The sequence below is a fragment of the Amblyomma mixtum genome, chromosome 10 (assembly GCF_055824585.1).
Source record: "Amblyomma mixtum isolate Tamu chromosome 10, ASM5582458v1, whole genome shotgun sequence".
In the NCBI taxonomy this organism is placed as follows: domain Eukaryota; kingdom Metazoa; phylum Arthropoda; class Arachnida; order Ixodida; family Ixodidae; genus Amblyomma; species Amblyomma mixtum.
This window is the reverse complement of record NC_143021.1, coordinates 32,349,786-32,421,874: the sequence shown is the minus strand read 5'-3', so window position 1 is coordinate 32,421,874 and position 72,089 is coordinate 32,349,786. Positions and strand designations below refer to the sequence as shown.

Below are 72,089 nucleotides of genomic sequence, written 5' to 3'. Positions count from 1 at the left end.
GAAGGACGCTCCGACTGCGTGCGGAGCATTGCTCTCATTACTGCCCTGTCGACAAACGATCCCACTATTTCCCAAAATCCCCTCTTTCACACTGACATGACTGCCTTCTGCAAGTAAGAGAGGTTCGAGATGCTTAGCCAACGTTAGAAATAAAGTGGTTCCTTCCCCCGTTTGCCAGATATGAAGAAAAAATCGTTAAGATTTTTTAAAGGTGAAATTGTCCTCACTTATCTATTCATATAGTTGCAGCTCCTAAAATATTACTATGATACAGAAAGAAAAAAATTCGAACGATGTAGTTATTGACAGAACGTGGTCATACGAGAAGAATGGTACTCGATTTGTTCGAACAATGTGGAATAAGTGTATGACAAACTTTTATGCTATACACAAGTCAAAAATGGAATAAAAATTTGCTTGGAGCATTAACAGACAGCAACTCGTCCGTAGGGCGGGCATCTCATCTTCCTTGAGCACGTGGCGTACCCAAAGGGCACATGGAAACGAGTTCTTCAGAACCTGATGACCCCTCTCTGGGCCTTCCTTTGCTGCAACTGTCACCTCAACCGGGACTCTGCAGAACTCGTCAAGACTTCTGGTTTTTCACGTCTCACCATTCATTACATTGATGTATCCATGAGCACTGTATTAAGCCACCAAGCTTACGGAATCGCCGTCGCGTGATTCAAACGCAAAAACCTGGCCTCTATTTTTCTACATGCTCTCTGGAATAAATATACGTATTTATCCTCGATGTTGCTGTTTTCCTCACTGGTCATGGCACATCCGATGTGGGGGGATTGGCCAAGGTTTGGTGGCGAATGTCACAGGCTATCAGAGAAATGGTCGCGAGGAAAAGAGAGGCTTGAAGCAGAGAAGTAGATGAGTGTAATGACATAAAATAACGTTAAATAATTCAACAAAAATAAAGAAGTACACTGTTCTGAAGTATCAGGAAAAAAACATTCTTTTAGATATGCAGGACAACAATTAATCTTCCATTTGCAAGAACGTAGTCGTGAAGGCATGCGCAAGCCCTACCTAACGTGTTTCTCCAGGCGCTCGAACCCCACGAGAAACGAACCGGAAGTGACGCAGCCAGCCTGTTGACGCTGCCACCAGTTGTTGGCGATGATGGGTCGGTTCGTTGTCGTTGCTAGCTCGCTGCTGCTGCTGCTCGCTTGACGGAACCGTGGTCAAGCTTCGACACCCGTTCCCACCACCACCAGGACATGAGTGCCCTCAAGTCGAAGAGTTAAGGTGATGGGAGGAAGATTACAAGAGTGTTTATTTACATCTTTTTACAAGCATAAGAGACTGAAGTGAGGCTCCAAAAGAGGCTTGAAGTGAGCTGCTCTGCCGCATTCGTTCTCGACATTTATACTGTTCGCCTTCCCTAAATTCCCTAGGTTGAGGACGCCCACGCCGGGGTGGGAGGGGCCCAGATCACAAACAACACAAACTTGCGCACACCACTGCACTTAGGGCCACGCCCCCGTCACATGTGGAGTCTGAGGGAAAGAAGGTTGTCGTCGAGGTAGCGTTGACTGCGGTAGGTGATGGCTTCCGGCCAGTCGAAGGTTTCTGCGGGTCACCGACATCTGCTGATAATCAAAGACACCCGCCGCTCGAGGCCGGAACAAAGAGGTCACGAAAAGGCCAGAAAGTGGTTCCTCGTGCTTGGGTCGGAGATGATGCCCGCCAGCTTGTCGCGGTGCTTGGCACAACAAAGAGCAGCCGGAGACGAGGCCCTTTGTTCCCTGGCACGGTCACGGCAAATGGGGAAGATAACGTTCGTCTCCCCGAGGCGGCGGCGGCGTTCTACACGTGCAGGCACTTTGTGAAGGGGGTCTGGTTTTGGTCCTGTACTCCAACCGGGCGAACTCCGTAATTGAAGTCAGCTGTCACCTGGGTCCTCTCAGTGCGTACGGTCCAAGGCGGCAGGCCCGAAAGTAATCACGCTGAAGTTGCCCGCAGCTATGCACAGTAGAAACAGGTGTGCTGGCGGCCACCCGGCGAGACTTGTTGACGTCGATCTTAATAAGCCACAACCTCGAAAGTGGTACCTTCAGGTCAGCCTTTCTCTAATGTGCGAACCGCCGGCAGGACAGCAGAAAATGTTCTGTTGTTTGAATTTACGCGCACGTGTCACAAAGGTTTGTTGTAGCGAAGCCACATCTGCATAAATATAAATTTAGGTGAGGAATGTGTCATTGAGACCGCACACAGCTTTTATTTACATGACAGATCATTCAGAGGGTACTTTCACTGATTAAAATCCGCTTTATTCAGCAACAAATTACTGTAGCTGGCTAAGATGTGGTGGAAACCGCAGGAAATGGGAAATCGTCAACAGGATAAAGTGAGGTGCGCGCCATATTACAGGGGCACTGAGAGCCGACCTTACAAGTAATTCACTGACCTCGTGAAAATAGCCACCCGTATGACCAGATACCAGACAAAACAGACTTCTCTCACAGTGCGTGCGAAAAGAAACCTAAGGGAACGATTCAGAACAGTTTTCGTAGTTTGTGTAGTTTGCGGTACCAGAGAACAGGACACAAACCATTCGAGCATCGGTCTTAGTAAGCCTTATAGAGAAACAGCCATGTCTTGCTATGCTTGCTGAATTTTTTATTGCCTACTCGTGTCAAATGACCGAGCGCGCGTTTTCATTAACGCATATATTCTTAATATGCGGGAGCCAATCCAAACTTGTGCCATAAGTAACGCCTGAATATCTTATAGACGCCACGAGTGGAATTCGGTTGGAGCGGTAGACTAGCGAGATGTACAAAGGGGCCCAGCGGAGATGCAAGCACGTGGCTTTTCTGACAATAAGACATGCATTATTCTGGCCAAACAATTTTTGCAGTGCATTTAAATATGGCGAATTTTGAAGCGAAAAGCTTCACTACGCGGGTCAGAGCTGAGCTTCGTGTAAGCCGAACTGGTGAGTTGTGCTCATGCGCCACACCGACTGACGTCACACGCCGCGCAGGTGGCCGCTCCTCGCCGCTGCAGCAGCCGTCGCCGCCGCCGACTCCGCCGCCTGACCTTTCGGCGCAGACGAGGGCTACTGGGCATGTGCGTCGCCTCCTCGCTGTCGGTACAACTGCGCACTTCGCCTCCTCGCCCAGCATTTGACCTTTCGTTGCAGCCGCGTGTTACCCGCGTCGCAGCCGGCAGCCCTCCTCTGCGCATTCCTGTGGGCAGTTTTAACCGCGCCGATTTCCGTCTCCTCCTCCGCCTCCGTACAGGCAGTGTGCGGAGGGCCGTCAAACCAAGCATAACTGAAGCTTTTCGCTTGTATATCCAGGTTAAACCAGAGATAAAGCAGTGCCTGATTATTTGCGACCTTTCTAAAGATGGCAGCCTACAGTTCCTTGACGATCGGCTTTTTCTGAGTGATGCAAGCGTTTGCTATATGCACCAGCCAAGGTATAAAAAAGAAGATTTCAATTTTAATTCGGCCCATTCTAAATTAGTAAAGAGGCGCATCGCCAAGACAAGCCTTAGTGCTGCCCTGGGCAGGTCGTACTCACACGAGGGGATTGAAATTGTGCACCTTCAGGTAGATCGCATGACGAGAGCAGGTTTTCCTAGAGAGCTCGTAACATGCGTTGCTGAAGGATTGTTAAAAATGATAAACGCTGGCAAACAGGCAACGACGACATAACTACAAGCTTTTGAATAACACCATGAATAAGCTCTTGAGCGGGCTAGGTGGGCGGAACTGCCCTGTATCCACCAGTTGACACACCGCCTAAAGAAGGTGGCGCAGAAAGGCAAGGTCCGAGTTGCGCTTACTGCACCAGATCAACTCGGGAAACTGTGCAAGGCTGTTAATGGTGCCTCAAAAAAGTAAAAACCGCGTTGTCCAATAAAACAACAAATGTCTTACGTGGCTTGACAGGCTAATGTGGACTAAAGAATTCCCTTGTCATGTGTTAATGCTACATCGGCAAAACCGGCCGTTGTATCACTGTTGGGCTAATAGAGCACAGGCTCACTGCCGAGGCACTCTCGGGTTCGGGACACTTGGCGGCACATTGCAAACACGGTGAGGACAAATCTGCTCCGATATATAATAAGACACGGGTCATATTTTCAAGCTCAGATCAGAAGGAACGTCAAATACTGGAAGCCTTCCTCATTTACGTGGAGTGACAGCTTTGCGCAAGCAACCCAGGCTTATCATTCTCATCGAAAGAATTACAATTCTTGAACGCCAAGGTGCCGTTGCACATGCGCTTTAGGGTTTGATCTTTTGTACTTTTTTTTGCCTCTACATTGAATGTGCCTGTCTGGAATAAAACCAGCTGATGTCTAACGTTCGTGGTGGTGTTCTCACTTCTGCCCTTGTCTTTAGCGCTAGTTATCATGGCCTTGAATCTAAGTTTTGGGGTGGTCTGGAAAAGGGTCAAAATAGAAAATTTTAAAAACGATATTATCAAGAGCGGGTGACTGTTGGCATAAAACATGTCTATTTTGGGTGTGCAGACAGAGCGTAAAGTCGGAGCTGGTGTTCTTTAAACTGCTTTTTCGCTGCCAAAACCTCATCCGGTGATGATCAGGTAAAATAATTAAGAAAACTGTTCACGCAATAACTGCAGCTATGATAACTAGAACAACAATTTTAAGCGCCAATTCCTCCGGCATTACACGTGGTGTACTAGTCACTGTGAAGCAAAGTGAGAATTGACACACCAAAATGACGAAAAACAGAGGCAACGATTAACATGCTGCTCAACATTGCAACGTACGAAATAAATAATGTGTGGGCACAACGATTGTTTTAATTCTGTGTAAATTTACACAGTAAAATTCTATGGCTGTGGTTAATTAAACTGCATAATTTGTCCTGCAGGCGGAAAAATGGTACTGTAGCCAAAGGAAGCGTTTATAAGTGGTTTTCATATAAATGTCACATATAACATGCATTACAGCGCGATAGTTGGAAACCTTAGTCCTAGAAACCAAAATTAGGAGCCCTCCTTGCAGCCTCTTTGCACAAATCTAATTATTGATATGATGGTATCGCCTGCACTATAACTGTATTACTTACTAAGTGACTTGATACTGGTAAAGACTGCAATATAAACGGGAATGGTATGCAAATACTGAAAAAGAGCACTGAAATTTTCTCATACATTGGTCTGATTATCTAAAAATTCATTTTATACTCACCTGCCCGGATTCCGTAAAAGTGGCTTCCGTTTTCCGCGTTTACGTTTTGAAAAAAAAAACGGAAACCCCAACGATCTCAGTAACTAAAAGCAAACTTAATTTTAAAGGCTGCATCATCATGCTTATCAAGAAAAGTCTGGCCAAACTTATTTCACAATTTCAAAGTCAGAGGTATAAATCTGGTAAACGTGGTTTTCAGGGCTAGCAATCTAACACTTCTGCAATCTTTCCCCTATTCGAAATCATAAATTAAGCGTGTAATAGCAATAGTAAAGCAATAAGCGCATTCTTACGCATAAAAATGCATTAGACAGTATAGAATACGCGATTCTCAGTATACAGCTTCAAAGAAATGGCAGCTAAATGGTATTTTTTTAGCCCTTACCAAAGAGTCGTTTTGACAGCCATGCCTCAAACCTGTAACTAGTTTTTATATATGTGTCACACGGCCCAGTACCTGGATCTACTCGCTATTCTTTTTAGGAGAATGACCTGCCCCTATACCCTGAAAATCATTTGTTGTCAGGTGCGGCGACATTACGGCTATGGAGGCTACCGTCGAATCACTGCAGGCTGCTTAAATCTCAATAAATAAAGCATTGAAAAGGGTAAAACTGTCTCTAATCACAGCGTTAGGCGTGAATAAACCTAAATACGTTGTTTTTAAGCCCGCGAGAATATCGTAATGCTGCGTTCCCATTGCTAAAAATATCTCAGGACAGGTCGACATAATTATATATTTAAGAGCTATTTTAGACCAAGGCTTGCCCTTACAAAAATGGATATCAACTTTCTTTAGAATTTGTATTAACATTCTATTGACTCTAGTAACCTTGTAGTAACTTTTACATTCTATCAACAATTGTTCATACAACGTTGGTAGAAGTTACTTCTTTGTATGTACTCCTGTCAATAGAAAGTTACTAGAAAATCTGGGTGCAGTTTGACACGTTGAGAGAATGAAATGAACAAACTGCATGGTGTTCGAGGTGATTAACACTATCTTGTTCGCATAATCGTGACGACATCTTACCTGATTGCATGGTGGAATCTGTTGCAGCTAGTAAACAATTTCACTATATCGAAAAGCGACCAACATTATTCACATCAAATGCGTTTGGAATGTAATCAGGATATAGGAAAACGTTTTAAAACAGAAGATATATTCCATTTTAATACTTTATGTTCTTTACGGACTGCTGTGAGCAGAAATACTCTAGAAAGTGACAAAACATTTTTGGTCATGCGAATAGATGCCTCAAATCATGTACTGTAGGCGAACACTTCAAAGCTATTAAAACGACCTTGAACATGAAACAAACATTACACTCACATTCCCTTAGCCGAGCATATTCTATTAACATTCGTTGATAGGAAGTTCATACAATTTCCTTACTGCTTTCTATGTACTGCTGTCAGTAGAAACATACTAGACACCGACAGAACGTTTTATAATGAGAATAAATGCCTAAATTAATTAAGTACTCTAGCCTAACATGTCAATGCAACTAAACCAACCTTGAACCCGAAACAAACATTTGCAGTCACATTTTCTTAGGGCATATTTTATCAACTTTTGTTGATAGAAAGTTCATACAATTTCCTTACTGCTTATATACTGCTGTCAATAGAAATATACTACGAACCGAGAAAGCATTTTGGTGATGCGAATAAACAAATAAAAGCCTAAAATAATCAAGTACTGTAGCCGACAACTTCAAAGCGGCAACTTAACTAACCTTGAAGACGAAAAAAAAATTTGCAATCACATTCCCATAGCCGAGCACGCTGTGGATTTTTAGAGATTTCAGTTCAATTTTCTCAATACTAGCTTTACTGCTTTCGCATTTTCGAGTGCGGGAAAAAGGGCAAAGTTCATAACAGAACATTTATCCCGAAATTCAGAAACGTGCCTTGAATTGAAGACATTTAGTGATAATTTTTGATTGTATAAAGTCTACGAAAAAAGTTACCAGCAAACGAAATAATTTTGGTACAAAGTGAATGAATTCATAGAATACTCAAGTATTATTGCCTCGCACTTCAAGGAAATTAAAATAACTTTAAGAAAAAATAGGAGCTAGTGACATATTGTGTTACATAAGGGCAATGACGACTTCGTTACAGCGAATCAGTTTTGCTGATGGCTCATTCTACACGAAAACAATGCTTTCTGCTGCGTATTCGTCTTAAATTCTGTACTCAGGCAGTCATTAAACAGATTTAACATTTCAGAACTAACAAAGAATTTCAGCAGAGCTGTACAACAACTCTGCCAATTCGAAACACGTTGGTGTTGCTATTGTTGTAATTCTTGATAGGTCTTATTTTAACGTGCAGTTGAACAGTGATGTACCGTACGACGGTGCTAAAACACACTAGCATTAAGAGCGTTTCGCTCTGAGGTTTCAGAGGGATTATTGTTGCGAGCTACAAAAAAATTCAAGTTTAGCACTGTACCGATGTGTTTCCACACTCATTGAATGACACGTTCTCGCTAGCCCAAATGGCGCCCAAATTATATCACCAGCTTCCTGAACCTGCACCGCAAGCACACTTTCCCTGCACACTGCCCGCCACGCAAAAGTTCCCGGTACACTTTATGCCACTCCACGTGGGAGCGCCCAATTTAAACCCTCGCACTACCCTCCTCCTCGAGCGACCAGCAATGGCTGATCGCACGGGACTGAAAAATCCCGCGCGAAAAGGGCCGCACCGCTTCGCGCTCTGAGTAAATTCTGTGTAACGTGTGCAGGCTTACAGCTTCGAGAACTCAAGTTGCTTCGTTCCTCAGCGACTGTACATGCGAAATTTCAGGCAAGGCAATATTAATTTTTATTCATGTTCGGCGGCCGATACTATAAAAAGAAGTATAGAGAAACAAAACAGGTAACAGCGGCCCGCTGTACTCAACTGCGGTAACAAGGGCTTTGCATGAGGAAGGTGCACGGCAATTGGAGCACTATGAGCCCTAATTCTTGACTTGTTACATTTTTCGGTAGTACTGAGCCACAGAGGAGCTTCCAGTATGGAAAAAGCTAGGGTGAGAGCAGCCCCCACTTTGAGCACCGCTAAAGCACAGGCGCAGTGCCTCTTCCGCATCTTCACTTGCATCTCCTTAAACGCAAACACGGTACGAAGCTGTGGCGAGGGAAAACGTGGTGATAGCTGTATTTTCTATCTTCCCGTAATGCAATGACTAAGGAATCCTGGAATAAAGTGTTGGGTTTTAACGTAGTCATACGGAGTAGACGCGCGAAAGCATGTGTTCATTCTTCGCCTTTTCTTACTGCCATCAGCGGACGTGAGGCCGAGCCGAGGACCGCGTAAGGGAGGCAAAAAGCAATCAAGGAAGCACACAAAAAGACTACGGTAGCGCGACTGTCGGCGTGGCTCGCTCGAGCAAAGAGAGTGCAAGGTGTCCAATGACGTGATATAAACACGCACAAAACAGAGCCGATGCTGCAGCGCAGCCTTGAAAGTTTCGCGCGTCACGCTAGAGCGGCGTGCGAACGCTCGTGTTCCCTAGGTACACACACGTACACTAAATCGTATGAGCCAAGCTGTGTAGAGTACGCTAAGCCACACAATATGCGAAAATAAAACCGAAACCAGTAGCGTTTGGCAACATCATCATCATTCCTTATTCTGCGACGCAGTTACGGGGAGCTGAGTTATAGCCTTAGAACTAGGCAGACAGTGCAGCCGTGCAGCGGCTGCGGCTTTCCTGGCCCCAGATGCGTCGCCTGTAGCTGCCCGGCATGCTGCCCGGTTTTCAAAGCTTTCGTTCGCAGCGCTGCCAGAAACAGATGGTTGTGAGTAGTCGCATTTTTTCACCTCAATCATTCCAATTTGCTGACTTTGTAATTGAAACAAAATATTTTGTCGTTTAATGCAACAAGTTCGTGGCAAAAAGGGCTTTATCAATTCTTTTTTTAATGCGTGTAAAGTTAGGCGACATTAGCGCCACCTTTCCGTTCGCTAGCGGCGGATTGCGAGTCTCATGTTGGCCGCGCGCTACACTATCTCTTTTAGGACGCTGAAACGACTCTTTGTTGGCGGGGTGCGACGGTTGTGAAGTTCTGCGTGCGTTTCTTCAGTTTGTTTGTGTTAAATGTGCTGCCTCGTTAGTGTTGTGGTAGTGTGACTGAACTCGGAAGGTGACAGATGGCTCCAGTGCTGCGGAAGACGTTCTTACGCGCACGCAGTGCTCAAAAACTGCTCTGACGTACTGCACGCAACCACGCCGAGAGCGGCCGGCGCCCGATGCCCGATAGAAGAAACGGCTTGCCGTGAACGTTGACAAATGTAAGTACAGAACTGGAAAATGACTTCTGCGATGTGTCGGGGGTATGATTGAGGGCTGCGAATGCATTTGGGTTGGTCTTCACGCCTTGTTCGCAGTGAGGTGCAAAATGCGGGCACCACGCGATCGTTTGCAGAGAGAAGGTGTTCTGATACGCTCGCTTGCCAACTATGCAACTTTTAACCTGCCGCCTCACGCTCTTTGCGTCAGCTCCTCGGCGCACGAGTTATGTGATAGAATTTGGTTGCACGCCGAGAACTATGGGGTGCTGCTTGATTCGTTATTCCGACTGCACAGGAGCAGCGCGTGAAAAGGAGACCATAAGAACGAAAAGTGCTTGTAGCGGCGTGCGTCTTTTGATTCTGCTGGCTGAGTGTTTACTGGATAAGGAGCATTGCCCGTTCTACGTCGCAGTCACATCAAGTGCTGTGTTTCTTGATAGTTCTGGTCAACGAAACGACGATTAAAAATAGCAGAACCATTCCATTGCAGTGCAGCTGAGGTAATCGCACAATGGAAGGTTTGTTGTCATTTTATTTTTTTACGTTCACTACATTTATGTCATTCCGCCATTTTCAGTCTGAAGCGATAAAAGTATAACGTGATTCGCGAATAATAGCTTTAAGAAAAGTATGACAAGCATTGTAAACCATTTTTTTGCTAACTATTGGAGGCATAGGTAATTAACCATTAGCCTCCACTCATGAACACATTGGACAGAACAGCTAGAGGTTGTAATGGGATGTGGCTTCTGTGATGTTTATGAAAGCATGGCTCTAATGCAGCCTTTCTTCAAATGCACCCGCAGTCAAGCCCTGTACAGCTGCTCCACCGGTATCATCACGCTACTTTTGCACCAGCTTTCTTCTGTCATCGAGCCAATGCTACCTCAACCAGAGGCAAATGACATCAAGACCTGCTGGTTCAGCCTATCAGCCATTGACACTGGATATCAAGCATGTGCCACTTGTAAAAGGATAGGTAGACAAGTGGGTATATTTTCCTTGTCTTTTTTAGCCTGCCAAAAATCTTCTGGTCCAGGCTCCCTCTCTCTTTCGTTTTTTTTCTTTGAAAAGAGGACCAAGAGAAAGGGAAAAGATATTGCGGGCATCATGAAAGCACTCCCCTAGTCAAGTGCATTGTGTTATAGTGTGAAATGCTTTTTATAGTTTTTTCCCTCATGCCTGTCGTGCTTGGAAATCTTGACCACAGTATAGACCAAATTAAAACAATTATCTGCTTCATGACCTTTATACAGCAGTCTAAACGCAGCAAATAAATTTTATAGGTTTACTTCAGCAGTACCTACCTCTTGCAAGGTATGGCATGTTTGAAGTGAACCAGTGATGTGATAGGCATGGCCTAACGGGCAATGCATAATTGAATATTGGCGTTCAAGTGGAGCACTCTGCTTTAGAAGCATATTTGTTGCTAGCATCAATAATTAATACCTTACCAGGCTATCCTTGCATTACATGAAACCCTGTAAAGCTTATATTTTAGCTGTACAGAAGAAAGGTGCTTATTCGATGTCATGAGCATTGCTGAGGTTTTCTTTCACACTCCCTTTGTCACAACTGACTGCACTGTACAGTTGAAATGCATTTGGAATTGAGTATTGGTGCATTGTTATTTTTATTCATGCCGACGTTCAGTTACTGATTGCATTACACTAGCTGAGCCTAAGTCAACAAATATTGCTGTGACCTTAACAAGACCCCTGGCTTTACTTGAACCGATGCATTTGATGTTGCCTTTCTCCCGTGCCATCAAGGTTTGTAATAAGCTGTGTAAATAACTTAATTTACTTTCTCGAGGTATTTATTGCTGCAATTAGTGACAGGTAATTTCCTAAAGAACAACCTAAGTGCACATTTTTATCTTCTTTGGAACACTTGTTTGCTTGTTTCCCTTGTATTCTTAACTTAAACAGATATGAGCAGGCCTCAGCACTGGAGGGATGTGCTGCGGGACAAATAAAAACTACCAGTCCAGCTGCTCCCTTAGGGGTACGTTTCTGAGGCTTTTATCGCTTGTAGTTCTATGCAGATTTACTTACAAGTATTGTATCTGACGCAGTGTGTGCCTTAATATTTTGATTCATTTGCTTTAGAGTGTGCCACTCTTGCCCTGACGAACTTGCTCACCTTTGTACTCTTTGTTCATACATTTTCCCCTAACACCTGGTATAGCTCCAAATGATACATTATCTACAGCAACATGTGCATTATATTGCAATGTCTTTGTTCCATCACTTTTGAAAACAAAAGCTGCCTGAATTTTTGTGCAGACAAATCAGAAACACAAAATAATTTTCATATTTGATGGCCTGCATGTTATCTTCATATGACTGGAATGGCTAAATATCTCTTCGTGGTAGCCTAATTAGGTGTAGCACGTTAATGTCAGTTCCTGTGAATATCATTCAGTCTTCGAATGTGGGGGCAGAATTGAACACAACAGCATGTTATAGCTTTTTCTTGTTCAAGGACGCATTACATTTAGTTCTAGCCTTGAGACTGCTGCTTATGCTATTACTCAGCAGCCTTATCAAACTCACTCGGAGTGCTGCATTTTAGTGCACATTTAACTGATTGTTGCTTCTCCGTGTTTGATTCTATTAGAAGTTACTATAACTGTATACTTTGAATGTTTTCTTGTGCAGTTCTCTTGCTGCTGCAGTCTGCCATGGAGGAGGCTACCTCTTCGTGCACACGTCTCATCACTAGGACGCTACCTCTTCCGCTGGTGATGCAGACAAGTAACGACAGGGTTAATTGGAGAGGCATGGGAGAGGCCTTTGCCCTGCAGTGGGCATAGTCAGGCTGATGATGATGATGAACAACAAGCAGGCTGCCTGATATTGAGGACAAGTGTCAGGATAGTGCACCAACAAAGTCGCTTAAGCATTTCTGTGCTGATGCATTTTTATTAAAATCAGCTTATAGCTTAATATCTACATCCATTGGGACATTTAGCATATGTTTGGCATCTGTTTGACTTTTAATTCGCTAGTGTTTGCAGCCTTTAGTGTTGGTCTTAAGACAGTGTAAGCATTGTTTCACTGTGTGGGATTTTTTAGCTGTTTTGGAGAGATGTGTGTGTATGCATGCAGTTTTTTTCCACGGGTTTGTGATGTGGCTCATGGAACTTTCATGTTACAGAAGAAATTATTTCGTTTCTGTGTTGTACAGGAAAGTGAGCAGTATTTATATGCACCAGGTGTTTCAGGGAACAATAAGTAGTTTTCAAAAATATGGCTTTTACTGCATAATATTACCAGTGTTAGCAGACACCAGAAAGCCAGTGAGGTGTATTTAGTAAGCTGGTTAACTAATTTCTGATAATTAACTTTTTAACTAACACAGGTTTGCAACTGGTTGCAGTTAGAGACTTTTAGCCAGTTGTTCGTAGTAGCCATATCAGTTTCTGGAATGTACAAAACATGATTACTTTCGCCGCTGTGGCTCGACAAAATTTGGCTGCATCGTGCGAAAATACATGCGCTTTTGAAAGCACACAGGGAAAAAAACCCCTCCAGTGCATGTAACTGCTACAAATCTCTAATGGCAACTAGACGCCTAACTCTGATAGTGAAGGAATCATATTCTTAGCAGTAAGAAACACACATAACACCAAGACACACACACACAGGACACCCGCTAGACTTCAACTATTTTTACTGGACACTTGTACAACATAAATATGTATCACTGAGCACACGCAGGTGCCTCATCATCCGCAACAGGTCTAACTACGCCCTGCCCTCTCCTGCAATGCTTACGGTTGCGCCGATAAACAATCTCTTTTTCTGCCAACGCCAGGGAGGGAGTGCTTACACACGTCACCCGCCTCTTGAATACGAAAGACTTCGATAATTTCTCTTTCTCTTTTCTCGGCTCCCAGGCCTTTCGTATTCAAGAGGCGGGTGACATGTGTGTAAGCACTCCCTCCCTGGAATTGGCAGAAAAAGGGATTGTTTATCGGCGCAACCGTATGCCTTGGAGGAGAGGGGAGGGCGTAGTTAGACCTGATGCCGATGACGAGGCACCTGCGTGTGCTCAGTGATACATATTTATGTCGTACAAGTGTCCAGTAAAGATAGTTGAAGTCTAGCGGGTGTCCTGTGTGTGTGTGTCTTGGTGTTGTGTGTGTTCTTACCGCTAAGAGTATGATTCCTTCAAGCTGTTACCAACTAGCCCAACTTAATGTTTTAACGAAGTTTCTGATAGTGAAAAGGTTCATTAATAAAAATTAGCTAACCAGCTTACTACGTAAGACTCTTCACAAGTTTTCTGGTGCCTGCCAACACTGGTAATACTATGCTGAAAAAGCCATACATTCATCTCAAAATGCCTGTTTTTTGAAAATTACTTAGTCTTCCCTGAAACACCTCGTATATATGTAAAAAAAACCTAACGGGATTTAATTGACGACGTTTTGGTTGGAGGGCCAGCCGTTTTCAAGTGTACTACAGCATTTGAAGCACACAGCTTTTGTTTCGAATGATATACTATACTCGAAAAAGGCTGGTCCTCCAGCCGAAACATCGTAAATTAAAACCTGTTATGTTTTTCAATTGCTGTGTGTCAGTCATTGTTACTCAGAGGGAACTGAGGGGAAGTGTGCCGAAGGCAATATTCTGTTCCTCTACTGTTCTCCATAAAATATTTTGATGCATCGTGCATGTGTTGTAGCGCGTATGTACACTTGTGCACAATAAATGTAATCATTTGCATTTTGCTTCTATTATTCTTTAAGCACTCCAGGATAGTGTTCACAAAATGATTTTGAAGTGATAAAACTATGTTGGTAAAAGTGTTGTACTGTGTAGTTAACATACACTTTTCCAAAAGTTGATGTAGGAATTATACTTTCTTCGTACTTGAGTCTTTTGAATAACGGTGGCCAATTGTCGGAAGACCGTTGATAGGGTGTTGGTAGACATTGTCGGTATGTGGTTGATAAGAAGTGTAAAGACTTTCTATGTACTTCAGTCTTTTGGATAACGGTGGCCAATTGTCGGACGACCGTCAATAGGGTGTTGGTAGACATTGTCGGTATGTGGTTGATAAGAAGTGTAAAGACTTTCTATGTACTTGAGTCTTTTGGATAACGGTGGCCAATTGTCGGAAGACCGTTAATAGGGTGTTGGTAGACATTGTCGGTAAGGGGTCAGTAGGAAGTGTATACAAACACGATAAGGGGATGATAGGAAGTATAAAGACTTTCTATGTACTTGAGTCTTTTGGATATCGGTGGCCAATTGTCGGAAGACGGTTGATAGGTTGTTACTACAATGTACAAAGGCGTTTTAAAGACTTTCTATTCAATGTTGATAGGTTCTATTAACAATTGTCGAAAGACTTTCTAAAGAATGTTACTAAAAATTTTTGTAAGGGTGAACTCGACACTACACTCTGATATTTCTGATAAAAAGCTGTCCTGTACAGGGAAAATATACCTAAGCGCATAAATATTTATTTCTGGATCTTCCAATCACAGTTCCTATATTGTCCTCTGTCCTGTGGTTTACTTATTCTTCCGTTACCGATTGTTTCACCTTAGATGTTCTCCAGTTCTTAAAAATAGGCTTTTAATTTAGAAGAGAGTTCTTTTGGCACAGGGTTATCAGCATTGTTGCACGCTAGAATACCGCTAATATATGCTTAACAGCATGCTGTTCGTATTGAGTTGAATAGTATATATAACTATTACTTTTAGTAGTCTTATTTATTCAGAGGCGTGACGCCCACCTACAATAATATTTAATTCAGTCTTTAGAATTACGAACGCGCCGTTACGTTCGACGCTGTAGCTCAATAAATTCTGGCTGTTTCGATGAGTTGCGTTCACTGGAGGGGATCATTGTATGTCCCAGCGCTTATTTTTAAGAATTTCGCAAGCCTTAGATTGAGCACCCTCTGTCTGCAGTTACTTAGTCCTCTCCTGCTGCTTTTTCTTTCGCAGCTGCTTGAAAGCCTTTGCCATCTTGCGCCTTCGTAAACTGTGTCAAATGCATTGTCTCGGCAGCACTGCCTGCGTCATTAGCGCCTATATTATTTGTGTTGCAATATAAATACATGTAAATTTTCTTGTCTTCAACGATTTTGTTCTTATTTGTATACATGTTGCATCCAACGGCTCCTAATGACGATGCTCGGTATTTTTAAAAAAAGAAACTTTCTCCGTGCTTTAAAGCTTACTCTTCGTTGATCTAGACGAGAAAGACATTTAATATTTCTGTACGCGCTTAGCTTCGGGAAACATTTCTTGCTTCCGGCTAAAAGAACGCTGTCATTATATTGGGGTTGGTTTTGAGTTCCTCCAGGAATGCTGGGTCGAACTCCCGGTTGGGCTCCACGCTGGTGTACTGGATGCTGCGTGTCATGTGCAGGAAGTTAGCTCCGTGTCCCGCTCCGATCTCCAGCAGCCTTAGCGTGGCCCTTTTTTTTAGTAATGGGTCGCTGGACTCTAACGGAGCTAGTGGTTGAAGCGTGAGGCGTCGCGCCTTAGCGATGCCTGTGGTTCCCAGCCGGTAGATATTCACGAAGAAGATCTCGCGCTCTCCGACGGAGATGAGCAGCAAAGGTAGCAGCAGGAGGCCGAAGAAGTGTAGGGAGAGGATCCAGAGCATCGGGAGGAGAGGTCGTAGAGCCGAGAACGTGAGATTCCGAACTTTCTTGGAAGGTGCGTCTAGCAACGACATGGCACTTGATAGACGGTTTAAGCGCCTTGCTGCGAATAGAAGCAGTACACTGGTAGGCAGTTTGAGATTCTGAGCAACGCCAAAGGCAGCTTGCTTAGCGCTGGTCCAAACGATGCCCGGCGTCCCCCATGATGAGATGACTGTTAACAATAAGGGGCTCATATCTGCGCAGCTGCCTGTTTAAAGTGTGAGCTAGTGGCGCCATTTGTTGCAAAAAGATCGTCGTGCCACCCAATGCGGTTCGGAACAGTTCTGCATCTGGGGCCTTAACATTCGTAGCACACAAAAAAGAAGTGGCTATGTATAAACTTTAGAAACTAGAACATCCATTGCCTGTAAAACAGCGATCTCGAAGTATTTGCTTCAACGAAGCCTGTATTTTACAGGCCAGCATAATATATGAACATTATTTAGAGCAGCTGGTAGTCATTTTGCAGCCGCTCAGTGGTCTTGTCTATCTTTCCGACCTTGTGCATGGATTTCAATTGTAATGTGTTCGGGACTGCGGAAGCACCAGTTCAATCGATTCCTTTGTTTTTGTTCCCGAATTCTTTGTGTACACTTAACCTGGTAGGTTTATTACATTCTCGTCACGCTGTTATTTGCAGATGAAATCTCTTTTATCTTTTTTCTTATGATTTTTCACTTTTTGGGTTGGTTTTTCACCGGTCAGAAAGAACGGAGGTTTGTGTTTTTAAACGGCTTATGCTTTGAAAGCTGCCTCCATGAGGAGAGCGGAATGCCTAAGCGCCAACTGTTCAATAAATGCAGCCAAACCACCATCTGTTTTCTGATAGAAGTATCGTTTATTTCTTTAATATTTGTGAGGGGCCAAACACCATCGCCATATTCGGGCAAAGCTCTTCGGAAATGATTACCGATAAACGCTTGAAGATTGTCTATGGTGTTTTGAAACCTTAATATACCACAGGGACATGTTTGCTTCCATGACAGAGTCGAATGTTCTAGACTGTGTAGCAAAATTTTCTCAGCGCGTTTAGTGTAGCGTGTCTGATCATAACTTTCGCGTCTTGAGGCCGACCAACATTCGCATGAAATGGTACCAGGGACACTAGGGATGCAGTGGGTAATACCATGTTTCAAGAATACAGAGAACAGACCGTTGATAAAACATAGTAGCTAGAGAATAGACGAAGGAGAAAGAAGCAAAAAACGGGCAAGTAGACGAAGAAAGCGAAGCAAAAGTATAAAACAACATACGCGGACGTGGCCGAGATTCGCAAACTGTTTGTGACGGCACGTGGACGGCTGTGCTCTTCCAGCTCGTTCTCTAGCCACGTTTCTTACCCCAGCCCTGACGAAACACCGAACTATATAAAAAGGCTTATTCGGCATTTGCACCTGTGCCGGTCTGTGCTTCTGCACGTGCGACACTTCATCACAGGGCCCAGCAGAGGCAGAGACCGGAACCAGCGTCGATTTTTCGCCCCAGAGTTGCAACCGCGCACGTGTGCTCCTACCACGCATTCCAATGTTTCGAGGGTCGATGGACTCGGCTTACTAGGCCGACCATATACCGAGAGCGAACTTTAGTTGTTTTGATATTTTGTTGGAATTCGCCGTTATTGCGCTGGAAAGCTGGGAATGGGTGACGGGGTCGTCTTTCCAGTTGTGTTCGAGCCTAGGTTTATAACCGCGTTCGCTTTCATAAAGCGTCCGCGTCAGCTTTCATTGTTCGTTGAATTTTTTGACGTTTGACTTTTTGGCCATGACTTTTTTATCATGGTTTTTCAGCACACTCGGCTGCGGAACGGAATGATGGTGGTTCGAATCCTATCGTGCACAAAGATTTATTTTTTCTAGTCTGACCACAAAAGCGCGGCACCTCTGGTGACAGCCTTCTGCTGACAACCTTCTGCTGACAACCTCCTGCCGACAACGATGAGGCATCAAAGGCTTTCGCCTTAATATTAGGCCAGTGCTTCATAAACGCAAGCGGACACGCGCTAAGAGATTCGTATGCTTCCCTACGTCGTGCCCTCTGATCACGTCTTTCCCATGTTTTCTGACTGGCTATTTCTTTCCTTTCATTCAAATCATAGTGTTGAAAATTACTGTTTTTGTGCATTTTATTTTTCTGTCGCGTAATTTTAATTCGCGGCTATAAAGCTCTTGCTTACGTCTTCGCCTATTTACTCGCAAGTTTTTTTTTTTTTTTGCTTTCGAACATCACCTTTATTGAAGAAAACCATTGGAAGAAGTTTCGAACCACAATTCAACAAGTTTTTGTTTGCTTTTGCTTTTTTTGCGTGAATCTTCCACACCAACAAAGAATTTTAGGATTATTTGACGACCAGCGAATAAATCGACTCACAACTGGTATTAGACGCATGTTAACCTAGCGTGTTTAGCACTTGTACGGTACATGAAACTATGAATGAGCGCGCGTTCTGCTTGCATATTTGTATTGCTTTATATTTTTGTTATTACGTGGTAACATTTCAAGCCATCTTGAACAGAAGCCACATCATACGTCCCTGCAAAATACGGTAGTGTCTGAAATCGTTATGGCGATATTATTACAACCATTGAAGAAAGTTAGACTTTGTTGGTCCCCAAAAAATATACAAAACATCATAAATGTACAGACGAGGGCCCCAAAGTCAAAGACTGCACCGGGACCCTCGATAAATCATTAATACAAGAAATGGTTACAGCATAGTTAGCGGATAAATACAAAATATAGAAAATGTAAAATCAATACTTCACAAAAACATGGTCAAAAATCACAATAACGCAGGTAATATACACAAAAAGAGAATAACGCATCAGCATTCCAATAAATATACTTTGAGCTTGTTTCTGCATTCAGGCAAGGAAATTTGAAGTTTTTAGATTGGGTGGCAATGTGTTCCAAATTGAAATTGCTTGAAAAGACGACGTCGATTTGCCATAATTGGTATGGACTTTGGGGAGCAGAAAATTTTTTCTTGCTGCAAATCTGGTAGGGTTGTGATTGATGAGCTGAATGGGGTCTACAAACTGAAAATGTAGGGTGCCATGTAGTAATCTAAAGAACATGATTGCAAGGTGATACTGGAAAAGCTGGTGGACTGGTAAAATATTGTACTCCTGTAATAAAGAACGAGCATTAGTTGAGAAAGGGCTACGGGTAATAATGCGGATGGCCTGGTTTTGTAAGTGTTGCGGAGGCGATAAATGGCAATGATAAGTATTTCCCCATGCAATAATCCCATAAGTGATGTGACTATGTATGAAGGCATAATACAAAGATAGGAGTAGGTTGCACGGAAAATATGGACGCGCCTTAAATAGAGCTCTGATGCCAAACATAGATCTTTTTTTCTGTGCGATATGGACGGAAAATTTAAGAGTTGAATCAAGAATAACGCCGAGGAAGTTGGTGTTATCAGAAGCCGCAATATTACAAGAACAAAGGTTGAACGTAGGAGGACACGAAATAATTTTCTAGCTACTTTTGAGCACTATGAATTTCGTTTTAGACGGATTAATCAACAACTGATTATCAGTGCACCATTTGGCTACATTACTTAGAACGGCATTCAATTCAAGAGTTAGATCATCTATGGATGTATTAGATAATGACACGGTAGTGTCATCAGCATATAAGACACAGTGAGTTGGAGTAATAGAATTAAGAAGGTCATTAATATACAGTAAGAATAGTAAGGGTCCTAAAATAGAGCCGTGAGGAACACCTTGGTTAATAGTTTTATCTTGGGAAAAGCTTCCACCAATATTGATTATTTGTTGACGATTTTGTAAATAGCTTTTCAGCAGTCGCGACACGGGACCTGTAATACCATAAACTTCGAGTTTTTGAAGAATATGGATGATTAATCATATGAAAAGCTTTTGCGAAATCTAAAAGGACAGAACCTACAAAATCGTCGTTATCAATTATTAGAAAGCTGTATACCGTTCTTTTGAAAGTTGAATGCCAGTATGAGACATTTACTGGCCCATGCTGCAAAACGAACGCCGTACCCGTGTTGACCGCTGGATCAGCCGAGCGTTGGCTCTAAACTGGCATGAAAGTAGGGCCAATGTGTCAATATGGTAGCGCTCCTCCCAAATGCCAGTGTGGGACCGATGTTCGTGGCAGTTTTTGCCAACAATTGCCCGACGTTCGACCAATCGCGTTGTGCTGCCTGGGTATATAGAGCCGCTATTGCTTCCGTTTATTGCAATCGCGTCAACAACGCTTGAGAGAAGGCGCCTCCAGTTGCGGAGTGGAAACACTAACTTTCCAATGGCGTCGGCTCACATAGCGCCCGTAACTTGAGTAGCCCGTTTAAAGGTTGCAATTAAGTGGCGAAACATTATGCAGCGCTTCCTATATCTTAGACCGAGGTCGTGCACACCTTTGGTCTCTCCTCAAACCATAACACTACGTAACGGTCATGGGCTGTGGAAGTACTTACTCCAATTACGCAGAGTGGATGAAGGCCAAGGAAGACTACTCTTTTTTGAGTACCAAATTGCAGGCATCCACATCCTCGCATTCGCATCTTCTACGTCCCCAACGCCCGGCTCATGCAGCAAGCGAGAGGCACGCTTTCTTATTTCTTTTTGGGCAAACAAAGACCTTTAACCAAAACAATAACAAATTGTCTTAGAAGAACGTGTTGTTGGGCTAGTTGGTAGTTATTCATAATTAAATTCAAAGGCGCCAAACCATACGCACACACACACCTGTGTGTGTGTGTGCGTATGGTTTGGCGCCTTTGAATTTAATTATGAATAACAAATTGGTCTGTCCTGTGCATGCAGAGGCGAGTCTCTTTCAGCCAACGTCATAATCTGGTTTACCTCCTGACACTCACACCACCCTGCTGCGTTTGCATTTCCCTGGTATGATCTTTAGTACCATAGCGAAGAACCGGCTATCTTCTCTTCGACTTGCATGCGCATGTCGATTATTCCCATTTTTTTTAGTTTATCGAGGATACTACCGTTCATTACCTAGCCTTTTCGGCCGACTGGTGCCGGCCTTAGAACAGGAGTGTCGAGGAACCGCAACCGATATCGCTTCCACTTGTCTGCAAGGAAAGAGTCCCGGAAATCGGCCTGCGATCAGAGTTCATGAATAAACGGTCGAGACCGTACTATAAGGAAAATACGCATCTCCCCTCCCCAGCACAGCAGGCTTGAATCTGGGCTAGTAACACAGAACAGTTAGCTGAGAAACTTGCTGCCCCCTCCCCCCATATCCTATGCTATTTAAATAAACTTACGTCTGCATCTTTTTCGCTGTTTTTTCATAGTTAACACACCCATTCATTCCAGGAAATCCTCAGGAATACTTCTAGTTTGCCCGTCTGCCATCACGCGCAGTTCGGCGCTGAAGGCTCAAAACCACAGCGAGAAATTCGAATACTTGGTGCACACAATTAAGTTCCTGTAGCCGTCGGAAATATTTCGTACCCTAGGAGTAATTTTTTTTGATATATTACAACATTGCGGCCAGAAGGCGTGTTAGCCATGATTAACGCGTTCGCGCAGAATGTGTGGGGACTGTCGTAATGTTTCTAGTCGTTCTCTATATCTAGACGGGAAGGGTTTGAGGTTAGGCTAGGAATGACCCGCTTCGATAATTATTGCTCGAGCTATTTTAGCAGCCGCCTCGTTTCCCTCTAACACGGCGTGACCCGATGTCCATGTAATTCGGTGGTGTTAATATAAAGGGGCAGCAGAAAGGAGCTCTCCTGCACTTGTTGGGGGTGCCCGCCGCCCTATAATACGAGAGGCTTGCGGTGAGTCTATGAAAACGTGGGCGGTTTTACCAGTCTGTCTTCGTGTTTAGTAGCAAATGCCACAGGTATGGCTTTATCTGTGGTGGCTCGTTCCGCCCTTATAGAACGGTTGCTAGTGGACATAGAAGACATCCTCCGGCGCACAAAAAGCGAAGCACAACAGATGGTTTAGAATGCACCTTTAGTCCGCGCAAAAAGACAAGGGAAAGGGAAGAAACCAACAAGACAGTTTACGGACCTTTAATTGAGTTTATTACACAGTTGCGCCACCTTTATGCATTACACATTATGTAATAAACTGACCTGTGTCCTCTGTCTTCTTGGTTTCTTCTTGTCTCTTGTCTTTTTGAGCAGTCTCAAGCTGGATTCTAATACTCGTCACCAACTTGCCCGCCTTTCTCTGTTATAGACACGTTAGCCTGGCGCCAAGTACACAAAAACTTGTTTCAAAACCTACATAACGACAGCAAATCATATCCTATACGATACCCTGACATCTGCCGCTGCTGTGAGGCAAGTCCGAGGCTTTTCTGCGTATCGTGGAGGCGGGCGGGCAAGCCATAGCTTTTAAAAACGATAAACGCTTCTTACTACCAGTCGCATAGTAAACTGACTAGTGTTTTCTTAGAAGATCAGCTACAGCTCATCGAGCATATTCGGTAAGGAACTGAGGCCAGTGGATTTCCCTAATTATTACCCGCCCGTCTGATTGTCAAGCAACTCGCAAGATCAAATTAGAAATAAAATTTGTTTTCTCTTTCGGGACTGTTTAGTTTTCTCACATACATATTTAAAGTATTCCCGTTATAAATGCGGTGTTCGCTGCTGCCTTTGAACAGGTGACACTTGTTGCTAATGTCCAGGAAAGCTGCTCACGTTCCAAGTTGACGTGATATGTGCCTCACCTTTAAGCTATGTGGTACATGGGACGGATTGTAGTGATCTCCATTTCATTTACGTACCCTGCCGCCTGTACTATGGGCCAATTGTCTTCTATACCACCTCTTCATTTACAATTACGACACAAATTACACCTGACGTATATCAGTGGCGAAGACAGAATGACTTTATTATTAGAACGTCATAAATTGCCTTCAATTACTTTCCCTATTATAGCCTATTTCTCTCTTAATGTCGTCCCTTCTTTTCCTGTTCGAAACCTCTTTTCGTGTTGAACTTCATTGCTATCCTTCTTATTAACCTCCAAATTTATCCCCGTTAGGTAACTCTATATAGAGACTACTGTTGTAAACACTATTTCTAAGATATATTGGTAAGAAGCTGTTCTTGACCCGGCTTGTACCGAGTGCATTTGAGCCTAGTGTAATTCCTTCAAATACTTTACCCCCGTGGTCTGAATATGCGATTCTTGGCACGAACATTAGAAGTACAGGATTCTGGGACATCAATTTGGAACACTGGAATACTCTAAAGTAGTGCTATAGAAGTACTGAAGTAAATGATCCATAATTACGATGCGTAGCAATGTTTTTCTTTCAAAGGGAGGCTAAAGGGAATTCTAAGTTATATTAGACTATTATTGTAGGCTTACCTGCGACCAAAAATAGTTCATTTTCACCGAAAACAACACTTTATAAGCGAAAAGAATTTGTGAAAGATAGGCACACGTGGCGCTGCTACTCGAAGATTCGTGAAGCGGCAGCGAGTAGCGCATTTATGAACCGATACTATTTCGCAGTCTCAAATAGCTATTGTCGTCAAAATACGAGGAATGCAGCGCGGCGAGCATACACGACAGTACGAAGGGTGTCGTGATCAAAACAATTCGAAACAAAAGAAGGAGGTAAACGCTAGTCACAAACTGCAGCATTGTAGCTTTGTATTGGCACTCTGTGCGCTCAGGCTGCGTTTAGCCTTCGTATGTAGTAAGTTCAGAACGACAACCTCTTCACCGCATTCTCGCCCTTTGCGCTTCCTGGCTAAGCGTTTTTTTTTTCGAATTTCAGCCACCATATCGGCCACTGTGCAGTCTTTGGCTGTTATCAATTTGCAACGTGTTTCTTTACGCCCGCCTGCACGTAAGAATGTCTGAAGTGCATTTTCCTTTTTTCCTTTGCAGTAGAGAGGAGAATATGGTTTTAGATGTGCTGAAAATTTTCTCAGAGGTACCATATGTATCAACCAGCATTACTGATTTGGAGCCGCCGCGGTGGCTCAGTTGCTATGGTGCCCGTGTGCTGACCACAAACACGCGGGTTTCATGCCGGCCGCGGTGGTCGCATGTCGTTGGAGACGAAATGCTACAAGTCCGTGTACTGTGCAATGTCAGCGCACGTCAGGAATTGCGAGCTGCTGGACAGGAATAAACGTGTCGATGGCGAGAAGGTCCGGGGGTAGGAGCTCTATAGCTATATTGCAGAGAAGAGACGACGGCTTCAGGATTAGGAAATGCACACCCGCAGAGCCACAGCAGCGTGGCTCACCATGACGGTAGCAGTCGGTTTGTTTCAATGCTAGTTAAGGACCAATCTGATAAGTTTAGGAATTCCCATATACCAGGTACTCTGAAAGATGCTCTGAATTTCACAAACAGATAGAGATGAAGTTCGTGTCATCTTCGATTGCCGCATGGCTAAGTATTATAAGGACACTGAATTGACTCCATTAACTGAATAGTCCTGGAGGGTGGGTTTAACAATACCGGCGAACGGGAACAACCTGAGTCTTATCTTATTCATAAATTGAGAGGAATCAAACCCCCGGAATAAACGAAAGCCTGGAGGGCAATATTCGTTGTAGAGCCAATGCTGACCATTAGTAGTCCCGGCTTGATATTGCTCTGTCGTTATTCGACATTCGCACCTTATTCAACCTTCTCTCCTCACCTTATGAGAGCTCCTCCTCCACTCAATGGTTTTCATCTCCCACCATCTCCCTTTTTTTCCCTGTTCGACCCTCTTGGTGAACGCGGCACCCGTGAAAAAACTTCGCTTAAATCCGCCCAGCAATTCACAGTGGCGCCTACACAACTTGCCTTTGTTTTCGTGTGCGTGTACTAGCTCCGACATAGAGCGGCAACGCACAGTCACTGTGCACCTGTGGTTGCCTAGACTGACGGCCTAACAAGTTCCAGATGACCAGACTCGCCAGCTCAGGTGCGTTTTCTGGCACGCCAGTGCGTGGATGTCAATTTCACAAATCCTCTGCTTTTCTGCCGCCGCAGCATTCGCTCGACGCCACGTGTTGCAGACAGCTTGGCTTGTTCCCTTCCCTTTTACTTTTTTGCCTTGGCTGTCCACCCCCTCCCCTGCCACTTATTTACCATTAATGTCCGTTTGTTTGTTGTTTTGTTCGTGTGGAACATTTGTGCAGACGTCAATGCCTTAAGAAGTAAGAACCATGTAACCTTAGGCTAGAAAAAAAAGCACGCTCTGTCCGAAACGTCGAATACAATGAATGGGTGGTTGTTCACCGTTATGTGTGTGAACACACACACACACACACGCACGCACACACACACACACACACACACACACACACACACACACACACACACACACACACACACACACACACACACACACACACACACACACACACACACACACACACACACACACACACACACATATATATATATATATATATATATATATATAGCGAAGTATACGCTTCGTTAAAGGAAACATATTTATTCAACTCGACGTTTCGATCGGAAGACCGATCTTCTTCAGGAGTGTTTTTACATTGTGAATGCATCCCCTTTTATAGGGGCGGGCACAGAACAGGTAAGTGGGAAACACAAAGCACATAGCAGAAAAATACGCATAAAAAATTATTAGAGGCAGTGCGACCCACACACACATACACAAAAAAAAGAAAAGAAAAAAAAGAGTCCGAGGAACAGGTACTCAGTCAGAAAATACAACGTCCAGATGCGGCCTCTGCTTTGTTAAGCACCACAGGCTTCCTTATTGACAGTCGTGTCCAGCTGGGAGGTGCTCGACAGGTGCGTGGCCGTGCAACAACCTTCGTAGAAAAATGCGAAAACTTGTTCCTTCTCCTGGCCGCGAGAGCAAAAAAATAAAATATGACCCTCCAACAGAGAGAGCAGAAAACAGAAAAAAAAGAAGAAAAAAAGGAAAATGAACAGAGCAAGGAAGAAACCTCGAAAAAAAAGTGAAATAGGTAAAATAAAAAATTTAAAGTAGTGAAAACACTACTTTAAAGATTTTCTTTTACCTATTTCACTTTTTTTTCGAGTTTTCTTCCTTGCTCTGTTCATTTTCCTTTTTTATTCTTTTTTTTCTGTTTTCTGCTCTCTCTGTTGGAAGGTCATATTTTATTTTTTTGCTCTCGCGGCCAGGAGAAGGAACAAGTTTTCGCATTTTTCTACGAAGGTTGTTGCACGGCCACGCACCTGTCGAGCACCTCAAGCAGAGGCCGCATCTGGACGTTGTATTTTCTGACTGAGTACCTGTTCCTCGCACTCTTTTTTTTTCTTTTCTTTTTTTTGTGTATGTGTGTGTGGGTCGCACTGCCTCTAATAATTTTTTATGCGTATTTTTCTGCTATGTGCTTTGTGTTTCCCACTTACCTGTTCTGTGCCCGCCCATATAAAAGGGGATGCATTCACAATGTAAAAACACTCCTGAAGAAGATCGGTCTTCCGATCGAAACGTCGAGTTGAATAAATATGTTTCCTTTAACGAAGCGTATACTTCGCTATATATTTTTATAAGCAGTCTAGTACTTCACGCTTTCGCAACCTATATATATTTATATGTATATATATATATATATATATATATATATATATATATATATATATATATATATATTGACACCAGCGCTAGTGCAGACGAAAACGCCTATTAAGATCAGGAGGAAGTGACTGTGTGGAAGTGTTTTGGAACCACAGGTCCTGGACTTGAATTGCGGCTTAATGGGGGCATGGTGCTTTAACGACGTAGCCAGCACCTTCACCAGATGTCACGTTGGTAATAAGCGGACGAGGCTCAACAGCGGCGTAATCCAGGACGTGCGCTTCCAGAACACTACTTCCACACAAACACTTTCTCCTCATCTTGATAGGCGCTTTCGTCAGCACGAGCGCTGGCGTCAATATTACCACAGCTCTTTCTTTCCTTCTTGCAGTAAACCATTTCGCAATACAAAAATGCAAAAGGCACTGATATTATTGTGGGGCAAAATAAAAATTTATTAACGAACTCATACCACCGCGAATCCATAAACTTGACGGTTAAGTACAAGCCCCATCGAAACAAGTGTATATTGGGTGGTAACGTGTGAGAATCCGGCAGCCTCGACGAGCTCTCCCGAGTCCCTGTTGAGGTGGCAGTTGCAGCAGAAGAAAGACCACAGCGGTGTCATCACATGCTGGAGGACTCTCTGCCATGCGCCCCTTGGCCAGGCCACGTGTTCCAGGAAGATCAGGTGTCCACCCTGAGATTGATATTTAAAGGTTTATAGGGCAGTTCATGCTTTGAATTGTTACCATACTTGCGCTGAATAAGATATACTGCGGCATCGAACCTCATACAGAACTTGTGAATTTAGAAAGGAAAAAGAGCTCAAGCAAGCGTCTAATAAGTAACTGCCGACCAGCCGCGCAGAAGTTGGTGGTGTAAGGAAGACGACGGGCATACGCGCGAGCCGCATTGCCATCGCCTGGTGCACGCTCCTGGCTCCACTGCCTGACCTCGGACTGCTGTTAGCCCTGCTCCCGTTGGGAAGCTTCACCGAACAAATCCCACCTGCCTGATCTTGTCGGCTTCGGACATCTGTGCGTTCACCCTCTTGCACAGGTCCACGACATCCTCGATGTAACTCGTGAAGTTCTCTCCTATCTGCTGCGACCGCGCACGCAAGCGCTGTTCGGCACGGAGTTTTGTGACAGCCAGGCGGCCGAATACCTCTGAGAAGTTCGTTTTGAAAACGGACCATGATATAATGTCCGCCTCGTGGTTCCAATACCACAGATTTGCCACGCCCGTCAGATAGAAAATCGTTCAGCTTGGTTTCCGCATCCCACTTATTGTATGCGCTCACCCGCTCATACGATGTGAGCCAATCTTCAACGTCATGGTCGTCCGTGCCGCTGAAGATAGCGGGGTCCCGCTGGCGGAGAGAACCAGCACAGACGACTGCAGCCGGGCTCATTTGTACGGCTTGGTTGTTAGAAGGCATCACGGTAGGGGGTAGCGTTCGGCTGCGAAATTCCAGGGCGAGAGGATATCCAGCGGCGCCTCCACCAAATATAAGGTGGGATTTGTTCGGTGAAGCTTCTCAACGGGAGCAGGGCTAACAGCAGTCCGAGGTCAGCTGGTCGAGACAGGAGCGTGCACCAGGCGATGGCAATGCGGCTCGCGCGTATGCCCGTCGTCTTCCTTACAGTGGTTTCACTTAAACTCAGATAAACTAACTTGATTTTTAACTTTGGGCGTAGTTCTTTGACTTCCAGAGCATCTTACAAAACAATGCTAGCATCGTAGAGAATGCAGTTCATTGATTTTGAATCACTTATATAAGAAGCTTAGTGCAAAGCAAGACACAGAGGGCGCTGTCTATCTATCAAATGCATAATTAATAGATTTGGGAACATATTTATTCAAAACAAAATTCTCTAGGCATGAGCAGGAGTGGAAAGAACACAATCTTCCTTCGGTGAAAACACTCAAAATAGAAAACCAAATAAAAAAAGTCGCTTTCTCTCCTAGAAAATGTACTGAAGGGCGGTGAAGCAAATTTTTTCCTTTTATCCATGTCGCGGAATAAAAATTAGGCTTTTTATTCAAGGTATAATAATCAAAATCAACATGAACTGGTAACAGAGACGTATCAAATCTCTTTGCAAGCATTTTTCAAACTGCTTTTGCTTTGCCTGAGCTGGACGTTTAGAGAATAGGGGTTGAGAATGTTTGTGCAAATGTAACATATTAACTCGAAAAACTAGTTTTCTCGATAGAGGTTATGCTAAGGAACCATAAAAACATCGATACATACGCTAAACCACGGGCCACTATACATATACAAAACCAAAGGAACGCTCGAGAAGTCTGGGATTCCATTTCGCATGCGCACTAAATACCAAAGTGAATAGAGTTGGTTGAAAACAAGCTCTGAAAGCAGCATTTTCAGATCCCGAGCAGCTAGTTTGCATAAGCTCAACAATACAAATTAGAGCACCAGGAATCAAAATTTGAAAGGAGGGATCATTGCGCGAATAAGAAAGCTGCGCGCCATTTTATTACAGGTGCTGCGCCAGCTATAGTGGAGGTGCCTCTATACAATGCTAAATCTCCAGCAACACTAGCAGGTGCGTTAAAGGTATATTCCATGATTTCATATTTGAAGAATTGGGGCCAGTCATTAACCTGAAAAGAGTGACATGAAGCAAAACCACCGATATGGACCAAAACGTAAAAAATATATTTCTTTCGCACATCCTCAATGTCAGAAATATGGGAGAGAGAAGTGGGATACACGGAGTGAAATACAACACAAAATTGGCAAGGTAATAAGTGCAAAAAATTGTAAAGTTAGACTAAATGGCATTAAAAGTCAAAACGCGAGATAAAGGAGAATATAAGTGCAAGAAAACACACAAAGAGTGATTGCACAGGCCATAGTAGTCATAAGTAATTGCCCAAAATTTCAGAAGCAAACATTCAGATCACAGCAGAAAAGGCGTGAACAATGCTTACATGATAAGAGCTTTATCTGGTTGGTTTGGTTTTGTGGGGTTTAACGTCCCAAAGCGACTAAGGCTGTGAGAGACGCCTTAGTGAAGGGCTCCGGAAATTTCGACCACCTGGGGTTCTTTAACGTGCACTGACATCGCACAGTACACGGGCCTCAAGAATTTCTCCTCCAAAGAAATTCTAGCCGCCGCGGCCGGGATCGAACCCGCGTCTTTTGGGTCAGCAGCCGAGCACCATAGCCACTGAGCCACCGCGGCGGCTGCTTTATCTGATATAAATGCAGCATCTGTGGGAAGGTAGTTCTAGTGTTTTTCTACATTTGGCAAGAATGATTGATAACGAGATCTCAGTGCGGCTGTCAGAAAGAGCAACTTTGCCTTTGTACCAACGGTATACACGTTAGGAGCAGTAGATTCACAATGTAGATAATCTTGATAGTAGGTCTGATGGAACAAAGAAATACCAAAAATTTTTCGCCGTAATAATAGGCACAGTAAACATACGCTAGGCCTTATTGTCATTGTGCTGGATCTTCTGATACATACATAAAGGCGAAACGAAATGGCGATTTCTTGAACCTTTTTTCAAGGCTTTAATGAACTTCAAGGAATTTAAGTTTGGGGCAGACAAAACTATTGCAAAGAAGCGCTTTTGAAATAGGGGCTTTGGTGAAGTTACCTCACAAGAATCATAAAATGTAATTCGCACTTTGCTATTTAATGTGGAAGAAACCTTTAGGCCAAGGTATTTTGTATGACATGGGCTGCAAGAGAGTGTTTCCACGTGTTATTTTATCGTTGGTTTATATAGTTTAACTTCCCAAAGGCACTGAGGCTGGGAGGGAGGCCGTTATGGAGTGTTCCTAACAATTTCGAACTCTGGGGTTCAATATGCACCGAGATGGCACTGTACACGGCCCTGTGGAATTTCTTCCAAATAGGAATGCCACCGCAGAGGCAGGGATCGCACCCGGCTCTTTTGGTGGAGCAGCCGGGCACCATAACCACACAGCCACCGCGGCGGTCTTTATAGCACGAGTACACCGAGGCACTTTCAGGTTGTCAACCAAAAGGTATTATTTTACATTTATTAATGTTTAGTCTTCTATGCCATTGCATTGTGAGTTAGCAATGTTAGTTAAACGGTGCGAAGTATTACGTTCTTGCGATAAATGTCACATTCGTTAGCATAAACTGCATGCCAGAATCTGCCTGTTAGATTATCTGTCAAGAACAAGAGAGATCCTAGATGGTGCCTTGGGGCACGCCTGATTTGAGTTTAGCTGAAAGAAATTTCACCGTAATTCAGATATACTGAGAGCAATTAATATATTAAAAGGATATCACGGTTGAAAGGACAATACTAATGTCAAGGGATCAGAATTTCTAGCTTCTGCCCTGTAAATTTGATATCCTGCCAATCTTCCCTGGTTTCGGCAATTTCTGCTCATAGTATTTCGTCTACCCTGCAAAGCAATGTCATAAGCATACTGGATATTACGAAGCTTTCCCAAACTATTTCTGTGAATACCTGATGCAAACACGAGGCGAAAGCACGGATCTTGTCTCCCGACTTGACGCCCTTTCATGTTGCTCCAGGTGCGAAAACCAAAATGAATTAAGTGTCCACGTGCCAGCCACCTTACCGTGATTGCATTGTTGTCAGCAAAAACAGATGCAAATAATCTGAGAAACAAGCGAAGCATGAATTGTAGACCGATTAGGAGCTTGCTGTGTCTATAAGCCATCGGTCGCTCTTCATCACAACGAGACATTTCACCTGCGTAATCACATGAATAGTTCGCCTGCTGCGCATGCGCGTTATGTGATTTGCTCTTCCTACCTATTCCGTCCCGATGTTTGATATAAACTTGTCACTTGTCGTTTTTTTTCTGTACTGGTGAAGGGATGCTACGTTGCTGATAAAATTTCATATGACTGTCCGAAACTCTGTTAGCAATTCAACGGACCGTGAAATGGGAGGACATGGAAGTCATTTTTATGCACATTTGCGATAAAGCTCTTCTACCAACCACTGCAAAGAACAAAAGTGGGCGCGGAAACCTCAACTAACCCGTCGGCCCTGTAAGCCGCCGCAGCAGTAAGGTGCATGTAGCTCCAAACTACGCGAGCTTCTTAAGAACAGACGTGCCTCACAAATTCTTTGCTGTCAAAAAAGTGCTTACTAGTAGCAATATAAATCGTTTGAAAAACAAAAATAAACTTTTTTCCTTTCAATGTTGAAAGTGGGCTGTTGAGTTTAAAATATGCTGAAATAACGATATTAACCATGGACAATATATAAGAGATAAACCGAAAGAGGAGATTATATTGCACAGGATGATACGCAATGTTTAGGCTCCGTAGCTACCCCGCTATTGTAAGGAAAATTGTTAGGGTGTATTACAGCGTCCGAAATTTGTATACATGATATCTCATGATGCCGACAAAGATTAGTTTGCTGGCGTACGTACCTTGACGAGCACTCGCTTGACTTCTTCAAGTACCTTCTTTGGATCCCTGGCGGAACACAACAAGTAGCTGAACATAACCACGTCGAAAGAGCCAGTGGGCAGCTCTGCCATGTCTTCGCCGTAGCCGTGGACCCAGCGCTCAAGATCTATCTGCAGAAGAGATTAATAACCAGTAATAAAATATAAGCTTTATTTGCCTCGAAGACCCCCCCCCCCCCCCCCCCCCCCCCCCCCCAGGAAGCACACATTCTACGGCGCTGCTGCCTTGTAAATTAGCAGCAGTGATCTCAATCATCGTCAGAATCTTCGAAGGAGTGTTTTTGCAAATGATCAAAATGGTTTTATGCCTGGCCTGCGTGCCTGAATAAGCGGGGTCAATGCATAACTACCGCTTCAATTCTTCGGATTGTGTTTTGAATGCGCGCAAGTTCTTGAATACCAATTAAGATGCCGTTTCATGAAATGAATGCGGCCTTTTCTGCGTACTGCCTCGTGGCTCTGATTAGGTCATAAATTACTTCCCTTGATTACCACGGCACGTTTATTTAACGAAGCTCCATGACCGTAACTTCTAGAGTGCATCAATAAATTTTGAGAGTGTTTTGGTATTATTAATGTAGATAAATGCTTTGCAGAATATCGAGATGCAACTTAAGTATATGCAGGTGAACCTGTAATTTGCTCTCACTCCAAAAACAATACAAAAGTTGCTGTCGTCACAACAAATTTTCAAAGATGTTTTCAACCAAACGTTTGTGGTAACAACAGAAATGTTTCTTTTATTCGCGTAGTTTTCTGTAGTTACTACAAAAAGTGCGACAGAAACAACTACAGTGCTACAGAAATGAGTACAACAGAAAAAAATCTATCACTGCGATAAAACTACACAACATTTTGTTGTATTTCTAACAAAGTGCCGCCGTTTTATTCGACTAGGCAAGGATAACAATTAATTGTTCAAAGGCTGCACAACGATTTGATCTGAATTGATGGCTGTTTTTCCAGTAGTTCTAAATTCTAGCTCATATCGTAACCCGAAAGCATCTGCATGAGAGGGTAGTCTTCTTCTTGACTTCCGTCTTCTTTAAATGTCACACCGATAGGGGGTACACCGGTCAAAACATTAACATTGTATTCGTGTTTAAAATTCCTAGCATAAAAGTAATCTAGAGGCGGAACCTTATTTTACACCATTTTCACAAAGGCATAGCGTTAGCAAAAGATAAACTTGGCTCTTCAAACATTAGTTCGATACTGCAGTACGCTTAAGCGACATGGGATCCTCCAAGCTGTTATCTTATAGGCAACTTCGAACGCATCGAGAATCTAGATGGGAGATTTGGTACCAATGAGACAAAGGATCTTTAATGAAAGACAGCGATATTTGGCGGCGTTGAAACAGCGCTGACATGGCAGTCAGCGTTAGGGAGGAGTTTTGTCAGGAAAAGGAAGCAAGAGAAAGCGCGAGAAATATAAAATAATAATAACTTTATTTGGCTTCAAAATATACATCATAGCTGGGGCCTCGAGTCAAAGCCGCCTTATGGCAGATTGACAAAGCCGCAGGCCCCCACATTGGCTATATTATTTTTTATTTATTTTTTTTTTTTATTTCTCCTTCGGGCAACATACAGGTATTGCCCACGAGGCAAGACAAAAGGAGGTGCTAAACCTCCTGACTGGGTCTTGTCGTCGCCTGGGTACAGCAGCAGGAGCGGTATTGCATTGTACAACAACAAAAGGCTGTCTTTGCCATCGCTTACAAAACAGACGAATCATAAACAGTTCTTGTAAATATATACAGATAATAAAATAATAATACACACTAAATCATATACAAAAATGGTACAGTAAAGCAATACATTACGGTTGTTCGAACCGATACAGCATTCCCTGCTGAAAAAAAAAAGCCCTACGACGCAACAACCCCACAGACCATCCACCACAGAACACCACACAATCTGCACGACACACCACTCCATCCGCACGACATATCATACGAATTGTATGGCATATCATACAGACCGCACGATATGCCACACAGACCGCACGACATCCTACTATGAACAATCTATGAGGCCACCGCACCACAGAACTCCCCTCAGCAGGGTTACATCAAACGGAACCAGAAGTAAGCATTTTGTTAGGACACAACGTTAGACAAAAAGAAAGACGAACAGATGCGTTTAAAACCCCTGTGCGTGGAACTATTTTTAGCTGCATCTATTACAAACGGATGAGAATTACACATCAACATGATCTGATGCTCAATTGATTGTGTTCCGTAGTTAGTACGAGGCCTATTTACCACAACAGAAGTTTGACGCAAGCTGTAACCAGTAGATCTGTTTAGGTACGTGTTAAAAAAATTAATGTAATTTGTTTTTATTTCGTTATAAATAAACACACATATTTTGAGTTCATACATGATTTTCACAGGGATCATTCGAGACTGTGTATTTGCCGAGCAACTATTTGTGTTGTTTCCTGCAGGTAAAAGTAACCGAGCTGCACGCGACTGCAGGGCTGATATTTTTTCTAAGTCAGTTTTGTTACAAGTACCCCAGATAAGAAGACAATAACTGATGCGGGAATGGATAAGAGAGAAATACAACTGTCTTTTCAGCGAGCAAGGTATAAGATCTCGAAGCCGGGAAAGCATACCAATAGCTCTCGCTATCTTGACACGGGTGTGGTCTATGTGGTCGCTCCAGCCTAGGTTGTGATGGAATTTAACTCCTAGAAAGGAATGGGAGCTGACACGTTCAAGGTAGCAAGAGCCGTAGCGAAGCTTAAAATCGTAATCTATTGGTTTGTTTTTTGCACAAAAAAGCATAAATTTAGTTTTTTTCTCGTTGAGTTCAAGACTATTTAAGTTTATCCATACACTAAGATTTAATAGCCAAGTGTTAGCAGTGTTTTCAAGTTCATTAAGATTTGTTCCAGAGAAGAATACATTCGTATCGTCTGCATATAATACTATGTCATCAGTTTGAGGAATGTTAACTATATCGTTTATATAGATCAAGAAGAGCAAAGGGCCTAATATAGATCCTTGCGGTACACCATATTTTACAGTCCTTGGGTTTGATTTGTAGCCATGTAGGCATACGAACTGAAAACGCGACTCAAGGTAACTGCGCATGAGTTGAAGTGCTATGCCCCTAATTCCACATATTTCCAGTTTTCTTAGCAAAATATGATGTTTGATGGAATCGAAGGCTTTGCGAAAATCTAGAAATATTCCAACGGTGTACAGCTTATCCTCAATATTTTTAATTATTTTATTTTTTATTTGTACGAGAGCCATTTCAGTTGATCTTCCTTTCTGGAACCCGTACTGCTTTGTTGATATGATGTTTTTTGCAACAAAAAAGTTGTTGAGGCGTTTGTGTATGACACGTTCAATCACTTTCGAAAAAAGAGGTAAAACTGAAATCGGCCTATAGTTGTTCAGGTCACTGTATTTTCCTCCCTTGTGAATGACGACGACACGAGCTATCTTCATTTTCTCAGGAAAGATTCCCGAAGCGAGTATGCGGTTGCAGATGTAAGCGAGCGGTTTTGAGATTAAGTGGGCAGTTTCTTTTATAGGTGCGGCCTTAATGTCGTCGTGGCCAGCTGCCGATCGGTTATCGAACGAGTTTATTATAAGGTTTATCTCATCCTCAGAAGTGGGCGTTAAAAATGCACTTTCAAGCAGCGCCTGCCCTATATATCTCTCCAGACTGCTGTGAGGCAATGAAAGAGATGAAAAGTTTCCAGCACCTGCGTTAGCTAGATGATCATTGATAAGGTTAACTAAGTTTTGCTCCGAATAAGTGGCTCCATTTATAACTAATTCAAATGGTATACCAGAAACGTGCGTGGCGTTTAGTTCATTGAATTGTTTCCATGTTTTTCGGGGGTTATCTGCGCACTTTTCGAACTTATGTTGATAGAATCTACACTTGGCTTTAAGTCAGAGCTAAGTTTGTTTCTGAACCGCTTGAATTCTTGCAGCTTTGCAATATCACGCGTCCGCAGAAACTGTTCGAACAGCTTATCCTTGTGTTTTATGCGCTTAAAAAGGTCATTCGTAATCCATTCTTTTCTTGCTTTCTTGTGCCGAACAATTGTTGTGAGGGGGAATGCAGCATCGTAACAAATTTGTAATTCGGACATAAAAATATCGTAGGATACAGATGGATCGGGTTCCTTATATACGTTCGCCCAGTTCAAGTTTTCAACAAGTGAATGAAAGGTCTTTTTTCTGCCGTCATTGATGATACGGATAGTATTATTTGTGCATTGTGTACGTGTGGCGATCGGTAATGCTACAAAAATCGGTAATGCTACAAATGGCAGCAGTAGCTTCATTACAGTCACCAGCACTAACGTACACGGCTCTAACATTAAGGCGAAAGCCTTTAATGGCTCATTCTCCCGTCCGTCCGTCGGCGTTACATCCAGCGCCTGGGGTGACTCATCGACGAGCGCAGCTGACATCAAACGGATGACGGGTGTCCACCGAGATATTTGAGACCTTTACTGCGAAATTTCCTTTCTTAAAATACAATTTTCATTTTATTCATTACGGCCCCTCTTTCTTTTTCTTCTTTCACTCCCACTTCCTCCCTTCCTCTTCAAACGGATGACGAGTGTCCACCTAGATATGAGAGGCAGTTACTGCGTAATTTACTTTCCTCAAATGCAATTTTCAGCTTCATTAAAACCCTTTTTTCCCTTTCATCTTTCACTCCCAATTCCTCCCTTCCTCTACAATCGGGTGACGGGTGTCCAACGAGATATGTGAGACAGTTACTGCGTAATTTCCTTTCCTTAAATACTTTTTTCATTTTCTTCATTACGGCGCCCTCTTTCTCTTTCCTCTTTCACTCCCACTTCCTCCCTTCAGGTACGGTGCGATTGCGCGCGGAATTACTGCCCATTTCCTTTCCTAAAAAAGCGTTGCGTTCAAAGGTGCTTCCAACCGGCAAGGCATCGCGCCGAACGGGTGGTGGCGTTCCATGAACTCCCTGGCAGCGCTACAACGCTCTGTTGCGTTCCACTCCTAAAGGCGAAGCGTGAGTCATTACTTAGCAGTTAATTAGTACTTGTCGTTAATCAGAAATTGGCCAATAAATAGTAATTGTAATTACTCAGTAATTAGTAATTAATTATGTGTGACGTCACCAGTGCCACAGAGGCACTCAAAGTGGTGCGGAAAACGCTTTCGCCTCTACGCACTGTAGACAGCCAAAGTGCCTCCTGAATTTTTAATGTAACACTAACGCATACAATGCAAAATTTTGCACAGAGGAAAAGAGACAAAAAACATACAATGCATGATTCTGGAGAAGGGAAATACGGGAATAAAATAAACATATAAAGGAGACAGAGTTCGCCTTCATATCTACACATTTGTTTAAACACAATGAGACATTTTTTTTTCAACAAAAAGACCTTACTTTATTAGGCAACTGCATTTAAGAAAACAAATGTAAAAGTAGACCTTGAAGTGGTGATTCTGATAGGAAAATGTATACTTGTTAAAATGTTAAAATGTAGGCCGTTGTGGTTCGGTATGTGCTAAGTTTCCAAGGGTCTCGGCTACAGGCTTCGTATGCTTCTTCGCGTCTTTGTAGGTTGGCCAGTGTTCGAAGAAAACATAAATTTTTGGACATTTCTCGTTTTTAACGCGACATAATGTGCAGTCAAGCAACTTTGTTACTGGGATTATTTTATATTTCAAGAAAAACAGGCATGTGCGCTGTAATTGTGGTATTCGTTCGACTATGCGTGAAAAGCTTTTTGCAGTACATGTACTTTTCGCATGTTTTCTTCTGTTGCCGAACCCCACACTAATATGCCGTAATTTAGACGAGAATGAAATAAAGATCGATATAGTGTAATTTTTACATTAGTCGGTAACACAAGACGATTCCGATAAACGATACCAATAACTAGGAACAATTTTGCAATAAGATGATCGACTTGATCATCCCAGTTCATTTTTTGATTGCAAAGAACACCTAGTGCTTTAAATGATGAAACCACTTCTAAAAGAACAGACCTAAAACATACTTGTCTGGTTAAATGCACTTGCTTATTCTTCGCTCTAAAAAGGATAGCTTTCGTTTTAGTAACATTTACTTGAAGTGAATTTTTGTGTCCATAAGTCTAAGTGAGCTAATGTATGATTGTCTAAATCAACTGACATGTCAACGTCATCTCCCGATATAAATATGCTTATGTAGTCTGCGCAAATTATAAATTTTACAAGTGGTGAAATGCGGAAAATATCATTAATATAAATGTTAATCGAAAGGCACCTAATATGCTTATTCATGTAACTCCGCTGGAGATGGATAGTGTTTCAGACAGGAATCCATTGATACTGACTGCTAGTTTGCAGTGCTCCAAATAAGACTTCAAGAGCAATGCAGTGTGCCCACGTATGCCATAACAATCAAGTCTGCGGAGTAGCAAGTTATGGCTTATCAAGTCAAAAGCTTTGGTGAAATCTATGGAGTTACCATTCACTATCTTCTTTCTTTCAAGCTCTTTTCAATCGGGTTTTCTATAGGGTGCTATAGGGTTCTATAGGGTTCTATAGGGGTCTTCTCTACGGTTTCTATGAGGTTTAGATGCGTTCTGTTAATTTATATATTTCGTCTTCATAAACTTATGACTTAACTTATTCTTTACTACTATTTTATTAACGAGCTCATTTCTAGTGTAAGGCTTGCGGCTACGCCATGTTCTTTTTACGCTTCTTATTGGAAAAGAGGTAGCGTAGATGGGTCTCAGAACTATCATTAAAGACTCGTATGTTGTTTGGCGGTCATTTTCTGAGAGCATGGTGTCCAAGGTGCATCAGCTATAGATTTCCTAAATGTTATACTGTTGTGCTCAATAATAGCCTGTGAAGAAAATGTTTCACTATCTTCATTCGCTTTTCATGTTTGAAGTCAAAGTATATGGGGAGATAGTCGTTCACATCGAAAATGATTACGCCCGATAATAAGTAAACTCTTTAATAAAAGAGAGCAATTCTGGCTGCGTTGAAACAGCGCTGACATGGCACTCTGCGTTTGGAAAGAGTTTTGGGAGAAAAAGGCAGAAAGAAAAAGCGCGGGCACGAAGTTAACCAACGAAAAATGAAGTACAAGGTTTTTAATTGAGGTGAATAAACATCAGAGCGGAACGCAGGAAAGCTTTAAAGGTTGAAGAGAAGTTCAGTTTCCTGCAGATGTGCATATAGAGAATACTGTGCACCTAGAATGCATATAAAGGACGGTGTATGAAGGTTTCGACGTGTGTCATTTCAGTTTTTGAGCGCCTGAAAAAACCTCAAAAAATTGAGGAAGAAAACTGCTGTCGGTTCTTTTCATCGCAAAAAAGGCAATAAAACACACCGACATTTCCGAAAGGAGTTCGGAAAGGAGTTTCCGAAAAGAGTGGGGTTGCTCGTCGGTGCTATTTGAAATAAGGTGGTGAAAGTCCGGTAATGCGGATAGGAAGCTGTGCCACTGGCTTTTGGGAGAGCGAGTACCAAAACGGTCCGCTTCATCTAACCGTTAGTTCCGTTCACTCAATCACAATAGGGGACAGATTCAACATGGCGGACGCCCATGCGGTATTCTAGATTTCTGGACGCCCCTGAACACAACAAAAATGTGAATACTGGCGAGGTGACAAGCTAAAGAGCTAACACCTTTCTTCGTGAGCGCATTTTGTCGTCATTTGGAACTTTCAAGATTTGGAAAGCAAATCTTCCTGAAGCTATTTTCCGTAGCATCGCTAGCATGTGGTTAGCTTTTCGTTACCATTCAAGATTATGTCGCATATATTAGCGCTGTCATGATCTAGCTGTTGTGTACTTTCCACTTTTAGGTATAGCTAACTTCGGTAAGGATAATCAATATGTGTTCAATCTTCCTTCCGCATCTTTTAGGTAATTTGGTTCTACACCAAGGTTTGTTACAAGTTCCGGTTCTCGAAATTGTATCACTGGTTGAAACTTGCTTTTTAAAGCAAATGCTGTTAATGAAAAAATTTGGTCACTGAAAAAGTGATAACTGATTTAGCGAGAACTTCCAAAAAGTAATAAATTATGCAGAAAATTAAAGAAAATGCAATTTGTTACTAGTAATCAATTAATTGTAGCACGGTGCGTAAAACTGATTAGGCCGCACCCCAGGCTTTGTTATTTCAAGTCTTTGCTGCCTTATAACAACACACTAAATTCAAGATTATTAGTATATTTTAAAAACACTCTCAGTTTCATGATAGGTATATCCTTCAATTCAGTTCTGCAAACCATGTTTTGTGGAATCACTTAAATGAAAAACGCATCCTTACATTGGAGCCACAGCCAATTGATTTGCTGCAACTTTGTAGTTCCCGCCGGCCGTGTGGCCACGCTTTGCCTTTCCCCTCACACGAATTGGTGACTACTCATTCACTACCAAAAGTTTTCTTGAAGTAATCAACAACAAAATATGCTTTACTGATAATAATAGCCTTCCAGCTCCGAAATAGCTGCGGTAATGGGATGGGGGCCATCCCAATTCAGGCGACAAAACTCAGGCTGAGTGTGTTGCAGCGTATGCAGAAAAGAAAAACTGGACTTCGCAAAACCGTCTATTGTCAGCGTCAGAACTGAATTCCTGCTACCGCAATAAGTACAAAATGATGTGTAGCGTTTGTGTTTTTATTTTACATTTCTCTGCTAAAGTTACTGTGCGAGCCATTTGATTTCATAATTAAATTATGGCGGGTGTAATTGTCGCTCGACTAATATTTTCTCTCCTCAGGCAGCTCGAAGCCTTTTAAGGAAAGGCGCAGAAGCCCAGTTGTTACTGGTTTATTAATTGCACGCCAATCTTGCGACAACTTTTATGACAGCGTAGAGGTCCTGTATTTCTTAAAAGTAAATATCATGAATCAGATTTCGATATATTTCACTTTCAGCCAATAAGTTGCGACATAGTCCAAGTCATTCGTGCGGAATCAAGTCGCCTATAAAAACAATATTCTGCAAAAATTGTGTGGTCAAATCAGAAATATGGAGTCAGTCAGCGAGTGGAGAAAACACTTATAATGATTGCACGAAGGTGGGCTACAGCGCGAAGAATTCCACAGAGTCCGAGTGTACCCCGTTCGTCAATGCGCTCGCATGCCACGTACGCGCTCGCTCCTCAAGAGCTAATGAATACCGACGAGCTCAAAGCTGCCCTATTAGAGGAAGCATTCTGTTCTCTCATTTTGTTTCTTCTGATTTTCTGAGGAGTTGGAGAGATTATATGTGGTCTTCGCACCTTTCAAAGACGAGGAAGAGGATGATTAGTGGCCTGCGTTGGTATGTACCATTAGGCTTGAGGACATCATATTCATCTGCCCCTCTCAGCGCGGCCGCTAATTTCAGTTTCTTTCTGCTTTTGTGCCCTACACGTGTAAATCTATGTTTTGCATCCATCGTGCAATAATATAGGGGTCCTGGACAACAGCAAGAAGCGCGTCGGGTGGTCTAGTGACGGCTCGGCGCCGTACACGCCCAGATGCCCCGTCACTGGCTGCGCCTCATGATGGACTGATGGCAACTCTGGCAGCGGCCACTGTAGCCGTGGCGACGGCCCACGAACATGCTTAGAAGAGACCATGAGAAGATCACGCAATCCGCGAGCCTTTGGGCAAAAATGCAGAGGACATGGACCTGAAAACATTTATGGTCGTGCCTTACAAGAAGGTACGTGCTGCTCGAGTTCCTGTCATCTTCAGGCCTACAAAATAAGGAGGAGACTTGCGGAAGGCCAGCCCCACGCCATGGGAACGGCAGCTGTGATGTCGGCCCAAGAAAAGGTGCTTATACATCACCTCAACAAGGACGGAAGCTTGATGATATCAGTATCAACGCTGCCCGCCGCGAACCGTCTGCTTGCAGTGAGAGAACTGGCTGGAGTGGCTGTAAAAGCCCGAGTTCCATGCTCATACACGGTAAGCTATGAGAAAATTGAGGACGTACCTCTCAATTACTCAAATGAAAACCTGCATGAGTACCTCCAAGAGCAAGACGTTGTCCCAGCAAGGAGATTCAGCGCTTACATTCGTGAAGATGGGGGAAACATCAAAGTGACACGCCGCTGCACCGTAATATTGGAATTGGCCAAAGATTCCCCACGGCCTGAACGGTTTACACTGGGCTTTTCAGTTACCCTATAACTGAATACTCTGGACCAGCAACGCAGTGTTTCAAATGCGAGAGACAAGGACATATCTCAAGACATTGCACCTGCCCCCTTCGCCGCAAATTATGCGCTGGCCCTCAATCACACAAGGAATGTACTACGTCGTGAGCGCATACAAAATGCGCAAACTGCGATGGTCAACGCTCCGTTTCATACGGAGGGTGCCCCATAAAAAAGCCACTACGGATGCACGGATAGTAGAACTAGTATGAGAAAAACCGCTGAAACGTCATGAACAACCACCTGATCCTCAATTTGTTTATTGTTGGGGGGGGGGGGGGGTTCAATGTCTTAAAAAGACTCAGGCTATGAGGGACGCCGTAGTGAAGGGCTCCGGAGATTTCGACCACCTGGTGTTCCTTTACGTGCACTGACATCGCACAGTACACGGGCCTCTAGAGTTTTGCGTCAACCAAAATCCGACCGTGAAGCTAGGATCGAACCAGCGTGCTTCGGGTCAGCAGCCAAGCGCCATAACCGCAGAGCAACCGCGGCGGCATTGACCCGGATTTTGTTTTTCCGACTATGCAAGAGCAAGATCAACACACTAATCTAGGCAAGACAGCAGTAAACTCCTACGCAGCAGCTGCTAAGAAAAAGCGTAGGAAGCTCTCGATCTCTTCGCGTATTTTGAAGTTAGCCCCGTCTTCCACACAAAACGCGATAAATGCCAACTTCCCCTGCAAACCTAACACGCCGCAACCTGACAGGATGACCTACCAAATGCAGCAAAGTGGCATAGAACAAGATATTTCGTGATTAGTGGTACTTCTGCTGTTTGCAGCCATAAACGCTCATGTCCGCGCAAGCCCTTCGTAAAGATGTCTCCTTGAGGTCGAAGCTGTTCTGGCAATGGATCCGTTGGTGTCAGCATCGTATGACCCACAGGAGCGCATCTCAAAACAGCAGGAATCATGGTTTTAGCAATAAACTCACCTCATCTAACCATCCACGACATCTTTCGTAAATGCACCATATTTCAGTGGAACGCTCGCGCTCTACAGTAGAAACTTTAACACTTTCGACAGTTATTGCGGCCATATCACTTTGCTTTTATTGTGGTATCAGAATCGGAATCGCATGTTGGCGAACAGTTGCGATTGAACGGCTACCGCCTCCTTCAGTTTCAGTTTCAGTTTAAGTTTATTTCCCACAACAAGTACAGGGCATGTACGAGGTGTGGCGAGGGTGACGGGACAAAAGCTGCGTCAAGGGCAGCTTGACTGGCCCCGTCTCCCCGAACAACGTGGCAGCAAGCACGACAGTTCAGAAGGACATAAAATATATATGATGGGAAGAATAACAAGGAACAAATGCAAAAAATATATACGAACAAGATAAGTGCAAAAACAGTGAATGAGTGCATTAGTTAAAAAATACAATCAAATCTTACAGTACAGGTTAGTTAATAATGTCGAATAATTTTTTCTTGGTTACAACCCGCAGCTGCTCTTCCGTTAGCTTATATTTGTTAAGTGTACTAGGCAGCCTGTTTCGAAGCATCTGGAGACCGTAGTTAGTACGGGATCGCGGAACGTGCCAGTGTTCATGGTGGTGGGTGGAGCGAGATGACATGTTAATCTGCAAGTTTGCAACGGCTCGTAATGTTGTTATATTTTTATGGATTTAAGATTTCAAAGATGCCAGCAAATGGCGCCCATAAAGCGTGGAAATTTTAGTAATCTTGTATTTAAGGAATAGGTCGGAAGTGTGGGCATTATATGGAGAGTTTGAAATGACTCTAACTGCATTTTTGTAATGTAACCAATCTATTTAGTGATTTCTTGGTGCCAGTACCCCAAACAAGATGACCATATAAGAGATGAGGTGCAAAAAGCGTGTTATAGAGCATTAGTTTTGGGGGGACACGTAAAAAATGTACTTTTCTCAATATACTGTAACGTACTTGTTGACGCGTCTCACCAGGAATACCACCTCCTTTGTCTGGACCTCTGAGCAACAGACCGCTTTCTCTACGCTCCGCCAGCGCCTTCAAACATCTCCCGTTCTTGCGCACTTCGACGAAGATGCCGATACCGAGGTTCACACCGACGCCAGTAACATCGGTCTTGGAGCTGTCCTTGTTCAACACCAAGAGGGCCTTGAGAGGGTTATCGCCTATGCTAGCCGTACTCTCTCCCGCGCCGAGAGCAATTACTCCACGTCTGAAAAAGAATGTCTTGCGGTGGTGTGGGCCACCATGAAGTTTCGCCCTTATCTATACGGCCGCCCATTCAAAGTCGTAACCGATCACCACTGCCTATGCTGGCTGGCAAATTTGCGAGACCCATCTGGACGCCTGGCACGCTGGAGCTTACGGCTCCAGGAATTTGACATCACTATTGTCTACAAGTCCGGCCGCAGACACGAAGATGCCGACACACTGTCGCGCGCACCAGTTGATCCTGGCGACGCAGCGCCCGATGACGACAGCGGATTCCTTGGTACGCTCACCGCCTCCGACCTACTGACCCGGCAGAGGGCGGACTCGGAACTTCGCCCTCTCATTGACGGCCTTGAAGGTAGCGATACGGCTATACCTCGCCACTTCTCTCGACGTCTTGGCTCCTTCTGTTTGCGGCAAGGCCTCTTGTACAAGAAGAACTCGAGAGGCAACGATAGACCTTACCTTCTGGTCATTCCAGCCGATCTCCGAGCTGACGTTCTTTTCGCCTGCCACGATGAGCCCACATCTGGCCACTTGGGCTTTTCACGTACGCTCGCCAGAGTGCGAAACATGTACTACTGGCCTGGACTTTCTGATGATGTCAAACGCTACGTTAAAAGCTGCCGAGAATGCCAGCGCCGGAAAACGCCACCACTTAAGCCGGCGGGTTTTCTCAAGCCCGTTACAGCCCCTCGCGCTCCGTTCGACCAGATCGGTATGGACCTCCTCGGCCCTTTCCCTTTGTCGCACGCCGGCAATAAGTGGATCATAGTTGCTACCGACTATTTGACTCGCTACGCCGAGACCAAGGCGATCCCTCGTGGCACAGCTTCCGAAGTCGCGGAGTTTTTCATGCACAACATCGTCTTGCGACACGGCGCCCCATCGCACGTCATTACCGACAGGGGGACGGCGTTTACAGCGCAGCTAATCGACCACATCTTTCGGCTGAGCTGCACAACGCACCGCAAGACCACAGCCTACCATCCGCAGAGCAATGGCTTGACCGAAAGATTGAACAGGACCCTCTCGGACATGTTGTCCATGTACGTAGATGTCCAGCACAAAACTTGGGATGAGGTCCTGCCGTATGTCACCTTCGCCTATAACACCGCCCTGCAGGAAACTACGCGCTTTACACCGTTCCGCCTTGTGTACGGACGTGAAGTTCAGAGCATGCTTGATGCCATGCTCCCGTGCCCAGAGGATGACCAACTCGACCCATACGCCCAACAATTTGCCCAACGTGCTGAAGAAGCCCGTCAGCTGGCCCGTGTGCACATCGGGCAACAGCAGAACACCGACGCGCGCCGTTACAACCTTCGCCACCGACAGGTTGACTACAAACCCGGTGACCAAGTCTGGGTATGGACTCCTGTCCGTCGCCAAGGCTTGTGTGAGAAACTGCTCTGCCGCTATTTTGGCCCTTACAGAGTGATCCGGCGTGTGAGTGACGTAAACTATGAAGTGGTTCCGGACGGTGTTGCGCAACCCCGACGCCGACAGCCCAGCTCTGACATTGTGCACGTTGTACGGCTTAAGCCGTACTATACTCGGTGACGCAGACGTGTTGATGTCTTGGAACGGTTCACTTGCGGAACTTTGCTCGTTTCTTGTTTATTTTTTGTTTCGTCGACAGCGCTCTTTTTTCATAAGGGGGGGAATAATGCCACCTAGCATTGCCAGGTGGCGCATAGCTGCTGACGACGACGAAGAAGGGCTCGCGCCGTGTGGAATCTGTCGCCCTTGCTGCCCAGCTTGCGTGGCCTTGTCTGTCTTCGCACTTGTCATTAAAGCCCCCCTTCGTCAACAAGTACGTTACAATACCTAATACTTTGCACAGTTTAGTTTGTATGTTTTCGGCGTGAAAATCCCATAGCATGTTTTCATCAAAAACGACACCCAGGATTTTGCTGATGAAGAAAGTTCTATTTCAGTATTATCGAACTTCAGTGGATTAATGCGAACATTTGTTTGTTTAGCTTGAAAGAGAACTGCTTTCGTTTTGGAACAGTTCATTTTTAGGTTATTAGCCCTTGACCATTTACATAGTTTGTCCAAGAATAGGTTGGCGGATTTGACGAGGTCATTTGCATTGCTTCCTGTAAAAAATATACTGTTGTCGTTGGCGTATATAACATAATTTATGGTGCTATCTAGAGATACAAGGTCCTTGATGTAAGCATTGAAAAACAGTGGGCCGAGAATACTCCCCTGAGGTACGCCATGCTTATTTTTTTGTAATGAGGACATTTCATTTCCTATACATATTGCTTGATGTCGATTTGTCAAGTAACTTTGAACCAAATTAAAAGAAATACCACGAACACCATAGCAAGACAGTTTCTCTAGTAGGATATTATGATTGATTCTGTCAAAAGCCTTGGAGAAATCCACAAATAGTCCTAGTGCTAGTTGCTTCCTTTCAATATTATCTAAAATTAATTCTTTTTGGTGAAGTAGAGCCGTCTCAGTAGATCTACCTGTCCGGAAGCCATATTGCGATGATGTAATAACAAAGTTAGCATCAAAGAAACAAGTGAGTCTTATAAAGATGATTTTCTCGAGTGGTTTTGAAAATATTGGTAATATTGATATTGGCCTATAATTTACCAAGTTATCCTTTTCTCCACTTTTGTACACTACTGTCACTTTAGCAGTCTTTAGTTGCTCTGGAAATACACTCGGAGCGACCAGATTACACAGATAAATAACATCGCGATAGGCGGGGCAATAAGGAAGAGACACAAGACACAAGGGCTGAACTAACTGGCCCGGCTAATTCCACTCCTCGACCAGATTACGTCAGCAGGTTGCCGATAGGCTTCCTCAAGGCTATCCCTGCTTCCGTGGTTGAAATCCCGCTTCACAGTGACCACGAGTAGGAGTGTGCTCTGACAGTATTTGGTAGGCAGACCTACAGTCTTACTGGTGTATATTTGGAACCTGGCAAACCGTAAGACATGTTGAGGCCGGATCATTTAATAACCACATGCTACTTGTGGACACATTAAGCCTCACAGTGAAATCTGGGGCAGCTCCCATACATGTGCGTGGAGTGCGAATCTTCCCTGCCTTTTCGCAAAATTTTCAATCCAGACCCTAAACGACGGCAGGATAACTTACCTCCGAGGTGTGACGACCGTCAGCTGCATTGATGTGACCTTCGCAACAAGTGTACCAATAAAAACTTCTCCTGGTGTACTGACTTGGAAACACATGACAGAGATCATTACTCAATTCTCATATGCCCTGGTAATGCGCAGGTGTCACCAAGAAGAAAACTTATAAAGTATACAAATTGGGATACCTAGAAGAATGCTGTGACCAAGTGAATTGCAGCTCAGCTAAGAATACGAAATTAGTCTCCACATTAGCTCATTGCCTGGAATTGAGCATGCAAATCACAGCCAAAAGTGGCAGATTACCGTTAAATAATCAGGAATACGAAAGTCTGTGCGTGATGTGCTGGCATGCCGAAAGGAAATCTTTACTCACGAAAACCTTTCAAGACCTTCAGTCCTGCCGACGAGCACAACGACGCATTAGGCACTGCCTAGACAAACCTAGTCGGAAAAGGTGGCGAGACTTCTATTCAATATTGGATGCATCAAAACCGGCTGCCAGCATTTGGCGGACTGTTCGAGGTACGCGCACGCCTCCTCACCAGATTGATCCCTTCGCTGCACTATCTCTCTATGAACGAAAATCTACAAGAAGCTTCGGAAGAATACTGCAGGCTTCCACCAGCGTGTTCACAGTCTTCGACAGCAAAGACAATTTGTCAATCGTACCTCCTACAGGAGGCTTTGCAATATTAGAACTAAACACAGCTATAGCTGAGTAAAACAAGCGAACGTCTCCGAGCAGTGATAAGGTGAGCTATGGAGCTCTCTCAAAGTTACCTCAAAACTGCCGTTTTCTTCTGCTAAACTATTGCAGCTCTTCCTGGTTTATTGGTGAGGTACCTGCGGAGTGGAAGCTGACAAAAATAATTGGTATCTTGAAGCTGTCAAAACAGCCCAATAAGTGCGGCTCTTTCCGGCACATGTCCCTACTGAGTTGTGTAGGTAAACTTGTGGAGCGTATGATCCATAAGCGCTTAACATAATTTCGCGAAAAGCCACAGTGACCACCCATAAGAAATGAACGGGTTTAGTCAGCAGAGATCTGCAATTGAAAATATCATTGCCTACGTCACATCACTTGAAGAAAACTTACATGGTGTGTGCATCCCCATCGGTGTTTCTCTATATGAAGACTGCTTTTGATTCTGTTTTCCACCATGCCATTCTCGCAGCCTTGGCTAGTCTTCGACTGGAGCCAAGCTGTACAAGTGGATCGAAAACTATAAGAGCGAATATTTTATAAGTACTCCGGACGGCCCAGTACTGTCTCACGCAGTAGGGAAGAGCGTGCCACAAGGTGCTGTGCTGAGCCCCCTGCTGTTTAATACCGCCCTGATACAAATAACATGAAAACTGCCACAAGGACTGTACATCAACATCACCGTTTATGCAGGTGATATCTTCATCTGGACTGAATCCAGATCGCTAAATGCTACGCAGCGACATCTTCAGAAAACATTACTAAACATCTCCACATAATTTGCTCCCCGAGGGCCTCATCTTTCTCCTGAAAAACGTGTTGCCGTGGCATTCACTAGGACAAAATATTACGGAATATCCGCTCCTTCTTGCTCGGACGCTGCTACGTACCTAAGTACGAACCCAATGATTCCTAGGTATTGTGATAGACCGCAACCTCTCTTTGATATTCAATGTTAAAATCTCAATGCGAGAGTAGCAGCAGCATGACAAATCTCCAGATTAATGGCAGGAACACGTTGCGGCTGCAATTGCCGCTGTACAATTCTCCTTCATAATGCCTATGTCGATGTTCGTTTGCGATATATTTGCAGATTTTGCAGAGAAAGCTTCCAAAACGTAATAGAACGCTGGAGGCAGCGCAGAACAGCTGCCTGCGGATCTGTCCCGATCGCCCTAGTAGCTCCTCCACCTCGGGAAGAGTTGCGGAAACAGGATGTCTTCCACTCGAAGTCATCGCCGCACAGGTAACGATTCTAACCAATCAACGTCATGTACTTCAAGAGAATAAACATTTCCTGCACCGAGTCTATAAAACCCACAACAATTCTGGCTCCGGTCAAGCTGTGCAGCCATTGCACCTTCCTGCCATCAGTCAGCCACGTAAACTTCTAGCTCGAACTTTTACAACTTGGACACTCTCACTCTTGAAATCAGGCATTTCATGCCGGGTGTCACAGAGAAATACGACATGCCACAGGCTGCGCTGCTACAAGCTGTTCTGATCTACTTAGCTGTGCAATTTAAAAAAGATACATTTTTAACGATGCCTCAACTTCTCAGGACTCCTCATCATGTGGCATTTATGCGGCCTCATCAGGCCAAATGTTTTCATAGCGCCTACAGCGCAGGACACCCTCCACCGCATCGCAGTTATACAGAATAAAAGAAGCTGTCTCCTACATCTTGCGCCATCATCCAGAACGCTTTGTAGTCTTCACAGACTCGCAAGGAGCGCTACAAACCTTGTCGAACCTACCCGACGATAACAAATAACCAGCCAATTTTTCCTAACATTGGATACCTGCACCACTTGGCTGTTGCTAAAGGCCACTCTATAATTTTTCAATCGATTCCAGCTCACTTCGGCGTCCTGGTCTACGAGAAAGCAGACGATGCGGCCCGCAAAGGTTTACAGTGTCGATACTATAAGCTCATCTTCACAAAATTGGATGTGACCCAACTCCCCAAACGATAGACCCAGGATGAAAAGAACCGTCTCTGAACTTGCAGTCATTAATACCCCTTTCTGGGCCGCCGCGCTGGCTTAGTGGTTATGGTGCTCGGCTGCTGACCCGCAAGTCGGGGGTTCGATCCCGGCAGCGGCGGCCGAATTTTGATGAAGGCGAAATTCTGGAGGCCTGTGTACTGTGCGATATTAATGCACGTTAAAAAACCCCAGGTGGTCAAAATTTGCACAACCGTTCACTACGGCGCCGTAGTAGCCTGAGTTGCTTTGGGGCGTGAAACCCCATAAACAAAAGCATAAACCAAACCTATGATCCTTTTCTCCATTCCGTCGACCCACAACTCAGATCACGACTAGCAGTCGGGATTCCGCGTCATCCAGGAACAATTTATCAACGCCTCCGTCTTAATGTTGCATTTACCAACAGTCTGCGATAGCGATTCGAGCAAGCAGACAATCAGTATTGTGACAGCTGTGGCTCCATTGAGACTATGCTTCATATTCTCTTCGAACATCAAGCCTATGCCAATGAATGTGCCACTATGCACAATGCATTGTTTCCGTCACGCAAGTTCCACTCACAATGGACTCTATACTAGGTCCTTTAGGCCCCTACATACAGCAGCGACGGGCAATGATATTCTTATCTGCCTATTTAGACACTGTTGGTATTTTGGACAAACTCTAAATTGCCCAAAGCACTTCATCACCCTGCTTTACATGCACAGAACATCACTTTATTCTCATCCAAAGATGCCTTCATGCCGGGAACTGTTGCGTTACAAATATATTCAATCACCGCAGTTTTTTTCTCGAACCCTTCTTCCATCTTTTCTCCCCTATTCCCTCCCCTTCGCCTTGTAGCATGTCAGCAAATATTCACGCCAGCTAAAACCTGTTTTTCATTAAAGAGCTCTGTGTCACGCACGCGCACCTTTGAAGGGGTTACTTTGTCGCTGTCTGATTCGGTCCGACCGAGAGCGGGTTGTGCTTTATTGGGCGAGGACTGGAGCAAGCGCGCCGGCTCCATCAGTGGAACGCGGCCTCCCGGACTTGAACTTACTGTGTTGTTTAGCCCAGCTGCGGATTATAACTCCTGTCGACACCTCATTAAGCTTCCTAGAAAGAGTTTTGATAAAGCCTTGAGTGTCCGATCGATCACAGAGACTATCTAGCGGCCTCTTTCTCTAAGCCAGCGCACCAAGGCTCCGAGAACTACAGCCGGGCAGGCTTCACTCTCAGTGTCAGAAGATTACATTTTATGTGCCTACATCATCACCATGTCTGACATCATCACCACTAAAATCAGTCCCGCCTAATTTTTTTCTTGCATTCATTCAAGCAAACCTCTATACATCATCCCTTCGCCGGACTCTATTGTACAGCCGATAGTTCTTTTTTTTCATATAATATTATTTGAAATAACCCCTTGTTTTAAATGTTCAAAGCCCCAATTACGTCTTCCCTTTGCGCCAAAGCGTCCTCAACTCGAGTTAGCTCAGTAATTTGTTCTGTCGTTGGTTTAATTTCAAACACACATCCTAGGATAAGATACGATTAATATATGTGGCAACTTTTTTCTCGAAATATGCGCCCTCATATGAGCGATGCAAACACGGAATAAACACCACCCCACAGTACCTTGTCGCCCTCATCCAGCGCCACATGGTGACAATTACAGACAGGCTGCTTTATTCCCCCCACCGTCTTTCATGCTTTCACCCCACCTTTCCTCCTGATTGTACCACCTGTGGCGTGCCAAGATCCACACTTTTCCACTACCTTTGGGAATGTCCTTCCCCAAAGGCAGTACCCCCCATCCCCATTCCCACTCATTCTTACTGGGAGGCTGCTTTACGGACCGCTCAGCCCGCCGGCCAGAAATGGCTGGTGGATCAGGCTTTACGTGAAGCACAAGCCCGTCGACTCCTGGACCAGTAGGGGACCACCGTGGAAGACTTTTTTTGTGTGTAATAAAGTTGTTTCCATCCATGCATCCATCGAACACGGAATAAAAATTAGCTCCGTTGTCCAGCTCAACCAATCTGCCTCAACATGTTCAGGCTTTGTACTTCCTCTCCTTTGCATATGTGATGGTAGTTTCTTTGCAAAATGCGGGTGTACGCCTCTTATATAGCCTCACTTCTATTGAGTTTGATTCAGGAGCTCGGACAAAATTGTAACAATATCTTGTCGCTCTCAGGTCTCTTGTACTTTTGTCAGCATTCATGATCATGAACTACACTCCTATAAATAAGCCTTTCATTAACCCCTCATTAACACCTCTTTTTGGGCTAGTTGGTGCATACTTGAATTAGAGAAAAAAAATAGCACCAAACCATGCATAACTCGTTCGTTTCTTGGGGTATGCATGGTTTGGTGCTATTTTTCTTCTAATTCAATTAACCCCTCAGTTAAACATCTTGGAGCGCGCAGATATTTTTCTGCATTTTTGGGTCCGACATGTCCCACGCCGCTGAGAGGTGTGATAGCACGTTTTAGATGTGGTCATTCAATGAAAGGGAGCCAGAAGAGCCGTGTGGCTAAGGAAACTGGAGAGGAATCAAAGGTTCAACATCACCTGCGTACCTTGGGGTTCTTCTTGAGTTCTGCCAAGAACGCCGAACCGAACTCCTTGTTGGGGTCCACGTTCGTATACTGGATGGGGCGCGTCACGTGCTCGAAGTTTCCGCCAAGTCCCGCTCCTATCTCCAGAACCCTGAGCGCACCTCTCCTCTTGAGCTCAGGGTCTCGCGACTCAAGTGACTGCAGGGGTTTCAGGGCGAGGCGCCGTACTTTGCGTAAGCCATCTGCCCATAGAATAGTCACCAGCCGAAAGAAGGTGACAAAGTAGAGCTCTCGAGCCTTGCGAGAGAGCAGCAAAGGCAGGAAGAGCAAAAGCCCGATAACGTGGAGGGACAGGATCAATAGAAACGACAGCAACGGCTGCAGATATTGGCCCATGTCTGTTCTTTTCCTCACGTCATTGGCGCTCTAGGCATTGGAACACTTGTACGGACGCTTTTTATTCAAGCACGCGGGGAAAGGATTCCGGTAACCGCGAGCAGCTGCAGCCATTGCCAGGCACCGTAAGAGTCGTTTACCCCGATGTAGTTGATTGGTTGCGGTGCTGCATTAGTTGAGCTCACCGTATAATTAAGAAAGGTTAGAAGCCTTCCCCACCCCCCCGCCCCCCACAGTGTTCGACACTTGCATACATTGCTTGTCACTGACACGAGAAATAATGACTGCTGTGGTTTTTTTTTTAAGCGCACATTCTGCCATACCGCCGCTTTTTACACCGGCGTCGGAGAGAAGTTTAATTATTTGTGGTGTCGGTGCCCCGAAAGAACCGTGGTAAAGGAAAGTCAGCAAAAAGCATGTACGATAAATCTGACTTTTTCTGAATATCAGCACATAAAGTTTACACCCGACTGTTTTCGATGCGAAACGCTTGATCTGAGCCACTTTTGTCCAAAAAAAAATAATTTCTAGATTTTTTTCCCGACATCTGTGTAAGGAAAATAATGCTAAAAAAATATTATGCGTTATGGAGCAGGAAAACATTTAGCAAATGCATTGTGTGGAATGAGGCGCTGCTGTGCTTCAAACCAAGCAAGTCTCTGTCGCAAGCACTGATGTGACAGCCTTCTTATCTGTTTTTTGACTTGCAGGAAAGCGTAAGATTTACTATGTGTTTTACTTCACCCAAGCATCGTAAATGCATGAGTGGGATCGAAATACTAGACGCGAACAGGCCGGAGAACAACCGCACAACGTTTGGTATTGTCGTTTGCGGTCCGCCTCTGCTCTTTCGCTTGTGGTGATCAATTCAGAAAGTTGATGCCGAATTGCAAAACTAAAAGCTTCAACGTTGATGATGATGTCCTCAGGTTGAATGGCACATATCCACGGCGGCGGATTGGCGTTCACTGTAGGGGAACCGCATCTTCTTCATCGGTGACTGTGGTGATGATCCCATCGTCCTCGTCGCCTTCTGGCTTCGGATCTTTCGCCGATATCTTCAAAGCCTTCACAGACGATGATAGAGTAGCGCTGGGGAAATAATAAATGAAACCATGTTTAGAACAGTCTGGCCTTCGAGACTCAAACCGACAAAGAAGGATCGTACGGGTTAATTTGGTCCATTTTGATCTCTAAATAATAGCACCGGGCTGAATTTTTTATTTTTGAAAGGATTTGCGCGTAGGTTTACTGTGCGTTAATTGAGTGCATTTCGCTCCCACAGCTAATTGAAAAGTTAGACCTGCGGAAAAGCTTTCCATCACAGTAAATTTTTACTCAGTTTCGGTTTCTGGATTTGGGTCGTTTCGAAAAAAAACTACTCAAGGATTAATTTATGTTTTGTGGGATGCGTGCTAGTTAAATCTTAAATAAGGTGTAGTGGTAAAATTTATGCAGATTTTAGGGTCACTAGAACGGCTTTAGAGTCTGTGTAGTGAATACCTAATTATTGGCTGTATTATACGAAAGTCACGGTTTTCAAACACCAAGTTAATGCATGTTACTCGTAAAATACAAACCACCATTTTCACTTTATGACATACAGCATGAGTGAATGAAGGTGGCCAGTTTCAGGTCTTTATTGATGTCTACAATCAGTATAATCCCTCATGAGTTGTTATATCTGTCCGACGAACGACACGACTTTCACTGAGGTCCCAAAACCAGGTACAATGGGGCGAACTTAGTCCACTTAGTTTATAGGACAAACGGCTATTGCGTCTGAAGAGCGAGTGTGGAAGATGTGCCTTTGCAGTTTATCGTCGAATGGTGTAGTGCCTGCTCTAGGAGCGCCTTGTTGTTGGGCTGACGCAATTAAACCGAAAGGACCATATCATGCGTCATTTTTCTCAATTTCTTTAGTCTATTGGCGGCAGATACCAACATTGAGTAGACACCGACCAACCCGCTAATAATTGCGTTGTGCGTATGTTGGGCCCGGAGATTCCGTGTTGCACCAGCAGAAGTACCACGTCGACACAGGAAAGAACCTATAGCCTCGAAGACAGATTCTGAAGCCAGAAACCAAAATATCGCCCGCGCTAAAGCGCGATGAATCAAGCCTGAGAGTGTCAGATTTCGAACTGTTGCATTGTGCCACGCGTCAATGAGTGACGCGAGCCGCGTCGCAGTGGTAACGAAGAACACGCAGGCGATGTCTACAATCTTTTCATTGACCGCTACTGCTATAAGAAATTTATGGGCCGTAACTATGGCTTGTAGCAACGCGGCACCTAAACGCACAGCATCGCTTCTTAAAGCCATCGGCCATTCCGCCATCGCCGTTTTTTTGTTATCTCTTTCTTACGTTTAAAGGAAAACTTACTACCACTTCGTCAGGCTTTTGCCCTGAGTAAAAATAATTGGTGGGATCTTTGTGGATATAATAATGCTGGTCCTAAAGGTGACTGGCCAGAAATTAATCTAAAGTCCCCCCCTTTAGTCTCGTGACGTTGACACTGAAGCCAATGGCGGTGTAGCCTTCCCCTGAGACATGTAGCTGCAAAACACTGCACGGACGCCCCGCAGTTGACTTCCCAAATCGGCTGTTGACTACGCTACATTTATTCCAGTTTTTCTTCGCCTTTCCTACCTTGTTAAAGCGACGCATTCAGTGAAAGTACAATTGTGAGACATTCTGGCAGCTAAAAAAGACAAAGGTAGACGAGACAGGACGAAGCAGGAAGTGCGGCGTTCGTACTGTCTCGTCTACCTTCGTCCGTGTCTTTTTCAGCCGCTGGAAAATCTTACAATGGTACTAGGAACCAACTGACACATACCACGTGACACATGACGTCACGACAGAGGAAGACGGAGGTACACTACAGCCCTTCGCCGTGGTTACGCGCCGTGCACACCACGTGGTACAGTGACGTCACACCACGTGACATACCACGTGACACATGACGTCACGACAGAGGAAGATGAAGGTCCACCTCGCGCCGTCGCTGTTGTTGCACGCCGTGCAGACCACGTGGTACAGTGACGACACACCATGTGACATACCACGTGACACATGACGTCACGACAGATCGCCGTCACGCGCCAATAGCCAAGGAAAGCCATGTATTACCAAGCCTAGCTATCAATATGCTTCGCATCTGACCAGGGTTAACCAAGTTAAGCCTCAGCCATTTTTTATATATTTATGCTTGTTGTGTACCAACGATTACGCTATGTTGCAGAGTCAATCTGGCGATTATGCTTGATTTCGCATGGTTATCTTCTGTCTCTATAGTCCGTTAATCTGGTGGTTATGCTTCTTGACGAAAACCCAACGGGGTTTTCCACAAACTCGCGGGTGAATATTTTCGTCGCTACAGGTTGTCTCCCTTATGTTCCTCCGATATTTGCTTTCGGCAAGCCGCCTTCGCATCCAGTCGCAACTGCCGTTCTTCATTGGTTTTTTTCTGACGCCTTCTCTGCACATACTGTCACTGTGCTTCCAGTTGCGTGCATTTCTCAGCCACGACACCGGCCTCCGCTAATTCGCGCTGCCACTCTCGTCTTGTCCGTTGTTCGCGTCGTCGCACATGACTCGTCGTCGCACATGGTTGTCTCTTCGTAAGACAACCGTGTCGTCCCTCGCTGAGCCTCCATGCTAACCTGAGAAGCAGAGACACAGCAGAAAAGGGTCAAACACGTCTAGGTGCGATAAAAGCGAGGCAAGATTCGAATTTTCTGTTCTTTTGAACCACTCACGCCATTTAAGCCCCATTCACACGGTCGCCTTCGTGGAGAGGAGGAGGGTGCTGCGGAGCAGCCTTGCCAGCCTGGACGCCGCTGAGTTCATCCTCCTTCTCTACCTTGTCCACCCTCGCAAAGGACAAATCAGTTTAATGTACGCGGTTTTTGCGAGAAAGGGGGTAGTCGTGCTGCAGCGCTAAAGCATAACTCCGTCTCTAAAGTTAAAAGGAACAAAGTGCCCGGTAGTTTCCTCTACGTTAGCCGGACAAAAGGCAGCATAACAGGCGAGTTTTTTTTTTTTTTGTTCCTCTTCAACCGACATTTTAAGAGGCAGCGCCTCGGTGTGCAGTTCAAAAGAAAGCATTATAGGCGGCAAAAACATTAGCGTCTTGCTTGCTGGCGCGCATTAATCGTCTCCTTTAAGACCAAAAGATAAAGAGAAGTACTGTGCAGACGGACGTAACACTGATATCAAGTTCTTCCAGTGTTTCTTGCGCGCAACGTTCTATAAGGAGCCTTTAAGGAACTTAAGTATCGCGCATGATGGCCAGAGTTGTCTATGTGCCGTTAAACCCAACACAACACACACGTAACATAAATTGCAAAAACAACACCAAAATATAAATTTCCTGGGTGCTTTTTTAGCCATCCTATTATTGCAGTTCAGATTTTGTTACATTAGCCTCTTAAACATAAACATGTTAGCGAGGTTAGAAATGATATGCGTTTTTAGTGCGGTCGCGGATGAAAGCTCTTCCAAGTAGTTCAAGACGAAGCAGGCGCTGGGTAAACAGACTGAGATATTTCTAGTTACATTTACGAGCTATAACAAGACAAATGCGATACTGTACGCCGGAACGTACTGCTTATGCCAGCCCATCGCGCATATATAGATATTATGAGGACAATTTTAAGTTCCCCTGTGTAGACGGGCCATGCTATGCGTTCTCTGTAAAAGGGCGGCTTTCATTAATTTGAAAAAACTAAAAACGCTCAAGCTTGTTTTATATTCAAGCGAAAACGCTAGCGAATCCTGCCGCTGTGGGCAGAAGCCTGTATTTGAGCCGTCGCGGCGGTACGCGGTGAGGTTCCAGCTTGTCAGAAATTTTCCCTGCGACGCGCCGCTCAATCGCTCATTCGCTTCCATGGGAACCAGCCTTAATACTGTTATCGCCAGTGCAGGTCATTTCCACACGTAAAATTCAACTTCAAATTCTGTTTATTTTCAAAATCAGATACATGGATAGTCAGGACCGTAGGCGCAGTCAACTCCAATCGTTTGATGAAGTCAACTGCCCCATACACTTTATACAGGCTGGCACAGCAAGAAACCATAGAGTGTATGAACTTATACACATTGCGCATGTGCGTGCGTTGACACCGGATATTTCGTCCCGGACCTCCGAGGCCGTCAGTTTGAAACGGTGACAACCAGCTCACCTGGCTGTGAACGTCACGATTTTGGATGGAGTGGCTGGAAAATTTTTGAAATCAGTTTTCTCAACAGTGTCTATTTTTTCTGGCTGCCGGGCAAACTTCAATTAACCCAGAAACAGCCAAAGAACTAATTTTCACAGAGAACAATAATTGGATGTCGTTGTCCTGAGTGACCCAGGAAAGCCCGAAACCCGATCTAACTGGGTACAATTTCCTATGAAGAAAACATCTCTAGCTTGACGATGAACAGTTAATATTGAATAGTATCGTTCGTCTGACTCATCAATGAAAAAAAAAATGCACGAATAATTGCGGTTTGGGAAGTTCAGAGTTGTTGCGGTGTTCAGTCCAGATATTAAAATATAGCAAGCGTGTAATGATCCGACTTGCTTAACCGCATGGAGATTAGTAGCCGTATTAGCTAAACTACAAACTTTACGAATGTGATAGTTATTTATCTGATAGATTTCTGCCTATCTAATGGTCCAGCCAACGGAAGCACGGCCGAAATGACTATGAGGTGTTTTCACATCTTTTCTCATCACTTCTGGCGCCATCGCAATCACCTTAGTCCGCGTTGCGCAGCCTCACACTTCAACAGCGTCCGAACGACGCTACCCAAAGTTGTGAATATATTTACGCATTTTAATGGCGTAGAGAATAATATTGACCGCTCTTCGGCATTCCAACTCTTCCATTGGAAGACTAGAAACTGGTCTCACGACCAAGCGATAACCGGGGTGTGTTCCTGATTACTACAGCCGTTTAAGCCCCAGGCCGCTCTGCACATGCCAGACGCTCAGCCTGAAAAATAAAAGCTGCCGTTTAACCCTACATACGATGCCCAGCCATGCAAAGAAAGAAAGAGGCCAAGAAAAGTAAAAGATGGGAACTCGCACAGAGCGAAAAGTTCGTTACCCGCAGCACACGTGCAGTGCGTATCTTCCCCCTTTCCTGCGATGCCGGTTACATCGCCCGGACAGGGCGCTGCCTGAACAAAGGTTACAAGAGCATAGGAACTATTTAAAGATTGGAAATGGCCTCTCATATCTAGCGAAGCACTGTGTAGGATGTGAAGCAATGAAAAAAAAAAGCATCGTTTCATGAGGCACGTGTACTTAGTTGAGGCTTTCCATATCGCGAAGAACCAGCAGAAGTGCTAAGCAAAACATCGGTTTTTCTAAGCGATAGGATGTTGCCTTTCTTGAAAACGTTTGAAGGTCGCGCGCTTCTCTGATATGTTTTAGTGTTGTGTTTCCGTGGTTCATCTGTATCGACTCTTCTCACGCCCTTTATTGTTCCTTTATGTACGAAGCTTTCAGCTAACACAGCCTTTAGTTGCGAGACAGCGCTTGTGCTGTGTCGTTCTTTCTCTGGTCCCTACTCTTTCGCACTGTTTTACAATGAATCTATCCCAACCACTTTCCGCACCATTGCGCCGCAGAAATATAAACGTTTTGTGCCTTTCTGCGGAAGCGCACAAGTGGAATATCCTCGCTTAAGTATAAAACCACCATTGAATTCGGCTAATGCGACAGAACATCTTATCCGCATTACCGTGATTGGTAATCTTCTGTCCTCCACATGCGCGGCAGCTCGATATGAGCGGCCCTGTTACATGCATGCCTAGGTACAGACTTTGTTAAAGCTCCGTCTGGGCACGGAACCGGCTTGTCACGGAACGTGGCGAAATATTTGTACAAAGATGGGAGAGGCATACTGCATAGGTCAATGACCTCATTTTCTACAGCATTCATTAAACCTGGCAGTGAGAGTATTATGAAGCATTTGTTTCCCACAGGTTGTGCGGCAATTGAGGACTTTGCAGCGTTCTGGAATTCGGGTGCGGTAAATAGCACTGTTAGGGCATAATTTTGCAATTTCATTGTAAGTCCAACTCTGTCGATGGGTGCTTAATCGGCTCTGTCGGTATAATTTGTACTCGTATAAATTGTTTATGTTAGCACATTAAGCGATGGAAAATTATGAGAAGTAGGTGCTGTGTGTTCCACGTTTTCAGTGATCCACACTAATTTTTTTTTATAGCCTTTGGATCTGCAGGCCGCTTCCTTTTTGTTGAACTTCCCCAGATGACAGTAGGGTTATATAAGAGGCAAAGAGACCATTCTGCAGCACCAGTTTAACTCTTTTTGGGAGAACGAAGCGGCAGCAATTTTAAATTGCCGTTACACAACTCTCTTTATATGATCATCCCATGGTATTGTTGAAGTGAGATATACCCCAAGGACCATAACACTATCTACTGCATCTATCGGCGCGGATCAAAATATTTTGTTCTCCTGTAGAGAAATTTCTTTTCTTTTTGATCAAAAGCAGCAGTTTTTGTTCGCTTTAATTTTAATTGATTCTTACAAGTCCACGAGTCTAATTTACGCAAAAAACCTGCTTTAAAGATTCCTTTAGCTTCAGAACGTGACGATATCAGGGCACGGGTATCATCGGCATATAAAATGAAATTTCTACCTGAAGAAATGTGTACAATAAAATAATATATCAAGTAAGACAGAACCTGGAATGCTCACCTCTGAATACCTGAGAGTATTTGTTCTCTGAGAAAAGTGAATCTATTTATTTCAACATTTTGAATGCTATTTGATAGGCAGCTCTTCAACAGGACCAAAACAAGTTCACGTATACCTTTCTGAGTCAGTTGTTCAAAAAAGATGGTATATCTAATGTACTCGAAAGCTGAGTGAAATCATCGAAATTGCCAGTAACAACGAGTTCGCTTCAAAATTTTGTAGAATATGTTTCTTCTGGCCCAACAGTGCCAGCTCTGGAGACCTGTCCATTCTAAAGCCGCAGCATGAGGTAGTTATAATATTATGTTTTCTGCAAAAGCGTGATATTCTGTTTAGTATCATTTTCTCGAGACCTTTAGAAAAGGAAGGAAGAATTGACACAAGCGTGTAGTTAGACAGGACACTCTTATAACTTATTTTGAATAAAGCTATCACGCGGACAACTTTCATTTTTGACAAGGAAAACAGCTGTACAAATACAAACTCAACCATTTATGCCAAAACATTCCTGATTATCCGTGTGACACCGGTCATAGGTCGCATTTGTATGTCGTCAGCATCAACAACATAAGAAATATTTAAACCGAGGAATAAATACCACACTTCATTTGCATCTGCTGGCTCGAAATAGAATGTCCTCAAATTTTCGCGCCCAAACATTTTATATGATGCTGTACGGACTGTACATAAGTCACTGTCAACAACATAATCACTGAAAATGCCAACTATTGCTTCGTCATTCAGCTTGCAAATGTTAACCATTGCTTCCTTGATCAGCTCCTTTCCGTCATGAAGAATTTCTTCTACCACCTACATTTTCTCGCCTCGGCCCATGAGTGCATTCATATTATTCTATCCAAGAGTTCAAATAATGGTCGTACTTCACAACTCAATGGACTTCACAGTCCGTCAGTGGGTAGCCTACCCTCGCCATCTATACGTCTGCGGACCGTACTGTTGTTCCGCTGCAAGCAGCCAGGACCCTGGAGCTGGCTCCGCGGGGGCATCGGCCGCTTTCACGCCGGGATTATTCTGCCGACAAAAGTACATCGAGCTTCTCAGAAAGTGACAGAAGCATGCCAAACCCACGGGCGGTAAATTCGTAGGTCTCCGTCTCAGGACTTGAACACGTGACTTTTAGGTATGTCCCTGCGGCAGCTACCAGCAGGGGCACCGGCAGGCGAGGGAATTGTCGCGTTTTCGACGTCGCTCCGTCGCCGATCCTTTGCATCCCACGGCCACTATGTCGACGACATAACCACATTATACATCCTCTACATCGCCGACCGACAGCGCAGATACTCCATCTCTGCGTCTATACATCGACTGCCTCTGCAGTGACGATTCTGATCCTTCGCTTGGCGTACCCAATATGGCCAATATGCGTCCTGATCGCACTGGCCTCTTGTCTATCATTCCGGTGTATTTAAGCTCCAATACACTCTCACAACTTCATGATGGACCGACTGCCGGTCACCTTGGCGTGTACTGAGCCTAGAATACTGTGAGAAGACGGTTCTTGTAGTCTTGACTACACCGTTTTATTCGCCGCTAAGTTGCCGCCTGCGAGAGTGTAAGCGCCCAAAAAAGGCCCCGTTTCAGCCTACCAGTCCCTTTCAACCAATCGATGTTGCGAATGGGGTGCTTTAAGAGTGATACAGTTAAAGCTCCTTTCCCGCGGAAAATCCGGCTTCGGCGCCGCCTTTCGTCGTCCACGGCGGGTTGGGATAAAAGTCATCGGATGAAAAACCAAGGCGGGCAACCTAGGTCACGTGACCTTGTAGCTTCATCACAACCTGCCCACTGGATTGTGAACAAACTGCCACCGGGCAGGTAGCATTTCAATTAATGATTCATTGTGAGAGGTTGCTCAGGAAGGGCAACCTTGGTCCCACAAGCCACACCGGTGGCAGCGAACGCCATCGCGGGGTAGTGGCGCATCACTTATACGCTGCACCACTGCACCAGGAGTGGTAGGATGCCTCCCAGGAATCCAAGAATCTAGACTCTAGACAGAACAATTATGCGTATAAGGGCACTGCCCCATTAGCGCTAGTGTGTAATACTCTTAAGATAGGGCTTAACTGTCCCCTTCAGTTTTACTCTGTTAGCCTCTATTTGCTTGGATCTTTTCCGGCCTCAACATCCGCGAAGAAATGAATTGCCGTCACGACCGATTCCATATCCCAGCACGCTATGGCGTGCGTGATCCCGGTAAGCTGTGCCGCTGATGTCCCCGACTGATTTTTGACCACCTCCGCTCTTGTTTTACTCGTCACAAATTCAACGCGTACCAGCCTGAAACGAATTGCCTCAACGAGCATCGTAACCACACGGTGACGGAGATGTCAACTATGTATATTTCAGATCATTAGCGCAACTAGGATCAGGCTCTACTGTAACTAGCGACGCCATGATAAGGCAAATCACCTCGGTTCTTTGTATTTGGCCATGACACTTGTCTGCCCTAGGATGCATTACTCCGCGCAGAATATAAATTTCCTGCGTAAAAGAAAACTACGGGCGTGCGGGACTGACGACTACATCACAAGGGTATTCTTTTTGAACACCGGCATAACCTATGATAATCTTTATGGAGTAAGCAAAAATTACCAGGAGCTGAGTAACATAGAGATGTACCAATACTTGCCACATGTGCGTCTCATTAACATTTACGTTCACGCTTCACTGTGCCCCTGTCGCCGTACTTTCCACTAGGAACCCGAAGGACGTAGCAATAAGCACTTTCGTCTTCATAGTTTAAAGATTCTTTTATAAGTTTAGCCTTGTTATTTCTCTTTTCGTTAGAGTCAGTTTCAGCCATATCTTTATTTAAAGAGATATCCGTACACCCGGCACTGCTGTGCAGGAGATCGAGTTATTTAAACGCAAAAAGAAGCTGCTGTTAATTACTCATAGCGTACGAAACAGGGAACTAGAAAAGAACGTGGTAGGCTTTTTACGTTGTTAAACCGAGTAGACCAGGGAAAGGATGTTTAGCATGGATTGCTTATGGTTCCATTTTGCTGGCTCGTCGGCACGTGTGGCGACGATATTAGTTCCATGTGGAACGTGAGAACCTCTAGCGACGAATACTCTTGCTCAAGTAATCGATAGAGCAGGGTGGAGAGAGGCAGGTACACGAGGCGCAGTTCTCTAGCACAAGCGTTAGCCGGCTGGCTGAAGGGCCTCTGTGTCGTTGGCGTCGGCGCAGGTTCACCTTCTTCATTCTAGTACTATCAGTTGATCAAGATGAAGATGTGTAATCCACAGGGTTAGAGTGTGTGTATTAGTCCTATACTAGTATTAGTTAATGACGACGAAGATGTGCACAGCAGAGCGCCAGTGTGTGTTCCAGAACACGAGTCGAGGTCGGCTGCGGCGATAGCTAGTACTCTCCTGCAATGGCCAGCGAAGCTGATCCGGTGGCTCCGCCACGGGTTCGGATCCCAGTTGCGGCAGTATTTAGTTATGGATTCGCCAAAGTCACCCTTATGGTGAGGCTTGAAACAAACTCGATGAGCCGGTTTGACCTCGTGAAGTAGTACTTTCATACTAAAACGGAGACGAGCGCAAGAAGGGCCCTAATGCACAGCTGCGCTCTCCATCGCGCAATCGTGCAGTTGCCGAGCAAGCTACAACAATGCGACAACAATACGAACCCCATCGCAAAAGCAAGTCTTCGTCGACTAGTACAAAACACCTCACTAGAATGGCTATGACGCGTGCCGGCGTTCTCGGCGATCCGAGTGAGACGCGTGCCGGCGTTCTGGGCGAGCCGAGTGAGACGCGTTCCGGCGTTCTGTGTGGGCCGAGTGAGACGCGTGCCGGCGTTCTGTCTGAGCTGTGTGAGACGCGTGATGACGCGCCAAGTGACGTCAGCAGTGGCTCTACAAAAGCGAGCGCCTGCATGAGCGCCGCGGGAGAAAGCATCTCAGTTGTTGCCCAATAAAGTACTACGCAGACTTCGTATCCCTTCTTCCTGGGAGGAGACCGACATCTGTTATCCACAGCTTTCAGATTGTCCACCACCCACATCAACCGCTGTCTCCGCAACTAGCCCTATCCCGTGGTCAGCGGAAACAGCCTACGAGGCGGTACCCTCAGCGAATCAGGAAGCCGCTTGACCGATACCAGCCATCGTGACTCTCCAAATTGCGGTAGAGGAAGTGACGCGTGCCGGCGTTCTCGGCGACCCGAGTGAGACGCGTGCCGGCGCTCTGGGCGAGCCGAGTGAGAAACACTATTTTGCGCTATCTTGCTCTGTCAGCAGTTGCGTGTGAAATTATGCAGTTTGAGTCCGTTACCATATTGCTGCTGTAAGGGAAGACTACACGGAGACGTTTATTCTAGCCCTTTCGCCAGAGACGTCTTCCAAGCGAACAGCCTCAAGCGATGACGATGGGAATCTTCCGGTGAAAGAGAATGAAGTCGCAGCCTGAGAGGCGACGACGAAGAAGTCGAATAAATTGCTTACACTAACTTCCCCCGCGGGCCGAAGCGGCCAGCCTGGCCGCGATTATTCTGGTGCAGGGCGCCGAATGAAAGGCTTGAGACGGGAAACGTGTACAATTTCAGTCCCGCGGTAACGGCGGTCCGGAGGAGGATCAACAGGAGTGACGCGGTAGTTCACTGGAGAAGTTTGGTCGAGCACGAAGTAGGGACCAATGAAACGAGGCTGGAACTTGTCGCAAAGACCAGGCGTCCGCAGAGGGGTAGAAAGCAGGACCTCGTCTCCAGGGTTGAACGAGACAACGCGGTGCGTGGCATCGTAGTTACTCTTGCGATCTTCCTGGCAGGCTTCCGTGTTCAGGCGAGCAAGGTGGCGGCACCGGGCCAAGCGGGCGAGGAACTGGTCGGGGACAGACGGTGAAGAGTTCGCAGGCGTCGAGAAGAAAGAGGCGTCGAGAATGGTAGTGGGAGAACGGCCGTAAACGAGGAAAAACAGGGAGTAAGCAGTGGTTCTTTGTAATGCGGAATTGTAGGCAAAAGTGACAAAGGGAAGGACTGCGTCCCAATTCTGGTGGTCAGGTTCGACGTACATAGCAATCATGTCGGACAGGGTGCGATGGAACCGCTCAGTAAGACCATTGGTTTGGGGCTGGTAGCTGGACGTCATCTTGTGAAGTGTAGAAGAAGATTGCAGAACTTCGGCAAGAAGGGTCGAAAGGAACGTCCGGCCGCGGTCACTGAGAAGCACCCGAGGGGCGCCGAGGAGAGGGACCTGGGCCGGCGGCGTTCTCCTCTTGAGACATGATGGTCAGAGTACACAAGCGGCGACCGGAACGCAGCTCCAGGGGGAAGCGTGGAAAGAGGATACGGGGAATCCAAGGAGCACCTCCACCAAGTGTAAGGGAAGACTACACTGAGACGTTTATTCTAGCCCTTTCGCCAGAGACGTCTTCCAAGCGAACAGCCTCAAGCGATGACGATGGGAATCTTCCGGTGAAAGAGAATGAAGTCGCAGCCAGAGAGGCGACGACGAAGAAGTCGAATAAATTGCTTACACTGCTAATAATCATTCCAACAGTTCACCGCCTGTGTCTTGGCCACTCCCCCGTAGTGGGTATGTGCCATTCTACTTGAGGCCAACCAACCTACCAACTAATTTTTTTGTGCAACTTGTTCTAGAGCTAGTTGTAAAATTTCCATAATTTGAACTCTAAGAAGCGGCCACAAAAGTAACGCAATTCTTCGAATAATTTAACACGAGCAGCAGCGACGGTGGTGATCGGACGCCCCCTTATCTGCTTTGTTTTCGTCTTACAGATTTCAGCGACGAACCCTGCTGCGCTGGCCTCAAGACAGCTCTAAGTGTGACGTCACGGACTTCTGCGCCACCGCGCTTCTTCGGCCAAGCTGTAAACGGGTCACACGAGCAGCAGCGACGGTGGTGATCGGACGCCCCCTTATCTGCTTTGTTTTCGTCTTACAGGTGGGTTACCCCTGACTGCCTGCTGCTACAGTGCGCTGCCTTGTTCTGTCCTGAAGGCGGACATTCCAGTGTGCCTACCGACGCTCAGCTCCCGTGAATTACTTGCATCTGCAGATTTCAGCGACGAACCCTGCTGCGCTGGCCTCAAGACAGCTCTAAGTGTGACGTCACGGACTTCTGCGCCACCGCGCTTCTTCGGCCAATCTGTAAACGGGTCACACGAGCAGCAGCGACGGTGGTGATCGGACGCCCCCTTATCTGCTTTGTTTTCGTCTTACAGGTTGGTAAAAAACCTACTTTTCTACTTGCCATTTTTTTCTTTCACCACCGCTGCTGCTGCTGTGTTCCTCGCTGCCGCCTTGTTTCCTACCGTGCTCTCGGTTGTAGTGTTAGGAGAAAGATTTCTCGATTTTAAACCTGTATGTTGCACAAGCTATACCAAGGCTAACATGCCGGAGACATGTCCTTCTTGCGACAAATGTCTTGCAAGTGACGGACTCGCCCTCAAGTGCGCCCAATGTGAGTACACCTACCATCTCGGCAATTGCTCTGGTGTTTCTGCGTCAACATATAAGGGAAAAGGCGAGAAAGGTCGCAAAGCGTGGCGATGTCCTGACTGTCGTAAAACAAACGCAGGAAGCTCTGACACACCCAGTACGCAACCTGACCTTGCTAGCTGTTTAGCTGGCATATGTCAAAAACTTGATGCTCTTGCTGGCCTGCCTGACCAAGTCGATGAAGTGAAGAAGTCTATTGAACTAATGTCAAAAAATACGATGATATACTTGAGCAACAGGTAAAACACGAGAAAGAGATCAGTACCTTAAAGAAACGTGTTAGTGCACTTGAAACCAGAGTCGACGCTGATGATGTTGAGTCGTTGAAAATGACTGTAAACGACCTTGAGTGGCGAAACAGAAAGCTGAACCTTGAGGTGCACGGCATACCGGTGACAAATGATGAGAATCTGATGGAAAAGGTAAATGACGTAGCAAGATCTGTGAATTTGCCAGAGCTCACTTTTAATGATGTTGATGTTGTGCACAGACTTCCTTCAAAGCCAGGAAAGGTGCCCGGGATCATTGTACGGTTTTCAAAGCTCTCAACTCGTGACATGTGGTTTCAGAAGCGGACAGTTTTAAGAGATGTTCAGTCAGATGTTTCAGTCAGCGAAAACATGACGCGTCAAAGCCGTGAGCTCTTGCGCTATGCAAAGGCTTGGGCAGGTGAAAATGACTACCAGTACGCTTTGCACCGGAATGGGAGAGTGTTCATTAGAAGGAAACAACATGATCCCGCGATTGTCATCCATTGTGCAGCAGATTTGCACCAGCTATAAAGCCAGTAATTTGCGGTAACACGCGGCACTCTTTTTTCGATGTCTCTTTATACTAATCTTGTTGATCTTTCTGACCTCAGTAGTTCCATTAAGCCTGATAATCCTCATTGTTGCTCTTGTATTCATATTAATCTCAGATCTGGTCGAAATAAGCAAGAAGAACTTGACTGTTTTTTCAGCGAAGTGGAAGCTCGTTTCAATGTTGTTATGTTTTCAGAAACGTGGTTTACTTGTGAAGGTGACGTCTATGTTATTCCGACGTACAAGTGTTTCTATTTGAACCGATCCATAAGAAGGGGAGGTGGTGTTTCAATGTTAGTTTCAAATCTTATGGAATCAGAAATGCTGCCTGAATTTTGTTGTATTACACCCCATTACGAAGTCCTGGCAGTCAAGTCTGGCACAAGGATATTTTGTGTCTGCTATCGTCCACCGGGTAGCAGTTCTGCTGAGCTCTTTTTATTTCTTGATTCATTCCTAGAATTTGTTAACATCAACCAATATCAGTTAATTTTAGGTGGCGATTTTAACATTGACATGCTGGCCAACAATAACACAACAGTCGAGTTCAATACTTTACTTAACGTTCACTCCTGTGAAAACGTCATCATGTCACCTACACGTATTACGACAGAATCAGAAACACTTTTAGATCTGTTCATAACAAACTTCAAAACAGAAAGCTTGAAATCTGGCACCATCGCTTATGCTCTAAGTGATCACATGCCAATATTCATATCTGTCAATCTCACTCTGAATTCTCAACGACAACCAGACCAAACATCTTTTTATCGAGTTATAAATGATCACACGTTATGCGAGTTTAAGGAACGCTTATCTATTGTTAACTGGGAACATGTTCTTGAGGAAAGCGACCCTGATGAAGCTTACGAAAATTTTTTAGAGATATTCACTGACATTTATAATGCTTCCTTTCCACTGAAGAAATTCTACCAATCAAAGAAAAGTAAGAAACCATGGGTCGACAAGGACATGTTGCAGTTGATAAAAAAACGAGATAAACTTTATAGATTGTTTTTGCAAAGTAGGTGCCCTGAAGAGCTGAAAACATTCAAAAATTTAGGAACTTCGTCACAAAGCAACTTCGCGTCGCTAAAAAGCAATATCTTTATAACCGCTTTAATTCAACTGCTGGACAATCTCAAAAAGTTTGGAAGGTTTTAAAATCTATCTTTGCTAATTCTTCCGAACCGACCACAAAAATTATTCATGAAGGGATTGAACTAAAAGGTGCTGATCTAGCAGATGCCTTTAATGACTACTTTCTTTCCTTTGCTGACACATCAAGCGGCGACGTAAATCTGTCTTATATGAGTGCCCGTAATGGTAAAACAATATTTCTAACACCTGTTACAGAAAATGAAGTAATTACAGAATTTTTATCACTTAATAATAGTAAAGCTACAGACGCGTCAGGTTTCCAGATACAGCCCATAAAATTTACCATCGACATTCTTGCACCTTGCCTCGCCCATATCTTCAACCTCTCCTTGGTTTCCGGAGTTTTTCCGCGTCTTATGCAAAGGGAAAAAGTGACAGTAGTGTATAAAAAAGGAAACAAAAATGAAATGGCAAACTATCGCCCGATATCAATCTTACCTGTATTTTCTAAAGGCCTCGAAAAAGTTATTCTTAAACGACTATCCTGCTTCACTGAAAGATATAACATTATCACTAACGCTCAATATGGCTTTCGTAAAAACAGATCGACTGAGTTAGCTCTCCTTGCTCAGAAAGAATTCATACTAAAACATTTTGAGTCAAAAAACATGGTACTTGGATTATTTTTAGATTTTTCAAAGGCGTTTGACCTTGTTAATCACTCTGTGCTGCTTAAAAGATTATATCACTACGGTATTAGAGGCATAGCCCATATGCTGATTTCTTCATACTTGCGACATAGGTCTCAGTTTGTCAGTATTGCCGGTGAATGCTCCCATTTGAAAGCGGTAGCTTCTGGCGTTCCGCAAGGGAGCATTTTGGGTCCGTTTCTTTTTGTTCTTTATGTCAATGATATTGTCCGCATTGATAGCACTGCTGAGTATATAATTTACGCAGATGACACTAGTCTGTTTTTTTCGGGTACTTCAACTGCTGATCTTGCAAATCGAGCTAATAAAACCTTAAAAGCAATAAATACTTGGACGGTTGATAATCACATAAGAATTAACGTTAGTAAAACGGCAGCAGTCATGTTTCACCCACGTCACAAACACATTGAACTACCTCTAATTGAATTAAACAATACCAGAATAGAGTTTGTGCAGTCTGTGAAAACTCTGGGCGTTTACTTTGCAGCAGATATGTCATGGAATGACCATATTAATTACGTAGTTCAGAAACTTTCCAGAACAGTTGGTATCATGTGCCGCAATTGCTTTAATTTTCCTATGTCAGTCAACATGTTACTTTACCACTCTTTGTTCTCTTCTATAGCCAACTACGGATGTATGGTGTGGGCAACAACAACAGCTGAAAATATTAACAAACTCACAGTGTTACAAAAACGAATTATACGCATTGCATGTAAAGTGCCATATTTCTTCCACACGGCGAGCCTTTTCCATCGACACAACGTCATACCAATGAAGTCCATGTATAACTATAGGCTGTGCTATAAATATAAACTCGCCATAATGAAAAATGATGACTCCTTACTTACACTGGCTGGGCTAGAGCAAAGCAGAACTGTGTATGATACCCGAGCAGCAGAACCTTGGAATGTTAAGAAATGCCGCACAAACTATGGCAAGCAAATGTTGCAGCATACCTTACCGACACTTCTGAACCAGCTGTACTGCCACAAGAATCTTGATCTATCCAATATTTCTCTGAAAGAATTGCCCCAAATGTTCATGTAGTTTTTTTTCTTCCTATTACCACTTTGAGTGCACCTGTCAATTTTGCTGTCATTTATTTTCTCCTCCCTGTGTTTGCCTTTATAGGCTCTTTGATCTAATGTAGTTCTTCTTTCTTTTATAAGCACAATGTACTACGTATTGAACGTACATGTCTCATTCTCTGTACCGAACATACTTTATTTACATTTTGTTTGATGTCGTACTCCGCCACCGTCAATGCTGCACTGTAAGAGGAAGCCAGGACCTCTCAAGCTGTCTATACAGCTTTTTCCCTGGCTGTCCTCGCTACACCCAGTTGCGGAAATAAACCTTCAACCTTCAACCTTCAAAATGGAGAGTTGGCAATAAGAGGAAAAATGTCGACAGAGAACAGCGCAAAGACATCAGAGAAATTCAGACCATCGCGAACTACATCGATGTGAACTACAAAAAAGATAGATTAAATGCTAAGAGTGCACGCTAAGAACATCCTTAAGGATTTATAATATCAACATGGAAATGTTACGTACGCTAGACACGAAAGAGCAGCTTTCGCCACGTAGGGGTAGTACCTCGGTTGCAAGCCAACGTAATGCATGTAAACAAGTGTTTTGAGACTCGCATTCTGATGTCTTGGTGGGGGCTGAGGGGCTTTAATTGGGGAGAGATAAATACCGTTTAATCGCGGCTGAAACAGTTCAAACCGCCCGACCCCACCCCGTGGTCGCGTATGCTACCGACCGCACGGCGTGCCTTGCCCTGTCGGAACAAAGGAACGACACACTGGCTGAGCCAAACAAGGCATTTATTGCTACAACAACAATAACGCCAGCTAGCAACCAAATACGCTGAGCAATCGAGGACGTCAGACTCACCAGCACGGTTACGAGCGAATGTTCGCCCACACTACGGCAGGGGGAAGCTCCGAGGCCAGACGGGACGAGCT

At 44.5% G+C, this 72,089-nt stretch overlaps 2 protein-coding genes and 1 long non-coding RNA gene across 3 annotated transcripts in view; 2 read left to right on the top strand and 1 right to left on the bottom strand.

Annotated features, from left to right (window-relative positions):
* Positions 1–684, top strand: part of LOC149325550 (thiol S-methyltransferase TMT1A-like) — a 3,673-nt gene extending 2,989 nt beyond the window's left edge. Inside the window, exon 3 of the mRNA XM_089563710.1 lies at positions 451–684. Coding sequence (XP_089419836.1) covers positions 451–684 — 234 coding nt within the window. The remainder of the gene's footprint in view (positions 1–450) is intronic.
* Positions 685–9,201: 8,517 nt separating this feature from the next.
* Positions 9,202–13,136, top strand: LOC149325549 (uncharacterized). Its single transcript, XR_016285922.1, has 3 exons — positions 9,202–9,498; positions 10,305–10,485; positions 12,162–13,136. It is a non-coding gene; the product is annotated as an uncharacterized LOC149325549 (long non-coding RNA).
* A 14,021-nt stretch (positions 13,137–27,157) lies between these two features.
* LOC149325548 (thiol S-methyltransferase TMT1B-like) lies at positions 27,158–53,281 on the bottom strand. Its single transcript, XM_089564332.1, has 3 exons — positions 52,907–53,281; positions 32,123–32,272; positions 27,158–27,391 (listed from the first exon to the last, which is right to left on the bottom strand). Exons 1-3 carry the CDS (start codon positions 53,279–53,281, stop codon positions 27,158–27,160), a joined length of 759 nt encoding a protein of 252 aa, XP_089420458.1.
* Positions 53,282–72,089: the final 18,808 nt, after the last annotated feature.

What these genes read in the sequence shown, in the direction of transcription:
- LOC149325548 (XM_089564332.1), bottom strand. Translation starts at nt 53,281, where the DNA reads ATGGGCCAATATCTGCAGCCGTTGCTGTCGTTTCTATTGATCCTGTCC. An exon ending in AACTCAAGAAGAACCCCAAG is followed by an intron (nt 32,273 to 52,906) that starts GTACGCAGGTGA and finishes TCTCTTCTGCAG; the next exon opens with ATAGATCTTGAGCGCTGGGT. An exon ending in TCAAGCGAGTGCTCGTCAAG is followed by an intron (nt 27,392 to 32,122) that starts GTACGTACGCCA and finishes TATCAATCTCAG; the next exon opens with GGTGGACACCTGATCTTCCT.